This window comes from Oncorhynchus nerka, linkage group LG4 (assembly GCF_034236695.1).
Source record: "Oncorhynchus nerka isolate Pitt River linkage group LG4, Oner_Uvic_2.0, whole genome shotgun sequence".
NCBI classification, from domain to species: Eukaryota; Metazoa; Chordata; class Actinopteri; order Salmoniformes; family Salmonidae; genus Oncorhynchus; species Oncorhynchus nerka.
In genome coordinates, this window is record NC_088399.1 from 56,989,714 (window position 1) to 57,057,619 (window position 67,906).

General features: G+C 42.1%; 2 long non-coding RNA genes across 2 annotated transcripts; one reads left to right on the forward strand and one right to left on the reverse strand.

Moving 5' to 3' along the window:
* The first annotated feature begins 34,806 nt into the window (after nt 1-34,806).
* On the forward strand, nt 34,807-44,735 carry LOC115128980 (uncharacterized). Its single transcript, XR_003863580.2, has 3 exons — nt 34,807-35,221; nt 44,094-44,229; nt 44,323-44,735. It is a non-coding gene; the product is annotated as an uncharacterized LOC115128980 (long non-coding RNA).
* A 1,378-nt stretch (nt 44,736-46,113) lies between these two features.
* On the reverse strand, nt 46,114-60,263 carry LOC135571429 (uncharacterized). Its single transcript, XR_010463802.1, has 2 exons — nt 59,453-60,263; nt 46,114-46,351 (listed from the first exon to the last, which is right to left on the reverse strand). It is a non-coding gene; the product is annotated as an uncharacterized LOC135571429 (long non-coding RNA).
* Between the last annotated feature and the right edge of the window lie 7,643 nt (nt 60,264-67,906).

Sequence of the window (67,906 nt, forward strand, 5' to 3'; positions counted from 1 at the left end):
GTTCAGGTTATCAGTCAACCTTCCAAGGTAGTTACAAACAGCACAGGAATGAAATCATCAACATGTATTGATCACAGCTTTACCAATGCTGCAGAAATGTGCCTTAAAGCAGTATCCAAATCCATTGAATGTAGTGATCACAATACAGTAGCCATAATCTAGGAAAACCCAAGATCCAAAGGCTGGGCGTAATATAGTGTATAAGAGGTCATACAAGTGGTTTTGTAGTGATTTCTATGTTGATGATGTAAAGAATATTTGCTGGTCTGTCTTGTGTAATGAGGAGCAACCAGATGCTGCCCGTGACACATTTATGAAATGTCTTATTCCAGTTACTAATAAGCATACACTCATTATGCAAATGAATGCAAAAACTGTTAAATCCCCTTGGATTGATGAGAAATTCAAAAATTCAGCCAGGTCACCCTTGATACAAGTTAGTATTTGACGTTCATCCATGTCTGAGGACGTCGGGAGATGACGTGGAGACTGGCGACGAGAGGCAACAGTGAGTAAGTATCTGCCTCTGATTCCAAAGGTTGCAAGTTCAAATCCAGCGAAATAAAAACATTTTTATAATGTTTTATTTATGCCTGTCGCAAACCTTACGCTTTTGAACACACCGACTGCGTCATTGCATCACTGCTGCGTAACATTTTGCACAGCTGGGCAGCTATACTGATGCAGGTACCTTTTGCACAGCTGGGCAGCTATACTGATGCAGGTACCTTTTGCACAGCTGGGCAGCTATACTGATGCAGGTACCTTTTGCACTGGTGGCATGCGGTTGGACACATGGAGGAGAGAATAATTTTCACAGTATCCTCAAAACCATGTCTTTTTGACACAACTGCTGACAGCTACAGGGACATAATCACAAAAAATGCTGCTTGGAGACACGTGTCCACGATAGTAGGATTGACAGTTTAGTAGTGAGCTTGTGCTAGATGTGGCTAACCTGGCTTGCTAACCTAGCCAATGAGGTGTGTGTGTGAAGAAATAGTCATATAAATGATGCTAGTTACTATCCCTGATAACTTTCCCAAATAATCATGTTTGAAAGAGTGTGAATGTCAGATAAATAGTAATAGAAATGGTAGATACTACTGTACCCCTGATAATTTGGTCAGATAACCGTGTGTGTGTGTACAGTAGGTGACATGTCCATGATAGCTATCTAATAACTATAGTTATGCTAGGTAATGGTTTGGCTTATCATGTTCATGTCTAGGTGGAGAGGACTCAGGGACAAGTATCAGATAGAGAGAAGGGCAGAGAAAGAGAAGAAGAGGTCTGGGTCAGCAGCTTCAGGCCAGCAGCTTCAGGCCAGCAGCTTCAGGCCAGCAGCCTTGGCACTTCTGCCACAGTCTTTCTTTTCTGGATCCATTTATTGTGCCTAGGGCAACGAGTGGCAATTTTACAGCCAGACCCTCTACTACGTCATCCACAAGTGTTGTCGCCACCAGTGCATCAAGACCCTCAACGTCATCTACAAGTGCGACCATCACCTCCACCGGAGGAGCGAGACCCTCTACAACGTCTACATCATCCACGAGTATGACCACTACCGGTGCAGCCATGGAAGATGATGAAATGGAGGAAGCACCTCTGGATCTATGACCACCTGAGATTATTATGAACCTCACGGAAGGGACCACTTGAGGACCTCGTTGAACAGGATGTGGCCGTGGAGACAAACAAGGAGAGAAACAGAGAGAAACGAAGAGGAACAACATCACACCAGGCGTCATCGGAGGTACTAGCCCCCCAGATCCACTCAACTCATTTCAGCAGAGGCTCCTCCAAGCCGTCGAGAGGGATGCAGCCCAACCTGATGCACACAGGAAGGAGGATGAAGAGACCCTCTTTGCCATGAGCCTGGTGCCAACACTGAAGAGGCTGCCTCAGCAAAGAAAAGGTTCAAATGTATCAGCTGCTTTTCCAAGCAGAGTTCAATGGTAAAGAAATGTTTTCTCTACATCACAGGTTGCGACAGTGAAGTAAAGTAGGCTACTAGCCTACTCATGTAGGCTAATTGGTATTTCAGATCAAAGTATTAATATGAGGCAAATGTATAGCTGTTGTTTCTAGGTTAGAAAATATCCCAAAACAACAGTTTGCTGTCTAAATATTTGCCTGTCATATTCATCTTTTGATCTGAAATACAAATTCCACGAGTAAACTGCGAGTATTACCAACTTTGCCGCACTGTTCCAATATTTATGCCACTAACTACACTATACAAGCAGTATTTAGTTAATATAACACCATAAAAGGTGAGATTTATGTTATGTTAAGCTTGTATGTGTTGTTTTTCTCTTCCCCTCTGGAGATGGAGTGAATTTACCCGACCAGCTCACAGGAAGAGGAGAGGAAGAGGAGAGGAGTTGCCGGGGCCGACCAGCTCACAGGAAGAGGAGAGGAGTTGCCGGGGCCGACCAGCTCACAGGAAGAGGAGAGGAGTTAGTTGTTGTTTTGACCTCTCTCATTGTACCTTTCTTTTCACACACATGCCAGTTCCGTTTAAATTCGGTCAATTCATAAAGTCATTTGTTTTTAAAGTCTTAGGATAGCATTCATTATTAGTGTTACATAGATTTCTGATTTGACAGAATTGAAACTCATACACCGGAGAATTCCCAGATGCTCTTGTTGGTCTCCTACAAGACTAAAGGTGAATATATTTCTTTCATTTAAAACCACTTGAAAACCAGGGTGTTGAAACTGTTTGTGAAGTTAAGTTCTATCGACTGGTCCATGACGTCCAGGGGCCATTTGTTTGTTTAGCTGTGTTATGGCACACACACACACACACACACACACACACACACACACACACACACACACACACACACCTCTTCTCACACACACACACACACACACACACACACACACACACACACACACACACACACACACACACACACAACACACACACACACACACACACACACACACACTCCTCTTCTCCACTCCTCTCTGTCCCTCAGATCTCCAGTTACCTGCCCTCTCGCTCTTTATGGCCATGTCTGAAGTTCCCCTACTACGTCTAGGCTTCATGAGTAGTCCCTGTATCAGTCTGCAGTTGTGCCAAAAATACATGCTCGACATAATCTTACAGATTAAAGGCTACACATTAATTTTAAAAAAAAAATGTTTTGACACGCACACACATCTCTTTCAATAGTTCTATTTTTTAAAACATTTTTACAACACACACCTATCATGTTCTTTCCTATACTTGAATACTAATTAAATGATGTTTTCATAGTCAGGTGTTTCAGTTGTTTATTAATATCTCATTTACACTTCATCTGCTTATTTCTTCCTTACACCTTTGCAGATCTAAGACGAGATGAAAGTAAAAAACACATTCTCTTCCTAATTCGTTTTTTTTCCCACCTGTATTTTGTCAGGCCAGTGAACATGGTGGTAAACTGTACTATTTGTATGGACCCTAAGTTACCTAGGTTACCCTTTCCCTTTGTTATCATACTAACTGTGTGTCGTATAACCTTAATTAGTGCTCCTGCTCACCTGGTGTACCATGCCAAGTGTGTATAATACTGACGTTAATGGGAGAGGGAAGGGTTAAGGTGTGGTCTTTACTCCCAAATGTCACTTAAATATAGCTTCCAAATGAAGAGAGACAATGATACATAAAGTAATCTGGGGGAAAATACAATATTATGGACAATGGTGGATGGTTCTTAAAATAACCTTTGTTATGGGGCTCTTAAAAGACCTGTTTCACTCCACGGCATACTGCCATGGGACTTCACCTGCTGGCGATGAGTAGTAGGTGGTCAGCTTCGCCCTCACCTGCAGTGCCTGTCTGGGGACGTTGTTGGCACCTGCCCTGGTGACATCAGGTTGGTGACCATTTGGCGTGGCCATCTCCACCCGGAGCAGCTCCTGGAATGACCTCTGCATGTAGTTGTGGAGAACTCACCAAGCACGCTCCAATACATTCTCCACCGGGCTGCCAGAATCCCAAAGGCGCATTCAACAACTAACCTTGCACAGGATAGTTGTTTGTTAAAGATCCTTACAGGCTTTGGCAATGGCAGCTGGCGTCCAGCGTAGGGCCTCATGAGGTTGGGTCTTAAAGGGAAGGCCTCGTCGCCGACGAAGACGTGGGGAACAGGACGCAGATCTTCAGCCCCAGGGAGTGATGCAGGTGGTGGAAACTCCAGGGTGCTATCCTGAAGTGCCTGGCCGAAGGCAGTGTCCCGGAGAGTCCCGCCATCACTGCCCTTGCCGTAAGCACCAACATTGACAACACGGAAATAGTAGATGGCATCTACGACAGCTAAGAGTACAACTGAATATGTACCCTTGTAGTTGTAGAATTACGAACCTGAGCACGGTGGAGCCTGGATTACTACATGTTTCCCGTCAATGGAGCCAAGACAGTTGGGGAAATTCCACCTCTCCAGGAACTCGGCAGCGATGGCCCTCCAGTCTTCCTACTTGGGGACAGGCATATATTTACCAACTAGACAGTCCCAAATGGCTTGTGCCACAGAGGGGGCAATGCCTGCCCCCGTGGACCGTCCAACTCGTAATCTGAATCCAAAATAATGATCAATATTGTGTGTAACTTGAATTCTACCCACATATTATATCTACTCACATAGCTACCTCGTTACAGTTTATTATGCTCTACTAATTAAATTGTAATACTCAATACTTAATCAACCATCATTAACAATGCCGTGAAACTGTACAATTCAGTCTATGACTATATCAATAAACTGTAGCCCAGGTCAACTCTACTCTTAGAAAGAATGGTACTATCTACTTAAAAGGGTTCTCCGGCTGTCCCCATAGGAGATCCCTTTTTGGTTCCAGGTAGTACCCCTATTGGGTTCCATGTATAACATTTTCCCCAAAGGGTTATACATGGAACCAAAAATGGTTATCCTATGGGGAAAGCAGAAGGACACTTTTGGAACCTTTTTCTCTAAGAGTGTATGTGAGTACAATAAGAATGTCATGAATGACTAACTGTCTTGAGCAACAATGGGTCCTGGAGAAGACTAGCCTACCTTCATCAGGGCAGAAGGCACCTTTCTTTTCATTTGGTAACATTGCATAATTAAAAAAGGATTATAAACCAACTTTGGGAAAAGTTATAGTCCTAATGAACATTCTGTAAAAATACATCTGATGTCAAGTAGGGACTATTAATAGAGAGCCCTTTAGCTAGCTAGGTTGCACATAAAAACAACGTATCAAATATCAATCAATTATGGTATCAAAGGCTTTCAAAATGTACTAGAATGTATCTTACCGGAGACAAATCGCCAGCAGCCATTTGTCAGACAGCAGCTCTTCCCTGTGCTTCAAGCATTGAGCGGTTTATGACCTCAAGCCTATCAACTCCCGAGATTAGGCTGGTGTAACCGATGTGAAATGGCTAGCTAGTTAGCGGGGTGCGCACTAATAGCGTTTCAAACGTCACTCGCTCTGAGACTTGGAGTAGTTGTTCCTTTGCTCTGCAAGGGCTGAGGCTTTTGTGGAGCGATGGGTAACGATGCTTCAAGGGTGGCTGTTGTTGATGTGTTCCTGGTTCGAGCCCAGGTAGGGGCGAGGAGAGGGACGGAAGCTAAACTGTTACACTGGCAATACTAAAGTACCTATTAGAACATCCAATAGTCAAAGGTATATGAAATACAAATGGTATAGAGAGAAATAGTCCTATAATTCCTATAATAACCTCAACCTAAAACGTTTTATTTGGGAATATTGAAGACTCATGTTAAAAGGAACCACCAGCTTTCATATGTTGTCATGTTCTGAGCAAGGAACTTAAACTTGAGCTTTTTTACATGGCACATATTGCACTTTTACTTTCTTCTCCAACACTTTGTTTTTGCATTATTTAAACCAAATTGAAAATGTTTCATTATTTATTTGAGGCTAAATTGATTTGATTTATGTATTATATTAAGTTAAAATAAAAGTGTTAATTCAGTATTGCTGTAATTGTCATTATTACAAATAAATAAATAAATAAATAATTGTCCAATTAATCGGTATCGTTTTTTTTTTTTGGTCCTGTAACGGTTTTCTTCTGGTGAAGGAGAGGCGGACCAAAATGCAGCGTGGTTATAATTCATGGTTCTTTAATAATGAAACCATACATGAATACACTACAAAAACAAGAACCGTGAAAACCCGAAACAGTCCCATGTGGTACAAACACTGACACAGGAGACAACCACCCACAAAACCCAACACAAACCAGGCTACCTAAATATGGTTCCCAATCAGAGACAATGACTAACACCTGCCTCTGATTGAGAACCATATCAGGCCAAACATAGAAATAGACTAACTAGACATGTAACATAGAATGCCCACTCAGATCACACCCTGACCAAACAAAACATAGAAACATACAAAGCAAACTATGGTCAGGGTGTGACAGGTCCTCCAATAATCAGTATCAGTATCGGCGTTGAAAAATCATAATCGGTCGACCTCTAAACATCACTCAGAGATGCACAAAAACAATATTTTACCTTTATTTAACTAGGCAAGTCAGTTGAGGACAAATTCTTATTTTCAATGACGGCCTAGGAACAGTGGGTTAACTGCCTGTTCAGGGGCAGAACAACAGATTTGTACCTTGTCAGCTCGGGGGTTTAAACTTGCAACCTTCCGGTTACTAGTCCAACGCTCTAACCACTAGGCTACCCTGCCGCCCCCATATAACATTCAAAATGGGTGAACCTGGGCAGGGATTCCTTTAACAACTGACTTTCAGCATGCTTATAGGGAAGGGCATTCAACATCTACAGCACGTACAAAAATGACTGATGATTGGCTGAAATTGATAAGAAGATTGTGCGAGCTGTTTTTTTAGACTTCAGTGCAGATTTGGACATTATTGATTATAATCTACTGCTGGAAAAAATGTATGTGTAATGGCTTTACACCCCCTGCTATATCGTGGATTGAGTTACCTGTCTAAGAACACAGAGGGTGATCTTTAATGGAAGCCTCTCCAACATATTCCAGATAGAGTTGGACATTCCGATGGCTGTTGTCTAGGCCCCTTACTTTAGTTTTAGAATGGGTAACAAGTAGTAAGCTAGTACAACATATTTTTTTAAACTAAAAGCATTGTTTAAGGGACAAAATATTGACTAAACCTAAGCCTCAACTAAATCTTGTAATTGAGCAAGTTGAGGAGACTAAACTGCTTGGAGTAACCCTGGATTGTAAAACTCAATATTGTCAAAACATATTGATGCAACGGTAGCTAAGATGGGGAGAGGTCTGCCAGTAATAAGTAATAAAGAGCTGCTTTCTTGACATTGCTATCAACAAAACAAGTCCTACAGGCCCAAGTTTTTTTGCAACTGGACTACTGCCCAGTCATATGGTCAAGTGCTATAAAGAGGTTGGCAAATTACATTTGGCCCAGAACAGAGCAGCACGGCTGGCCCTTAAATGTACACAGAGGGCTGACATCAGTGACATGCATGTCAGTCTCTCCTGGCTCAAAGAAGAGAGATTGACTGTGTCACTTCTTTGTCTTTTGAAAGGTTTTGACATGTTGAAAGCACCAAGCTGTCTGTTCAAACAACTAGCACACAGCTCAGACAACCATGCATATCCCACAAGACATGTCACCAGGGGTCTCTTCACAGTCCCCAAGTTCAGAGACTTTGGGAAACGCACAGTACTGCACAGAGCCATGACTACATCAAACTTTATTCCACATCAAGTAACTCATGCAAGCAGTAAAATCAGATTTAAAAAACAGATAAAACTATACCTTATGGAACAACGCGGACTGTGAAGAAAAACACACCTGCAAACACGCTAGCACACACACTCTACACACGTACATTGTAATATTGTTGTATGGTGGTATTATACATTTTGTAATGTAGATATGTAGTGGTGTGAAAATGTCATAGGATGTTTTATTTCTGTTTTTGTGTAACTGCCTTAATTGGTTTGGACCCCAGGAAGAGTATCAGCTGCCTTGGCAGCAACTTGTGGAGATCCCTAATAAATACAATACTCTTATCCAAAGCAACTTCCAGGAGCAATAAGGGTTAAGTGAATTGCTCAAGGTCACACAGACAGAATTTTCACTTAGTCGGCTCTGGGATTCGAACCAGCGACCTTTCTGTTAGACTACCTGCCACCCACCGATATAGACGTTTAGGTGCAAAAAAATTGGAAATTGAAAGTGATCTGGTGCAGTGAAAAAGTGACTTGTGAATTTGTTTGTTGTACTCAGTCAATTGAAAATGTACTTAGAGTATTGAAACATGATGCATTTTGATGATCTGTTTAGATTTTTATGCTAAGAGTTGGGAAAATGTACCACGTGAAAATTGCATCAAAGTGAGTGATTTCTTTTAATTACAAAACTGCTGATAATTCAAAACAGCAAAAAATGAAAGATTGCTTTCCATTAGTTTCATTCCATAATACATGCGCCACACATTGTAGTAACTTAAGCTTAATTAGAACGAAGAAAAACACATATGTAAGGTTTAAGAATTCAATGTTACAGCTTCAACAATACACTGATCGACTTCCACAACAATAAGTATCTAATAAGTAACAAAATGAGTGTCTTTAATGCATTCTGAGACATGTGCTTCTCTCAAAATTTGAGGTGATAACTAAAAAGCCCTTGATTATGGATACTCAGTGCATTATTCTGATAGGAGGCAAAGAACTTGAGAGGACGATGTGACAGCATACCATCAAAACATGAGAAAAACAAGTCAAGCTGGTTTAAACATGCAGTGTGAATGAAACACACATTTCGTCAAACCGGTTTACTAAAACAACACTAATTTCATGATGTATAAACATACTAAGATTGGTCTTTATTTCTGGCTGGAGGATGTAAAGTCTTTATTTCGATGTAGGGGCTGTCTTCTGGTTCTTCGGAATCAGAATCAGAATGTGTCTTCTAGTTGTTCTAGTTCTAGTACAGCATGCTGCCCCACACGGAGGCCACCAGGGTGGCACTGAGGGCTGCGGTGACAGAGAGCTTGGCAGAGGTTGCGCCGCTGATTGTGACTGGGTTACACTTGTTGGTGTCGCAGCAGGTCCTGACAGTGGTGTAGGTGGCGCCCATGAGGGTGGCATCGGTGGTGTTGCACATAGCACCTTCCAGACAGCCTTGGGTGTTGAAGCCTAGGAAAGTACTGAGGGAGGGGAAGGCTAGAGAGAGAGAGAAGATATGAGGGTTAGAATGATGAAAATTAGAGGTTATTCCCATTGATGGAAGTTTAAGGAGAGGAAGAGATTCCAATTTGCATAATATGTGCATAAGCTTTCCATTTAAATGATGTCCTTGCCTTACCTTTCGTTGTGGCTGGCAACGTGACATTCTTTCACTGTAGCTCCAAACAGTAAATATCAGTTTACTTGCGTCTGCTAAATGACTTAAATGTAAATGTAAATGTACTTGTAGCCACTATCTAGTTAGCTCTAGTTAAGATCTAGTTAGCTCTAGTTAAGATCTAGTAATGGGATTTTCAGTTATTTTGACTGACTCTTGATCTTTGACTCATTTCGTTAATTTGAGTTAGTAGCACGTAGGAATCATGATTCTACAAGCCTCTCGTTCGCACGTCCATAGCGGGCTTATCGAACCTTTCATTTGTTACTGAGACCTTTGAAAGTGTTTTAATAAATTGAATTTGTTGATTGCTAGGCATACAAATAAGATTATTTTGTGATACATTTGAAACAAGGTCTATTTTTGGCTGCAACCGGACAAGATTGTGAACGACTCTTGGTGGAATGCATTGCTTGACTGCCGTGAGGATGATAAGCACAATATAACTTCAGCCCCCCAAACAACTAAAATGAACGAGTCACTCAGAAAAAGCGAATCATGACTCTCAAGTCAGTAAAAACAGTTGCTCAAAAATAAGGAATCATTCGCAAACTGCGATGTGCCCAGAGAATGTACTGCCACTAAGTTCATACTTTCTTTTGTCTGGGTGCTAAAATGTTTGTTTTTTAAAATAAATAATGTGATGGTGTGATAAATAATGTGATGGGGCAAAAATAATGTGATGGTGCAAAAATAATGTGATGTTGTGATAAATAATGTGATGGGACAAAGAAATAATGTGATGGTGTGATAAATAATGTGATAGTGTGATAAATAATGTGATGGGGTGATAAATAATGTGATAGTTTGATAAATAATGTGATGGTGTGATAATTAATGTGATGGGGCAAAAATAATGTGATGGTGTGATAAATAATGTGATGGTGAAAAAATAATGTGATGGTGTGATAAATAATGTGATGGGGCAAAAATAATGTGATGGTGTGATAAATAATGTGATGGTGCAAACAAATAATGTGATGGTGTGATAAATAATGTGATGGTGTGATAAATAATGTGATGATAAATAATGTGATAGTGTAATAAATAATGTGATGGTGCAAAAATAATGTGATGGTGTGATAAATAATGTGATGGTGCAAAAATAATGTGATGGTGTGATTATTAATGTGATGGTGCAACAATAATGTGATGGTGTGATAAATAATGTGATGGTGTGATAAATAATGTGATGGTGCAAAAATAATGTGACGGTGTGATAAATAATATGATGGTGCAACCAAACCTCCCTTAGTAGCTCTGGCTACTGATGTAATGCATTTAGTTGAGAGAGTTAAATTGTTTAACTGCACAAGTTGACTGCTTGTGTGGGTATGGAGACCTGCGAGCCAATGTGGCCCCTCATTATGAGTTCAGATTTTTTGTGGCCCCCAGTTGCCTATCCCTGGTGTGGGGGATGGGGAGTTTCTACCGAGCATGTTGTTCAGGTGAGCTGAATGAGAGGGGATGGGGTGGGTTGGGATTTGAGGAGGGGTTGAGTACTTACTAGCTTTTCCAGTGAAGCAGCGACTTGTGTTGGTTGTGCAGACCTGATCAGCAGCATTTAGGCAAACGCCCACCAGGCCCACATCGCATTTGTTACATGTCAGAGACTCCACTGAAACACACAGCGTTGGGTGGGGTTAGACAATCAGATCACATTGCTTCACACACAACACACAATGGCTGAGTGAGAGAGGAAACATGACAATGATGAAATGTTAATTGTTTGTTTCTGTTAGACACATTGGAGGTTGTAAATACATCTGCCAGTACAGAATAAACAGGGGGCATCTTTGTGTTCATGACTGAAGACCTCAGATGATTTGATGTGTGGTCATAGACATCTGAGGTCCTTTGGACCACACCCTTGTTTGGTGTGCTATACACTACCACAACAGTACAGGTATGTGGCCTTTATCATACATAATAATTCAGATTCACTGAAATGGCATGTCATTACATCATAGACATTACATGAATCACACAGAATTGTAATTCCCGATCATCACTGCTGTCTACAACATCCTTCTTTGCAGGATTGTGAATGAAGACCCCTGACCAAATGTTAACTCCTACAGAGTAGGTCTCTACAAAGTTTCTGTAGCAATTTCTCTGACCAGTCAATTAACAATGACTTAGAAGTGCATTCAAAAGCATAGGGAAAGTGCTCTCTACCTTCTACACCCACTTCCCTGCTGTTGAAAGCACCGCTAGCTACTGCTTACAGTTTCTACTAGCATTGCTACATGCTTTAAAAAACACTAGCCAGGAGATGCTGGACATTGCTACATAACTGGACTACAAACTCAAAAACTTTACAAATGAAACGACAACCCGAAGCCGAAAATAAACACAAAAAAGAGCCTCTAATAAAGTAGACAATCCTTTAGACTGAATAGAACGGACACGTATCATAAAACCTATGGATGAGAATTGTTGCAGGAACAAACCTGTAGCTTAAATTTACCCTGTCATGATAACAACTGAAATGCAACATTGTCCAAGCAAATTGCATCCTCAGTTTTGTTTGTGAGCGAGTGGCAATGATGATTAATTAGACTCACCTAGCATAAAAGATGCAACAACTGCAAGGATTCCAAAAGCGATTTTGTTCATCTCGACAGAAGTGATGAGTTGAGATTTGATCGCAAAAAAAAAATCCCTTTCAAAGGTCTTATTTAGCAAAACCAACTGGTAAAGCCTGGGTCCTAGACATTGGATTTTATACTGTCAGAATTGGGTTGGGGCGAAAGGAGGAGGGGGAAAATGGAGTTCAACCAGTTTTCGGTCATCCTCTGAAAGATGTAAATGTTTGGAATGAGAGGTATACTAATCTAAGTGGTTGAGGAGGGAGACGGTGGTGGAATGGGCGGAAAGGAGGGAAAAGAGGGAGGTTTATGATTTACAGTATCTAGGTGTCACTGAATTCCTCTGTTATTCAAATATTCAAACAAAGCCCAGGTATGTCATCGCACAGCAACTGGTGCCAGGTTACCCTTATACAAGTCAACTGACTGAATATCACCGTAGAATTTCCTTTCATATCAGCTGATAGTCACACTCAAGTGATGATGAGGTGAAAGTATACCATAGAATATACACTGTGCAACTCAGCAGGAAGAGTGGTTCACAAGAGAGCTAAGGATCCACTCAGGATTGTTGATCAAAAACATGAAACGTATAGGCCTAACTGATAACATTCAATCATTGTGCATTTCAAACTGGTCACAGAAGTATATTTTAAGATGCAGCTAAAACAAATAGGATGCTCTACTACTATACAACAGGGAAACAGGGAAGGTTTGTTTGACACCGGATATTACACTAAAGAATGTCAAACTTCGAAAAACACAGCTCGTGAATACTTCAAATTTCTTAGCTATACAGTGCCTTAAGAAAGTATTCATACCCCTTGACTTTTGCCACATTTTGTTTTGTTACAGCCTGAATTCAAAATGGATTAAATAAATGTTTGTTCTCACAAATACAGAAATATCTAATTTACATAATATTCACATGCCTTGAGTCAATACATCTTAGAATCATCTTTGGCAGTCTTTCTGTGTAAGTTTCTAAGAGCTTTGCACACTTGGATTGTTCAATATTTGCACATTATTCTTTGAAAAAATTCTTAAAGCGGACTGTAAAATCTTGACCTCCATATTGGCTAAACGGCTGGAGGCAGTGTGTAAAGCGTCTGTGTGTAGCTGGTGAGATGAGTCAGGCGCAGGACAGCAGATATGAGTAATGAAAGCAATTTTACTCAAAAATATCACAATACACGTCGTATAAATACAAGGACACAAATTCGGACCGCAATACAATAACCAATCACAAACAAACATGGGGAAACAGAGGGTTAAATAATGAACAAGTAATTGGGGGATTGAAACCAGGTGTGTAAGACAAAGACAAAGCAAATGGAAAATGAAAAGTGGATCGGCGATGACTACAAGGCCGGTGAGGTCGACCGCTGAACGCCGCCCGAACAAGGAGAGGGACCGACTTTGACGGAAGTCGTGACACAGTGATTGCAACAATAATACATCCAGATCAAACAGGTTTCACTGCTGGTCGTCACCTACCTGACAACATATGTAGATGCCATTCCCCAACCAATGTCATGCATGCCATTGGCATTGGATGCTAAAAAAGACATGCCTGTCCCCAAGGAGGAAGACTGGAGGGCCATCGCTGCCAAGTTCCCGGAGAGGTGGAATTTCCCCAACTGTTTTGGCTCCATTGACGGGAAACATGTAGTAATCCAGAAAAACGGGGCGCCACATACCTGTACTGCTGTGGTAGTGTATAGCACACCAAACAAGGGTGTGGTCCAAAGGGCTCAGATGTCTATGACCACACATCAAATCATCTGAGGTCTTCAGTCATGAAACACAACCTTACACAAAGATGCCCCCTGTTTATTCTGTACTGGCAGATGTATTTACAACCTCCAATGTATCTAACAGAAACAAACCATTAACATTTTATCAGTGTCATGCCCCCCCCCCCCCCCAAAAAAAAATGTTGCTGATCAGGTCTGCACAACCAGTACAAGTAGCTACTTCACTGGAAGAGCTAGTAAGTACTCAACTCCTCCTCAAACACCAACCCACCCCATCCCCTCCTCTCATTCAGCTCACCTGGACGACATGCTTGGTAGAAACTCCCCATCCCCCACACAAGCAGTCAAATGATTTGTGCAATCACTCCATTTGTGCTGTTAAACAACTTAACTCTCTTAACCAATATGCATTATATCAATAGCCAGAGCTACAAAGGGAGATTTGGTTGCACCCCCCATCACCTATCTGATTCTGATTATTTTGAGCGACTATTGTTACTGACCTGAGAGTCATGATTTGTTTTTCTTAGTGACTCGTTCATTTACAACTGTACATTTACAACTGTAAAAACTCGTTCATGAACATTTACAACTTATTTACAACTATGACCTGGCCAAGATAAAGCAAAGCAGTATGACAAATCAACAACACAGAGTTACACAAACAAACGTACAGTCAATAACACAAAAGAAAAGAGGAGAAGAGAAGAGTAGGGAGTTAGGCAATAAATAGGCCATAGAGGTGAAAATAATTACAATTTAGCATTAATACTGGAGTGATAGACGTTCAGAAGATGATGTGCAAGTAGAGATACTGGGGTGCAAAAGAGCAAGAGGGTAAGTAATAATATGGGGATGAGGTAGTTGGGTGTGCTACTTACAGATTGGCTGTGTACAGGTACAGTGATCGATCGGTAAGCTGCTCTGACAGCTGATGCTTAAAGTTAGAGAGGGAGATAAGTCTCCAACTTCAGTGATTTTTTCAATTCGTTCCAGTCATTGGCAGCAGAGAACTGGAAGGAAAGGTAGTCAAAGGAAGTTTGGTTTTTGGGGATGACTAGTGCAATATACCTGCTGGAGCGCGTGCTACGGGTGGGTGTTGCTATGGTGACCAGTGAGCTGAGATAAGGCAGGGCTTTACCTAGCAAAGACTTATAGATGACCTAGAGCCAGTGGGTTTGGCGACGGATATGTAGTGAGGGCCAGCCAACGAGAGCATACAGGTCGCAGTGGTGGGTGGTATATGGGGCTTTGGTGATAAAACGGATGGCACTGTGATAGACTGCATCCAGTTTGCTGAGTAAAGTGTTGGGGGCTTTTTTTGGAAATTACATTGCCAATGTCAAGGAACGGTAGGATAGTCAGTTTACAAGGGTATGTTTGGCGGCATGAATGAAGGAGGCTTTGTTGCGAAATAGGAAGCAGATTCTAGATTTAATTTTGGATTGGAGATGCTTAATGTGAGTCTGGAAGGAGAGTTCACAGTCTAACCAGACACCTAGGTATTTGTAGTTGTCCACATATTTTAAGTCAGACATGGCCAGAGTAGTGATGCTAGTCGGGCGGGAGGTTGAGGCGCAGCAATCGGTTGAAGAGCATGCACTTAGTTTTACTAGCATTTAAAAGCAGTTGGAAAGCCACAGAAGGAGTGTTGTATGGCGTTGAAGCTCGTTTGGAGGTTTATTAGTACTGTGTCCAAAGAAGGGCCAGATGTGCAGTTGAAGTCGGAAGTTTACATACACTTAGGTTGGAATCATTAAAACTTGTTTTTCAACGACTCCACACATTTCTTGTTATTAACAAACTATAGTTTTGGCAAGTCGGTTAGGACATCTACTTTGTGCATGACACAAGTAATTGTTCTAACAATTGTTTACAGAAATATTATTTCACTTATAATTCACTGTATCACAATTCCAGTGGGTCAGAAGTTTTGTCGTGGAAGATTCAGAATTTGTTGGTAACATTTGTAAGATGTTTAATATTCATCAAATGTGTGTAAGTTACTTCTCATCAGAATGGTATATTTGTATAATATAGTGGTGGCCATTGGCAGTTATCTGTTCTATGTCAGGACTAAGTTGCATGGGCCGCTGAGAGGGGAGAGGTCAAAGTGTCATCATGTGTAAACATATCTTTTCGGTGTGGCAGTGACTCCCTACTTTTCTCATGGGGGGGAAAGGAGTGTGGAATCATTCTATGCTCCCTCTTTGTTGACCTGTAGGGTCACTCCCCTCTCCGTGAGTTTGTCCAGGAGTTTGTATTTAGAGTGGGTTGTATATAAATGACAATTTGATATATGCCTGTTGATATGGAGGATTTGATTGATGGTTCTGGGGTTTGGGAAAGGAGACAAAGCTGAACGATGAATTATGTCTATGCTGTCTGACTATGTGTGTTCTTTGCTATTAAAGGAACTCAGTTGCATTGTAAGGGGACTCTCAGAGAATCCACTGGGAGACACTGGATTTATCTGAGAGTCACAGGATTGTGATAAGAGCTCATATAAGATGGACTTTTATAACTAACTCTGACGTGTGTGTGTGGTTTGCTCCCATGATTTGGTAAATAGAGGAAATTTCCACGACAGTTTACATACACTAAGTTGACTGTGCCTTTAAACAGCTTGGAAAATTCCAGAAAATAATGTAATGGCTTTAGAAGCTTCTGATTGACTCAAATGATGTCAATTAGCCTATGGGAGGTGTACCGTGGGTGTATTTCAAGGCCTACCTTCAAACTCAGTGCCTCTTTGCTTAACACCATGGGAAAATCAAAAGAAATCAGCCAAGACCTCAGAATGTTTTTTGTAGACCTCCACAAGTCTGGTTCATCCTTGGGAGCAATTTCCAAATGCCTGAAGGTTCATCTGTACAAACAATAGTACGCAAGTATAAACACTATGGGACCACACATCAGTCATACTGCTCAGGAAGGAGATGCGTTCTGTCTCCTAGAGATTAACATACTTTGGTGCAAAAAGTGCAAATCAATCCCAGAACAACATCAAAGGGCCTTGTGAAGATGCTGGAGGAAACAGGTACATAAGTATCTATATCCAGAGTAAAATGAGAACAATATTGACATAACCTGAAAGGCCGCTCAACAAGGAAGAAGCCACTGCTCCAAAACCGCAATAAAAAATACAGATTATGGTTTGCAACTGCACATGGGGACAAAGATCGTACTTTTTGGAGAAATGTCCTCTGGTCTGATGAAACAAAAATAGAACTGTTTGGCCATAATGACCATCATTACGTTTGGAGGAAAAAGGGGGAGGCTTGCAAGCCGAAAATCACCATCCCAACCACGAAGCACAGGGGGTTTCAGCATGGGGGTGCTTTGCTGCAGGAGGGACTGGTGGACTTCACAAAATAGATGTCATCATGAGGCAGGAAAATGATGTGGATATATTGAAGCAGCATCTCAAGACATCAGTCAGGAAGTCAAAGCTTGGTCGCAAATGGGTCTTCCAAATGGACAATGACTCCAAGCATACTTCCAAAGTTGTGGCAAAATGGCTTATGGACAACACGGTCAAGGTATTGGAGTGGCCATCACAAAGCCCTGACCGCTACCCAACACGTTTGACCCAAGTTAACCAATTTAAAGGCAATGCTACCAAATACTAATTGAGTGTATGTAAACTTTTGACCCAACGGGAATGTGATAGAAGTAGAATGTGATAGAATGTGAAAGAAATAGAAGCTGAATTAAATCATTCACTCTACTATTATTCTGAAATTTAACATTCGTAAAATAAAGTGGTGATCCTAACTGAGAAATTTTTACTAGGATTAAATGTCAGGAATTGTGAAAAACTGAGTTTAAATGTATTTGGCTAAGATGTATGTAAACTTCCGACTTCAACTGTATACAGAGTGGTGTTGTCTGCGTAGAGGTGGATCACAGAACCACCAGCTGCAAGAGTGACATCATTAATGTATACAGAGAAAAGAGTCGGCCCGAGAATTGAACCCTGTGGCACCCCCATAAAGACTGCCAGAGGTCCGGACAACAGGGCCTCCAATTTAACACATTTAATTCTATCTGAGAAGTAGTTGGTGAACCAGGCAAGGCAGTCATTTAAGAAGCCAAGGCTATTGAGTCTGCCGATAAGAATACAGTGATTGACAGAGTCGAAAGCCTTGGCCAGGTCGATGAAGACGGCTGCACAGTACTGTCTTTAATCGTTGGTGGTTATGATATCGTTTAGGACCTTGAACATGGCTGAGGTGCACCCATGACCAGCTCGGAAACCAGATTGCATAGTGGAGAAGGTACGGTGGGTTTCGAAATGGTCGGTGATCTGTTTATTAACTTGGCTTTCGAAGATTTTAGAAAGGCAGGGCAGGATGGATATAGGTCTATAACAGTTTGGGTCTTGAGTGTCTCCCCCTTTAAAGAGGGGGATGACCACGGCAGCTTTCCAATCTTTGGGGATCTCAGATGATATGAAAAAAGAGGTTGAATAGGCTAGTAATAGGGGGGGCAAGTTGCTGCAGGGGTTGCTGAGATGGAAAGCATGGCCATCCGTGGAAAAATGCTTGTTGAAAGTCTCGATTTTCGTAGATTTATCGGTGGTGTCAGTGTTTCCTATCCCCAGTGCAGTGGGCAGCCGGGAGGAGGTGCTCTTGTTCTCCATGGACTTTACAGTGTCCCAAAACTTTTGGGAATTAATGCTACAGGAAGCAAATTTCTGATTGAAAAAGATAGCCTTAGCTTTCTTAACTGACTGAGTGGATTGGTTCCTGACTTCCCTGAAAAGTTGCATATCGCGGGGGCTATTCGATGCTAATGCAGAATGCCACAGGATGTTTTTGTGCTGGTCAAGGGCAGTCAAGTCTGGGGTGAACCAAGGGCTATATCTGTTCTTAATTGTAATTTTTTTTGAATGGGGCATGCTTATTTAAGATGGAGAGGAATGCACTTTTGAAGAGCAACCAGGCATCCTGTATATTGTGCTTATCATCCTCACGGCAGTCAAGCAATGCATCCCGCCAAAAGTCGCTCACAATCTAGTCCGGTTGCAGCCACAACTAAACCTTGTTTCAAATGCATCAAGATATAATCTTATTTGTATGCCTAGCAATCATCACACATGCGGTGACCTCACCTAGCATAACTAGTGCCTCCAGAGATGCAGCCTCTCTTATCGTCAATCAATGCCTAGGTTTACCCAGCACCCTACCATACCTGTCTGTACATTACGCCCTGAATATATCCTACCACGCCCAGAAATCTGCTCCTTTCATTCTCTGTCCTCAACGCAATAGATGATCAGTTTTGATAGCCTTTAGCCGTACCCTCATCCTTCTCCTCCTCTGTTCCTCGGGTGATGTACAGTGGTGGCCAAAAGTTTTGAGAATGACACAAATATTAATTTTCAAAGTCTGCTGCCTCAGTTTGTATGATGGCAATTTGCATTTAATCCAGAATGTTATGAAGAGTGATCAGATGAATTGCAATTAATTGCAAAGTCCCTCTTTGCCATGCAAATGAACTGAATCCCCCCAAAACATTTCCACCGCATTTCGGCCCTGCCACAAAAGAACCAGCTGACATCATGTCAGTGATTCTCTCGTTAACACAGGTGTGAGTGTTGACGAGGACAAGGCTGGAGATCACTCTGTCATGCTGATTGAGTTCGAATAACAGACTGGAAGATTCAAAAGGAGGGTGGTGCTTAGAATCATTGTTCTTCTTCTGTCAACCGTGGTTACCTGCAAGGAAACACATACCGTAATTTCTTTGCACAAAAATGGCTTCACAGGCAAGGATATTGCTGCCAGTAAGATTGCACCTAAATCAACCATTTATCGGAACATCAAGAACTTCAAGGAGAGCGGTTCAATTGTTGTGAAGAAGACTTCAGGGTGCCCAAGAAAGTCCAGCAAGCGCCAGGACTGTCTCCTAAAGTTGATTCAACTGCGGGATCGGGGCACCACCAGTACAGAGCTTGCTCAGGAATGGCAGTAGGCAGGTGTGAGTGCATCTGCACGCTCAGTGAGGCGAAGACATTTGGAGGATGGCCTGGTGTCAAGAAGGGCAGCAAAGAAGCCACTTCTCTCCAGGAAAAACATCAGGGACAGACTGATATTCTGCAAAGGTACAGGGATTGGACTGCTGAGGACTGCGGTAAAGTCATTTTCTCTGATGAATCCCCTTTCCGATTGTTTGGGGCATCCGGGAAAAAAGCTTGTCCGGAGAAGACAAGGTGAGTGCTACCATCAGTCCTGTGTCATGCCAACAGTAAAGCATCCTGAGACTATTCGTGTGTGGGGTTGCTTCTCAGCCAAGGGAGTGGGCTCACTCACAATTTTGCCTAAGAACACAGCCATAAATAAAGAATGGTACCAACACATCCTCCGAGAGTAAATTCTCCCAACCATCCAGGAACAGTTTGGTGATGAACAATGCCTTTTCCAGCATGATGGAGGACCTTGCCATAAGGCAAAAGTGATAACTAAGTGGTTTGAACAAAACATCGATATTTTGGGTCCATGGCCAGGAAACTCCCCAGACCTTAATTCCATTGAGAACTTGTGGTCAATCCTCAAGAGACAGGTGGACAAACAAAAACCCACAAATTCTGACAAACTCCAAGCATTGATTATGCAAGATTGGGCTGCCATCAGTCAGGAAGTGGCCCAGAAGTTAATTGACAGCATGCCAGTGAGGATTGCAGAGGTCTTGAAAAAGAAGAATCAACTTCATGTGATTGTAATTGATTGTAATTATACTTCAGTATTCCATAGTAACATCTGACAAAAATATCTAAAAGTCACTGAAACAGCAAATCTTGTGGAAATTAATATTTGTGTCATTCTCAAAACTCTCTCATTCGTTGACTTCTGTGACCGTAAAAGCCTTGGTTTCATGCATATTAACATCAGAAGCCTCCTCACTAAGTTTGTTTTACTCACTGCTTTAGCACACTCCGCCAACCCTGATGTCCTTGCCGTGCCTGAATCCTGGCTGAGGAAGGCCACCCAAAATTCTAAGTTTTCTATCCCCAACTACAACATTTTCTGACAAGATAGAACTGCCAAAGGGGGAGGAGTTGCAATCTACTACAGAGATAGCCTGCAGTTCTGTCATACTTTCCAGGTCTATGCCCAAACAGTTCGAGCTTCTAATTTTAAAAAATTAATCTCTCCAGAAATAAGTCTCTCACTGTTGCCACCTGTTATAGACTCCCCTCAGCTCCCAACTTTGTCCTGGACACCATACGTTTATTGATTGCCCCCATCTATCTTCAGAGTTTGTTCTGTTAGGTGACCTAAACTGGGATATGCTTAACAACCCGGCCGTCCTACAATCTAAACTAGATGCCCTCAATCTCTCACAAATGATCAGGGAACCCACCAGGTACAACCGTAAATCCGTAAACATGGGCACCTATATAGATATTATCCTGACCAACTTGCCCTCCAAATACACCTCTGCTGTTTTCAATCAGGATCTCAGCGATCACTGCCTCATTGCCTGCATCCGTTATGGGTCCGTAGTCAAACGCTCCCTAAAACACTTCTGCGATCAGGCCTTTCTAATCGACCTGGCCCGGGTATCCTGGAAGGATATTGACCTCATCCCGTCAGTAGGGGATGCCTGGTTGTTCTTTAAAAGTAATTTCCTTAAATAAGCATGCCTCGTTCAAAAAATGTAGAACTAATGAGTTATAAACCACACACAAGTCAGAGTTATATTTAAACTTCATCTTTAATTATATGAGCTTCACCATAGCCATTTGACTCTCAGATCAATTCAGTGTCTATAAATGAATTCTGAGAGTGCTTACAAAATAATACTTAGTATCTTTTATAGCCAAGATACACCCCTCTCAACTCACATGACGAACCACAGATCTTAGGAACTTCACAAAGGGCCTTTTATTTAAAAAAGGAGTATCCCATAGCCAGATCGCATTAGCAATACATTATTATTCAGTTTGCTCTCTAAAACGAGGTTCTAATCTCGTTCTTTGTACTTCATAGTACCAAAACATTACTCACTATCTGGAATGCTCTGTAGGCTTTATTGGCCAAAGACATCGTAAATCTCCTCTGTCAGTGCTATCTCATAGAGGCCCATCCTAATATTCTAATGCAATACAAAGATTATAAAATAATCTTACAAGCATTATAACATAATCTTGCAATTTTCCACAACATCTCTCCATCACATGATTTAACAGAGACATTCTCATTGGAAGACACTGTTCAATTCTGACTTCTCCCTTTCTGATATTCTGAATATTACCAGACATGTAAAAGACAAGCCTGACCTCTCCCCTCTCTGGGCCCAAAGTGACTTTTCCCTAGAGAAGAAAGGAAAATGCAACTGCTGACAGTATAGTTAAAAAAAAACACATCCTAATGACAAGTATCTCACATATTATGAAAGTAAATAAAACATCTTATTTATCAATGTTACCTAACTAATTCTGATTCAGCTACGACACTCAGAACAGATATAGCCAGCCCTTGGTTCACTCCAGACCTGACTGCCCTCGACCAGTACAAAAACATCCGGCGGGGTACTGCACTAGCATAACCCAGCCACAATCAGCTTGGCAATGTCTGCCAAGCTCTATGTCACCGCAGCCCTCGGCGCCGCCCTGGTGGCCTCCGTGTGGGGCAGCATGCTGTACTAGAACTAGAACAACTAGAAGACACATTCTGATTCTGATTCCTAAGAACCAGAAGACCGCCCCTACATCGAAATATAGACCAATCCTAGTCTGTTTATACATCATGAAATGTTTTCTTAATAGGGCTGCAATCACGTTAACGGAATCGATATGACAACAGCTAGTGAAAGTGCAGGGCGCCAAATTCAAAACAACAGAAATGTCATAATTAAAATTCCTCAAACATACAGTGGGGCAAAAAAGTATTTAGTCAGCCACCAATTGTGCAAGTTCTCCCACTTAAAAAGATGAGAGAGGCCTGTAATTGTCATCATAGGTACACTTCAACTATGACAGACAAAATGAGAAAACAATTCTGGAAAATCACATTGTAGGATTTTTAATGAATTTATTTGCAAATTATGGTGGAAAATAAGTATTTGGTCACCTACAAACAAGCAAGATTTCTGGCTCTCATAGACCTGTAAATTCTTCTTTAAGAGGCTCCTCTGTCCTCCACTCGTTACCTGTATTAATGGCACCTGTTTGAACTTGTTATTAGTATAAAAGACACCTGTCCACAACCTCAAACAGTCACACTCCACTATGGCCAAGACCAAAGAGCTGTCAAAGGACACCAGAAACAAAATTGTAGACCTGCACCAGGCTGGGAAGACTGAATCTGCAATAGGTAAGCAGCTTGGTTTGAAGAAATCAACTGTGGGAGCAATTATTAGGAAATGGAAGACATACAAGACCACTGATAATCTCCCTCGATCTGGGGCTCCACGCAAGATCTCACCCCGTGGGGTCAAAATGATCACAAGTACGGTGAGCAAAAATCCCAGAACCACACGGGGGGACCTAGTGAATGACCTGCAGAGAGCTGGGACCAAAGTAACAAAGCCTACCATCAGTAACACACTATGCCGCCAGGGACTCAAATCCTGCAGTGCTAGACGTGTCCCCCTGCTTAAAGCCAGTACATGTCCAGGCCCGTCTGAAGTTTGCTAGAGAGCATTTGGATGATCCAGAAGAAGATTGGGAGAATGTCATATGGTCAGATGAAACCAAAATAGAACTTTTTGGTAAAAACTCAACTCGTCGTGTTTGGAGGACAAATAATGCTGAGTTGCATCCAAAGAACACCATACCTACTGTGAATCATGGGGGTGGAAACATCATGCTTGGGGCTGTTTTTCTGCAAAGGGACCAGGACGACTGATCCGTGTAAAGGAAAGAATGAATGGGGCCATGTATCATGAGATTTTGAGTGAAAACCTCCTTCCATCAGGAAGGGCATTGAAGATGAAACGTGGCTGGGTCTTTCAGCATGACAAGATCCCAAACACACCGCCCGGGCAACGAAGGAGTGGCTTCGTAAGAAGCATTTCAAGGTCCTGGAGTGGCCTAGCCAGTCTCCAGATCTCAACCCCATAGAAAATTTTTGGAGGGAGTTGAAAGTTCGTGTTGCCCAGCAACAGCCCCAAAACATCACTGCTCTAGAGGATATCTGCATAGAGGAATGGTCCAAAATACCAGCAACAGTGTGTGAAAACCTTGTGAAGACTAACAGAAAATGTTTGACCTCTGTCATTGCCAACAAAGGGTATATAACAAAGTATTGAGATAAACTTTTGTTATTGACCAAATACTTATTTTCCACCATAATTTGCAAATAAATTCATTAAAAATCCTACAATGTGATTTTCTGGATTTTTTTTCTCATTTTGTCTGTCATAGTTGAAGTGTACCTATCACGAAAATTACAGGACTCTCTCATCTTTTTAAGTGGGAGAACTGGCACATTTGGTGGTTGACTAAATACTTTTTTGCCCCACTGTACATGTATCTTATACCGTTTTAAAGGTAATCTTGTTGTTAATCCCACCACAGTTTCCGATTTCAAATAGGCTTTACAGCGAAAGTACCACAGACGGTTATGTTAGGTGACCACCAACTCACAGACAAACTCAGCCATTTTTCCAGCCAGAGAGAGGAGTCACAAAAGCACAAATAGAGATAAAATGAATCACTAACCTTTGATAGTCTTCATCAGATGACACTCATTGGACTTCATGTTATGTTTTGTTTGATAAAGTGCATATTTATATAAAAAAAATCTAGCAATGAGACAAGATAGTAATTACTAACAATTGGATACCACGAAATTGGGGAGAAAAGGGGGTAAAAAAAATATTTAAAAAAAAAGAAACTCAGTATACATTGGCGCGTTACGTTCACTAGTTTCAAAAACATCCGGTGATATTGCAGAGAGCCACATCATTTTACAGAAATACTCATTATAAATGTCGATGAAAATACAATTCTTAGACATGGAAATATAGATAGACCTTTCCTTAACCTCTTACCTCTACCTGGGAAGCTTGCGTCCCAACTAGAGCTCTGGAAATGCAAATGCGCTACGCTAAATGCTAATAGTATTAGTTAAAACTCAAAAGTTCATTAAAATACACATGCAGGGTATCAAATTAAAGCTACACTCGTTGTGAATCCAGGCAACAAGTCAGATTTTTAAAATGCTTTTCGGCGACAGCATGAGAAGCTATTATCTGATAGCATGCACCAATACACTACAACAGAAAAGCACAGCAGGGGACGTAAACAAAATAATTAGCATTTCGGCGTTACACAAACCGCACAATAAAATAGAAAACAGTCATTACCTTTCACCATCTTCTTTGTTGGCACTCCTAGATGTCCCATAAACACTATTGGGTCTTTATTTCGATTAAATCGGGCCATATAAAGCCAAGATATCGTTATATGTAGACTGTGTGATAAACGAAAAACAGCGATTTCACAACGTAACGTCATTTTTTAAAATTCAAAAAGTAGACGATAAACTTTCACAAAACACTTCGAAATACGTTTGTAATGCTACTTTAGGTATTAGTAAACGTTAATAAGCGATAAAAATCAAACGTAGGCGATGTACATATCATTAGCTGTCGTCTTGGAAAAAATTTCAGGAGAGAGCTCTTCCGGAATGATCTGGGCGGAGACCGGAGGTACGTCGTGCCCCTCTTTCGGTTCAACCAAGAATCAAAGAGAATTAAATTCACAAGATACTCGACTGCATGGGGATGCTGTGGGAGTTGAATGCTCGGTCTTATCTAATTCGGCTCACTGTTAACAATTGCTGGAAGTGGCGCAAGGATATTTATTTCCATTTTCTGTGATCAGGTTTTCCTGCGCTTTCCGATGTAACGCACGTTATGTAATAGCCACAGTCGTGATTTAACCAGTTTTAAAAACGTCCGAGGGTTTCCTATACACACATTCTAACCATATGAACGTACTATATTCCTGGCATGAGTAGCAGGGCGCTGAAATGTTGCGCGATTTTTAACAAAATGTTCAAAAAAGTAGAGGGTAGGAGCAACTAGTTAATGCAACCGCTGTGTCAGATAATTTTTTTAAATAACGGAAAAAGCAAACCATGCAATAATCTGAGATGGCGCTCAGAATTTTAAAAATGTATCCGCCATGTTGGAGTCAACAGAAATCAGAAATCACATTACAAATATTCCCTTACCTTTGATGATCTTCATCAGAATGCACTCCCAGTGATTGCAGTTCCACAATAAATGCTTGATTTGTTCGATAATGTCCATTATTTATGTCCAAGTAGCTACTTTTGTTAGCGCGTTTAGTACACAAATCCAAACGCTCGTGCAGGTCCAGCCGAACGTCGGACGAAAACTTCAAAAAGTTATATTACAGGTCGAAGAAACTTGTCAAACTAAGTATAGAATCAATCTTTAGGATGTTGTTATCATACATCTTCAATAATTCTCCAACCGAAGAATTCCTATGTCTGTAGAGAAGCAATGGAACGCAGGTCGCCAATCCTGTGAAATGTGCGTGACCAGGACCTGGCTTTCTGCCAGCCCACTGACTAAAGAGCTCCCATCCGGCTCCACAACATAGTAGAAGCCTCATTCAAGTTTCTAAAGACGGTTGATATCTAGTGGAAGCCCTAGGAAGTGCAACTTTATCCATATCCCACTGTGTATTCAATAGGGGCTGGGTTGAAAATCGACCAACCTCAGATTTCCCACTTCCTGTTTGGATTTCTTCTCAGGTTTTTGCCTGCCATATGAGTTCTGTTATACTCACAGACATCATTCAAACAGTTTTAGAAACTTCAGAGTGTTTTTATATCCAATACTAATAATATGCATATATTAGCAACTGGGACTGAGGAGCAGGCCGTTTACTCTGGGCACCTTTCATCCAAGCTACTCAATACTGCCCCTGCAGCCATAAGAAGTTAAACCGGTTTGACAACAGTTTGTTTCATTCACAGTGCATGTTTAAACCAGCTTGACTTGTTTTTCTCATGTTTTGATGCTATGCTGTCACATCGTCCTCTCAAGATCTTTGCCTCCTATCAGAGTCATGCACTGAGTATCCATAATCAAGGGCTTTTTAGTTTTCTCCTCAAATTTTGCAGAGAAAGAAACATGTCTCAGAATGCATTAAAGACACTCCCTTTTTTTCACACAGTTTCTGTTCCTGAATGTTAAGATACTTATTGTTGTGGAAGTCAATCAGTGTATTGTTGAAGCTGTAACATTCAATTCTTAAACCTTACATAGGCATTTATTTATTTATCCTTAAGTTATCCTTAAGTTACCACAATCATGTGTGTTGCATGTATTATGGAATTAAAATAAGAAAATCCTATAAAGGAATCTTTCGTTTTTTGCTGTTTTTGAATTATCAAAAGTTTTGTAATATATATATTTTTAAATCACTCACTTTGGTGCAATTTTCACATGAACATTTTCCCAACTCTTAACATAAAAATCTAAACAGATCATCAAAATGAATCATGTTTCAAAACTCTAAGTACATTTACAATTGACTGAGTGCAACAAACAAATTCACAAAGTCACCTGTTCACTCCACCAGATCACTTTCAATTTGCAAGTGGGTCTAAAAGGGCGGCAGGTAGCCTAACGGAAAGGTTGCTGGTTTGAATCCCAGAGCCGACTAGGTGTAAAATCCATCGATGTGCCCTTGAGCAATTCCCTTAAACCTTATTCCTTCTGGAAGTGGCTCTGGATAAGAGTTTTGTATTTATTAGGGATCTCCACTAGTTGCTGCCAAGGCAGAAGCTACTCTTCTTAGGGTCAAAAAGAATTAAGGCAATTACATTACACAAAAACAAAACAGTACATCATATAACATTATTACACCACCATATATCTACATTACAAAATGTATAGCACAACAATATATTCGTGTAGAGTGTGTGTGCTAGTGGGGGTCTACTAAACTAGATGGAATTGTTTTAAGGTCATACCAATTATCATTAATTGATTTTGAAGACATCTTGAATTATTAAAAATGCTATTAGCCCAGTAGTTCCCAAACATTTTGGGGTACTATACCCCTAAAACACCTGCTTATAGTTCAACCTCATGCGCATGCGATTCCTAAATTAGGTGTAAATTTGACAAAAATGTGGTTTACGCACCCAGTCAAGTTTTGCAGACTTGTTTTCAATGTCAGGGAAGTAGGAGTTGAACTTGCTGTTGGATTTGAATAAATGTGAACTTGCTATCTGCACCATAGGAGCTCTGTCAACATCACCTGTACAAAAAGGTACTGTAGGTCTCAAGCAACTTATATCCCCATTTTCACATTTCCTCTCCCAGAGTTTGATCTTCTTCATGAATCCACACACTGTGTCATACATGTTAAGAACGTGTGTCTCTTTACCTTGCAGAGTTAGATACATTCACCTTCTGCTACCATTTCTATCAAGCCGTCTACGCATACAGTTTGATGCATGCGTTTGATAAATCCAATGTATACACCACACAGAAAGCACTGCAACCAATGTTCCCTCTACACTGGGTGTGCGCATTAGCCTTGAGACTTCCTTGCAGAAATATCAGCCCACAGAAAGAAACAAGAGATTGAACTTCACTCAACTATCTAGCACTGTGGTCACCAACCTGTCAAATGGCGATGGACTGGTCAATCTCCAAGGCATTCCTAGACGATTGCCAAACAGTAAAAGAAAACGCTAAAGCATCACGCCGGGTAGGCAAACTTGACATTTTGAACCATTTCATGTGTCTGGAGGTACAAACTCTGCATTCCCGGCAGGCCCAGAGAGCAAATCAAGTGCACTATAGGCCTCCCGCTGGCCAATCAGATGGCTCAGATGACCATGTCTGCAATAAAGTATAAGGCAGTCTCGAGGCTAAAGCTACAGCAAAGTTAAGAGAAACTGTCAACAAATACAGCGAAGAGATGCTGTTTTTATGACTGAGTTCATGGTTAAGTTCTTACTCACCACTGTCAAAACTTTGTATTCAACACTTTTATTAAGCCATAAATTCCTATTTCCACTCAGCGCTACAACAAGCACTGCAGCAGTAATGAATGAGTAGGAAAGTGTATCTATAGGCTTGCGTTGTTGTTGTTGTTAGCAGCTTGGGTCTTTTTTAAATAGAGGAATATTTAACATTCTCTGATTATAGGAGTAACAACATGAATTTGTGCACGAGGCAGGAGTAATGCATTGCGACTCGAGTTTTGCCATCAGCTGGAGGGAGGGGGTCCCTTTTTGGTCAGTGGAGGAACGGGAGAGCAGAGCGATGTTGACAGACGGACCCTCAGTCTGTTGCTCTCTCCCCCCGCTGAGACTGTCCATCAGATACAGTCATCATCAACCCTGTAAAATAAAGATACAAAGCCAATTTAAATGTATGCTCACTCAGCTGTGCCTCACAAGTAATACAACAGATCTATTACTGGTGTGATAACATATTTCTAAATTTGAGATAGGCTCTTTTTTTTTAAATGGCCCCAACAACAAAGCATTAGCAGGGCAATTCAAGCAAAGTCAATATAAGGTGATAATGTATTGCGCCTATAGCTTACTGCACAAACCTCATTGCTACAGTACTGTTTTTAATTGGTTAACGTTGCATAGTTGTACGTTTTTTTTGTCATGTTAAAAAATCGGAGTGGTAGATCTCGGCTTGTATTTTTCCTCAGTGATCTTGGCGCCAGAGGGGATGGCTGCCGTTTTATGGGCTCTTAACCAACCGTGCTATTTTGTTTGTTTTTTCGTATTGTTTGTAACTTATTTTGTACATAATGTTGTTGCTACCGTCTCTTATGACAGGAAAGAGGTTCTGGACCTTGAACTGGACGAATAATGTTTCTTTAATGAGTCGGACGAGAGGGATTTACTCCAGACACCCGAACAGGCCCTCATCCCTGTCATTTGCAGGAGAAAAAGACATACAGTGGGGCAAAAAAATATTTAGTCAGCCACCAATTGTGAAAGTTCTCCCACTTAAAAAGATGAGAGAGGCCTGTAATTTTCATCATAGGTACACTTCAACTATGACAGACAAAATGAGAAAAATAAATCCAGAAAATCACATTGTAGGATTTTTAATGAATTTATTTGCAAATTATGTATAAGTATTTAAGTTTTGTGATCTTGTAGGAAAACAAACACGGAAAACAAACATCCACAACTCAAAAGTGAAACCCAGGCTATCTAAATATGATTCTTAATCAGAGACAACTAACGACACCTGCCTCTGATTGAGAACCATACTAGGCTGAACTCAAAACATAGAAAAACACACATAGACTGCCCACCCCAACTCACGCCCTGACCATACTAAATAAAGACAAAACAAAGGAAATAAAGGTCAGAACGTGACAGCTTCGAAGCAAGTAACACTGAAACATGTATGAAAGCATCAGCTGTTCTGGACAACTGTGTGATCACGCTCTCCACAGCCGATGTGAATAAGATCTTTAAACAGGTCAACATTCACAAGGCCGCAGGGCTAGACGGATTACCAGAACATGTACTCTGAGCATGCACTGACCAACTGGCAAGTATCTTCACTGACATTTTCAACCTCTCACTGTCAGAGTCTGTAATACCAGCATGTTTCAAGCAGACCACCATAGTCCCTGTGCCCAAGAACACTAAGGTAACTTGTCAAGATGACTACTGACCCATAGCACTCACTTCTGTAGCCATGAAGTGCTTTGAAAGGCTGGTCATGGCTCACACCAACACCATTATCCCAGAAACCCTTGACTCACTCCAATTTGCATACCGCCCCAACAGATCCACAGATGATGCAATCTCTATTGCACTCCATACTACCCTTTCACACCTGGACAAAAGGAACACCCATGTGAGAATTGATTACATCTCAGCGTTCAACACCATAGTGCCCTCAAAGCTCATCACTAAACTGAAGACCCTGGGACGAAACACTGAGTATGCCCCCATTCTCATCGACGGGGCTGTATTGGAGCAGGTTGAGAGCTTCAAGTTCCTTGGTGTCCACATCACCAACAAACTAACATGGCCCAAGCTCACCAAGACAGTTGTGAGGAGGGCACGACAAAACCTATTCCCCCTCAGGAGACTGAAAATATTTGGCATGGGTCCTCAGATCCTCAAAAGGTTCTACAGCTGCACCATCGAGAGCATCCTGACGAGTTGCATCACTGCCCGGTATGGAAACTACTTGGCCTCCGACCGCAAGACACTGCAGAGGGTAGTGCGTACGGCCCAGTACATCACTGGTGTCAAGCTTCCTGCCATCCAGGACATCTATACCAGGTAGTGTCAGAAGAAGGCCCTAAAAATTTCCAAAGACTCCAGGCACCCTAGTCAGACTGTTCTCTCTGCTACCGCACGGCAAGTGGTACCGGAGATCCAAGAGGCTTCTAAATAGCTTATACCCCAAGCCTCCACTGATGTACATGTAGGTAGAGTTATGTGACTATGCATAGATAATAACAGAGGTAATATGTACAGTGGGGCAAAAAAAGTATTTAGTCAGCCACCAATTGTGCAAGTTCTTCCACTTAAAAAGATGAGAGAGACCTGTCATTTTCATCATAGGTACACTTCAACTATGGCAGACAAAATTAGAAAAAACAATCCAGAAAATCACATTGTAGGATTTGTAATGAATTTATTTGCAAATTATGGTGGAAAATAAGTATGGGGCGGAAAGTGTTCGGAAAGTGTTCAGATCCCTTGACTTTTTCCACATTTTGTTACATTACAGCCTTATTCTAAAATTGGTTAAGTAAAAAAAATCCTCAGCAATCTACACACAATACCCCATAATGACAAAGCAAAAACAGTTTGACATTTTTGCAAATGTATTACATTTTTTAAAATACTTTACTTACATAAGTATTCAGACCCTTTGCAACGAGACTCGAAATTGAGCTCAGGTGCTTCCTTTTCCTATTGAGCGACCTTGAGATGTTTCTACAACTTGATTGGTGTCCACCAGTGGTAAATTCAATTGATTGGACATGATTTGGAAAGGCACACACCTGTCTATATAAGCTCCCACAGTTGACAGTGCACATCAGAACAAAAACCAACCATGAGGTTGAAGGAATTGTCCATAGAGCTCCGAGACAGGATTGTGTCAAGGCACAGATCTGGGGAAGGGTACAAAAAATGTCTGCAGCATTGAAGGTCCAAGAACACAGTGGCCTCCATCATTCTTAAATGGAAGATGTTTGGAACCATCAAGACTCGTCCTAGACCTGGCCGCCTGGCCAAACTGAGCAATTGGGGGAGAAAGGCCTTGGTCAGGGAGGTGACCAAGAACCTGATGGTCACTCTGACAGAGCTCTAGAGTTCCTCTGTGGAGTTGGGAGAACCTTCCAGAAGGACAACCATCTCTGTAGCACTCCACCAATCAGGCCTTTATGGTAGAGTGGCCAGACGGAAGCCACTCTTCAGTAAAAAGCCCATTTCAGCCTGATTAAAGTTAGCCAAAAGGCACCTAAAGACTCTCAGACCATGAGAAACAAGATTCTCTGGTCTGATGAAACCATGTCTTAAAATTATTGGGCCTGAATGCCAAGCGTCACATCTGGAGGAAACCTGGCATCATCCCCCCGGTGAAGCATGGTGGTGGCAGCATCATGCTGTGGGGAGGTTTTTCAGTGGCAGGGACTGGGAGACTAGTCAGGATCGAGGCAAATATGAACGGAGCAAAGTACAGAGGTCCTTGATGGAAACCTGCTCCAGAGTGCTCAGGACCATAGACTGGGTGAAAGATGGTTCACCTTTCAATAGGACAACGACCCGAAGCACACAGCCAAGACGACGCAGGAGTGGCTTTGAGACAAGTCTCTGAATGTCCTTGAGTGGCCCAGCCAGAGCCCAGACTTGAACCTGATCGAAATTCTCCGGAGAGACCTGAAAATAGCTGTGCAGCAACGCTCTCCGTCCAACCTGGCAGAGCTGGAGAGGATCTGCAGAGAATGGGAAACTCATGCCCAAGAAGACTTGATGCCGTAATCGCTACCCAAAGGTGCTTCAACAAAGTACTGAGTAAAGGGTATGAATACTTATGTAAATGGAATATTTCTAAAAACATTTTTAGAAGCTTTGCTTTGTCATTATGGTGTTTAGATTGATGAGGGGGGAAAGGACATGTAATTAATTTTAGAATACGGCTGTAACGTAACGAAATGTGGAAAGTCAAGGGGTCTGAATACTTTCCGAAGGCACTGTAAATATAAAATAACTAGAGATGTCACACCAGTGGCCTCAGTAAATGTTTTTCTTCCTATTAAGATATATATTATATATATATATATAAAATGTATAATCTCCCAGGTACCCCCTGGAGACTGCCCACGTACCCCGAGGGGAAGCTACAGACGATTTTGTGAGAAGACCGATTTTCAGGACGTCTCATGGTCTGACGAAACCGCTCTAGCTTTGTCACCTTTCACCACAGATGCAGAAGTGCGACATGGGCAGATGTGGTGGATTGAGATACAATGCAACAATAAAAATATATATTTTAAAACCCTTTAGAACACATATACAGTCTTTCTCTAATTTACTATAGCGGCCGGGAACTGCCTTGTTTTTCTAACAATGTGTCAATATCGCAAAATGAACTTCCTAACAACCTGTTGTCGTATTCGCGTGGCTATTGTCGTCAACCAGAAACAGGTGTTGAGAACTCGATCTGGCGGAATAGGACAATTACTACAAGCGTTTATTTCAGAGAGCTCTCGGTAATCCACGCCCCCAGTGGACAGAGCTAGGCATGTTGAACACGTTTTAATATGATATAAAGCCTCTTATTTTAAAAGTCCGCTATGGTTCTGTTTAGCCTAGTTAGGCTAATATATTTGCAATTAATAAGTTAAATATATTTGAGTAGAAAACATGAAAACAACGAGTCCCAGGCAGTTCACAATAGAACATAAATGATTTATTAGGCTACCTAAATCATTGGGATAATCGGGTTACCACAAGGTTTTGGAATACATTGGGCTCGTTGACAAAACAGACCATGGAACGCCTTTTCCCATGAAGGTCTGTGTAAATCATGTGTTTATATTTGACACGTTGATAGCAGTGAATGACAGCTATTCATTTACTCTGATAATATTTGTAGGTAGAAGCCATATCATCCAGGGAAAGTAATTGTTCTCACTTTCATAGAATATTCAGATTTGTTTGCCTGACTGTGGGGCTCTTTACCTGAATTAATAGGATTTTCTTGTGATCACAACATAACTACTTATTTTGCTCAAATAAAGATATCATTAAATTGTTTTCTTTTAAAAGATGGGCCTGGCTGAGAATAGAACATTCAGTTTTCTACCTGAGTGTGGGGCTGTTTACTGCAATTTTCTGGATTCTCTTGCGACCAGAACAAAACTACTTTTACTCAACTAGAGTGAAATAAAAAGTAGTAATCGACACTGGTATGTTTCCATGTTTTCTACTCAAAGATATTTTGCTTAAGTAAAAGACTAAATTAACTGCAATACACTGGTCTCAAATAAAAGCATACCACTGCTGGCTTGCTTCTGAAGCTAAGCAGGGTTGGTCCTGATCAGTTCCTGGATGGGAGACCAGATGCTGCTGGAAGTGGTGTTGGAGGGCCAGTAGGAGGCACTCTTTCCTCTGGTCTAAAAAAATATATCCCAATGCCCTGTGTAGGGTGCCGTCTTTCGGATGGGATGTTAAACGGGTGTCCTGACTCTCAGAGGTCATTAAAGATCCCATGGCACTTATCATAAGAGTAGGGGTGTTAACCCCGGGTGTCCTGGCTAAATTCCCAATCTGGCCCTCAAACCATCACGGTCACCTAATAATCCCCAGTTTAGAATTGGCTCATTAATCCCCCTCCTCTCCCCTGTAACTATTCCCCAGGTCGTTGCTGCAAATGAGAACGTGTTCTCAGTCAATTTACCTGGTAAAATAACGGATAAAAAAAGCCTAACTAGGCTACACAGAACAATGGCGGAGCCACTAAAAGAGGTTTGAATGTATTAAAATGTGTCGCAGTCCAACACGCCTAGCTCTGCCCACTGGGGCGTGGCTCATAGCGCTCTCTGAAATAAGCGCTTGTTTCAAATATGTTTAAATTAACCTCATTATTCTTTGCTCGTATCGTCGTATTCCACCCGATCGAGTTCTCATCCCATCACACCAGAAACAGGGTACGCTGTCATTTGACTTTACAGCGTTTATTTTCAATTCATTACAGGGCTCCGGAGTGGCGCCTCCGTGCAAAAAGCGTCCCTACAGTCCCTGGTTCGAATACAGGTTGTATGACATCCGGCCGTGATTGGGAGTCCCATAGGGCGGCACACAATTGGCCCAGCGTCGTCCGGGGTTTTGCGGTCATTGTAAATAAGAATTTGGTTAAATACAATTACTCAAAATGACGGCGCCGAAGCAGACACGACTTTTCACAGTGAAAGAGGCTAATGTTGGTTGATTATTCGGACACGCACTTTGAAAAGCCATGATGTCGAGGTGAGTGAAAAGTAAACAGCAGATATGTGTGATGCTGTGGAATTTGGGGAATAGCTCACAAATGAGCAAATCATGTCATGAATGATTGCTCTCTGTCTCATGGAAATAGTTTCAGTGTTTAGCTGTATCTAGTTGGTTGTCTTGTTTCTACCGGTGTAATTCATATGGAAACGACCCAAGCTGCTTGCTATAGCTAGCTAGTTAGTCAGGTAATAAAAGTGGGCTGCGCTCACGAAGCGTCAACCTCAGCTGGCACTTCCTCCAGCTAGCCATACAGACATCCAGTTAACTGGCCACCGAAATGAAGCCAAGGCTAGAGTAATTCGTTTTTATCGGTTGGGTTTGGTGTGCTAGGTGCAGATATTCATAGCCTATACATACATTACCTCGCAGAGGAGGAAGAGTGTACTCTCCGCACACCCGAGAAGGGGAGCCTACATTTCCATGGAAGGTGTCTGCCCCAAGTCCCACCTTTCACCCTTGGACCACACATCCTTGGCCTAAAGTGAGTGTCTGCCCCAAGTCCCACCTTTCACCCTTGTACCACACATCCTTGGCCTAAAGTGAAAGTGGCTGGGGTTTTGGATATGTTTAAAGTTGTAGAAATGTATATCTTTTGCAGAGCTTGTAATGGATTACAACAAGAAAATAGGTGGGGTTGACCATCTTGACCAATTTAGGCGCTATTACAATGTTGAACGTTCAGGCAGAAAATAGTGGAAGTATGTGTTTCGGGGGATGCTCAACATTGCCATCGTAAATGCATATATTGTGTGGGGGACCCTGCAAAGGCCCCTTCCCAGAAACCGCAGGCACTGGTCTCTGAAGGCATTCAAAATGCAGTTTGTCCATTCACTTTGTGATATGGCTACAGTGGCAGGAAGAGGGGAGCCAAGACTGTGGCACCAGGGCGTGTGGACTGAGTTGTAACTCATTTGAAAGCAGGTGAAGTTTGAAGGGTGCATGAGGGTGTGTGTGCATCCGGAGTGGACGCAGGGCAAAGAGTGGCAGATGTGTCGAAACCTCCTTTGGGTGCACTGTGTTCTGTGCCAATTTGCAGGATTGGGCAGTGCTTCCAGAAGTTCCATGACCTTTAGGCAAACGCAAAGACTAAAGTGAGTGTGAAATATGAATTTGTCCTACACATTGTCTCTGAACAGTTGTTTTTGTATCTAATACTTCTTGTGTTCACTGAATTGTTGTCAAAGTAGGCTACTATTTCTACATTGTCAGGCCTGGTCTGTACTACATCTTATTGAGGTTACCTACATTTTGACATGGTCTCTCGTTTATTTTTACATCATTACAGAATAAAGAATCGTTCTCAATCAAATAGCATTGAGTTTTGAAATACTTTATGAATATTGTCCTCTGGTTACGTTTTTGATATTCTTATATATAAAGTATATTGTTACATTTTGAGTGAGTAATTTACTAGAATTTAAATACTCTATGGTTTTTGTTCTTTTGAGTGTTAACTGTTGTTTGATAGTTTATTTACACATTGGAAAGCAATGAATGTTATTCCTTGACACAAATGTGGTGTCATATAGAGGATGTGCTCTTTAACTTGTAATTGTCATTTGTTCTTTATTTTTGAGCTCTGTCTGTTTGAAATGTGTGAGAAAATGAGCTTTACTTCAATTCTCAGTAATCTACAGCAGCATTGTAGAATTCTATTGGGGTTTAAAGGGTTAAACTAACATCCAACAGAGGAACGGATGTAAATTATAAGAACATGCTATAATCTTAATTAAAGGTTTCTATTATGCTAGATCAATTTGTGGACAGATGGTCATTACTAACTGAACAACATGGGAGATTCATTGGGACTAGGGATGGATTCTGATCAATGACCCCTTCCTTTTTATGGACTGTAGCCTACATGTGTATGTATTAACTGATTCCTTCAAAGTATGTACAGTACGCATCCCAACCCACTCGGGTGTGTGTTAAATCTTGCTAGTGTCACTGCTTTTGTTAAGGTTTGTTTGTTATAGTTATCTTGCTTTAGGTTAGGTCTCTTATTTTTCAATAACAATCAGTGCAGTACCTGTATGTTGGAATTGAATAATACAAAATAAGTTGAAAAAGAAATGACATCTTCAAGCTCTGTCAAGTTGGTTGTTGATCATTGCTAGACAGTCATTTAAGTCTTGCAATTAGTTTAAGCCCATTTAATTAAACTGTAACAAGGCCACTTAGGAATATTCAATATCGTCTTGGTAAGCTACTCAAGTGCATATTTGGCCTTGTCTTTTAGGTCATTGTCCTGCTGAAAGGTGAATTTGTCTCCCAGTGTCTGCTGGAAAGCAGACTCAAATCAAATCAAATTTGATTTGTCACATACACATGGTTAGCAGATGTTAATGCGAGTGTAGCGAAATGCTTGTGCTTCTAGTTCCGACAATGCAGTGATAACCAACAAGTAATCTAACTAACAATTCTAAAACTACTGTCTTATACACAGTGTAAGGGGATAAAGAATATGTACATAAGGATATATGAATGAGTGATGGTACAGAGCAGCATACAGTAGATGGTATCGAGTACAGTATATACATATGAGATGAGTATGTAGACAAAGTAAACAAAGTGGCATAGTTAAAGTGGCTAGTGATACATGTATTACATAAGGATGATGTAGAGTACAGTATATACGTATGCATATGAGATGAATAATGTAGGGTAAGTAACATTATATAAGGTAGCATTGTTTAAAGTGGCTAGTGATATATTTACATAATTTCCCATCAATTCCCATTACTAAAGTGGCTGGAGTTGGGTCAGTGTCAATGACAGTGTGTTGGCAGCAGCCACTCAATGTTAGTGGAGGCTGTTTAGCAGTCTGATGGCCTTGAGATAGAAGCTGTTTTTCAGTCTCTCGGTCCCAGCTTTGATGCACCTGTACTGACCTCGCCTTCTGGATGATAGCGGGGTGGTTGATGTCCTTGATGATCTTTATGGCCTTCCTGTAACATCGGGTGGTGTAGGTGTCCTGGAGGGCAGGTAGTTTGCCCCCGGTGATGCGTTGTGCAGACCTCACTACCCTCTGGAGAGCCTTACGGTTGAGGGCGGAGCAGTTGCCGTACCAGGCGGTGATACAGCCCGCCAGGATGCTCTCGATTGTGCATCTGTAGAAGTTTGTGAGTGCTTTTGGTGACAAGCCAAATTTCTTCAGCCTCCTGAGGTTGAAGAGGCGCTGCTGCGCCTTCTTCACGACGCTGTCAGTGTGAGTGGACCAATTCAGTTTGTCTGTGATGTGTATGCCGAGGAACTTAAAACTTGCTACCCTCTCCACTATTGTTCCATCGATGTGGATAGGGGGGTGTTCCCTCTGCTGTTTCCTGAAGTCCACAATCATCTCCTTAATTTTGTTGACGTTGAGTGTGAGGTTATTTTCCTGACACCACACTCCGAGGGCCCTCACCTCCTCCCTGTAGGCCGTCTCGTCGTTGTTGGTAATCAAGCCTACCACTGTTGTGTCGTCCGCAAACTTGATGATTGAGTTGGAGGCGTGCGTGGCCACGCAGTCGTGGGTGAACAGGGAGTACAGGAGAGGGCTCAGAACGCACCCTTGTGGGGCCCCCGTGTTGAGGATCAGCGGGGAGGAGATGTTGTTGCCTACCCTCACCACCTGGGGGCGGCCCGTCAGGAAGTCCAGTACCCAGTTGCACAGGGCGGGGTCGAGACCCAGGGTCTCGAGCTTGATGACGAGCTATGCTAAGCTCTATTCTGCTTCTTTTTATGTGAAAAACTCCCCAGACCTTGATGACAAGCATACCCATAACATGATGCAACCACCCCATGCTTGAAAATATGAAGAGTAGTACTCAGTGATGTGTTGTTGGATTTGCCCCAAATATGCTGCTTTGTATTTAGGACAAAGTTAATTTCTTTGCCACAATTCTTTGCAGTTCTACTTTAGTGCTTTACTGCAAACAGGATACATATTTTTTTATTCTGTACAGGTGAACTTGTGGATACGCTTTGTCTGTGACCATTATGAAGGAAGTTAGTGCAATGACGAAGTCTATGGGTATCTGCCGCTAGATGTCCAGTCATTGCGCTAACGCTAGTTAGCCCTGGCTCGCAAAACTACTTCCTACATACTGGACACAGGGACATAAAAAGTTGAATCCACAAGTTAATCTGACTCTGGGGAAGTAGAGAAAGGGCCTCATTGCCAAAATACTGAAATATCTCGTTGAACTTTTAACTGTTTAAGTCACCATTCGCCTCATGGTGAAATCCCAGAGCGGTTTACTTCCTCTCCGGCAACTGACTTAGGAAGGCAGCCTGTATCTTTGTAGTGATGTATTGATACACCATCAAAAGTGTAATAACTACACCATGCTCAAAGGGATATTCAATAGCAGGCATTTTTTTATCCATCTGCCAATAGGCACCCTTCTTTGCAAGGTATTGGAAAACCTCCCAGGCCTTTGTGTTTGAAATTCACTGCTAGACTGAGGGACCTGAAAATGATGTGTGTGTGGTGTACAGAGATGAGGTAGTCATTCAGATATCATGTTAAACACTTACTTCATACAGAGTCCATGCAACTTGTGACTTAAGCACATTTCTACTCTTAAAGTATATACGCTTGCCTTAACAAAAGGGTTGAATACTTAGTTACTCAGGACATTTCTGTTTTAGCATTTTTTTTGTGGAAAAATAAACAACTCCACTGACATTCTTTAAAATATATATTTCACCTTTATTTAACCAGGTAGGACAGTTGAACACGTTCTCGTTTATAACTGCACCCTGGCCAAGATAAGGCAAAGCAGTGCGACAGAGTTACACATGGGATAAACAAAACGTCAATAACACAATATAAAAATCTATATACAGTGTGTGCAAATGTAAGATTAGGGATGTAAGGGAATAAATAGGCCATAGTGGCAAAATAATTACAATTTAGCATTAACACTGGAGTGATAGATGTGCAAGTAGAGATACTGGGGTGCAAAGGAGCAAAAAATAAATAATACAAGGATGAGGTAGCTGGGTGGGCTATTTACAGATGGGCTGTGTACAGGTGCAATGATCTGTAAGCTGCTCTGACAGCTGATGCTTAAAGTGAGGGAGGTGTGAGACTCCAGCTTCAGTGATTTTTGCAATTCAATCCAGTCATTGGCAGCAGCGAACTGGAAGGAAAGGCGGCCAAAGGAAGTGTTGGCTTTGGGGATGACCAGTGAAATGTACCTTCTGGAGCGCGTGCTACGGGTGGGTGTTGCTATGGTGACCAGTGAGCTGAGATAAGGCGGGGCTTTACCTAGCAAAGACTTAGATGACCTGGAGCCAGTGGGTTTGGCGACGAATATGAAGCGAGGGCCAGCCAACGAGAGCATACAGGTCGCAGTGGTGGGTAGTATATGGGGCTTTGGTGACAAAATGGGTGGCACTGTGATGGACTACATCCAGTTTGCTGAGAAGAGTGTTGGAGGCTATTTTGTAAATTACATCACCGAAGTCTAGGATCGGTAGGATAGTCAGTTTTACAAGGGTATGTTTGGCAGCATAAGTTAAGGATTTGTTGCGAAATAGGAGGCCGACTCGAGATTTAATTTTGGATTGGAGATGCTTGATGTGAGTCTACAGTCTAACCAGACACCTAGGTGTTTGTAGTTGTCCACATATTCTAAGTCAGAACCATCCAGAGTAGTGATGTTAGTTGTGCGGGCAGCGATCGGTTGAAGAGCATGCATTTAGTTTCTTGCATTTAAGAGGCGTTGGAGGCCACGGAAGGAGTGTTGTATGGCATTGACGCTCATCTGGAGGTTTGTTAACACAGTGTCCAATAAAGAGCCAGAAATATGCAGAATGGTGTCATCTGCGTAGAGGTGGGTCAGAGAATCACCAGCAGCAAGAGCAACATCATTGATATATACAGAGAAAAGAGTCGGCCTGAGAATTGAACCCAGTGGCACCCCCATAGAGACTGCCAGAGGTCCGGACAACAGGCCCTCCGATTTGACACACTGGACTCTATCAGAGAAGTAGTTGGTGAACCGGGCGAGGCAGTCATTTGAGAAGCCAAGGTTATTGAGTCTGCTGATAAGAATGCGGTGATTGACAGAGTCGAAAGCCTTGGACAGGTTGACGAAGACTGCTGCACAGTAATGTATTTTATCGATGGCGGTTAGGACATCGTTTAGGACCTTGGGTCTGGTTGAAGAAGGGGTGTGCGGGTGGGGGGGGGGGGCAAGTTGCTGCAGGGGGTGCTGAGATGTTGGCCAGGGTAGGTGTAGCCAGGTAGAAAGCATTGCCAGCCGTAGAAAAATGCTTATTGAAATTCTCGATTATCGTAGATTTATTGGTGGTGACAGTGTTTCCTATCCTCAGTGCAGTGGGCAGCTGGGAGGAGGTGCTCTTATTCTCCATGGACTTTACAGTGTCCCAAAACTTTTTGGAATTAGTGCTACAGGAGACAATTGTCTGTTAGGAAAGCTAAGGCTAGCTTTTCAAACTGACTGAGTATATTGGTTCCTGACTTCCCTGAATTATGGGGTATTGTGAGTAGATTGAGGATTATTTTTGAAACATTCCATTTTAGAATAATGCTGTAAAGTTACATTTTCCGAAGGCACTGTATATGGGTGATTTATCTATTTAAAGTCAGGCTATTGATTATAGACCTAATTAAGTTGGTTTCCTCTCAATTTTCTTAGACAATTAGGCTAAGGCTGTTACCTCGTCTCTGCTGCTGCTGCCGGCGCTGCATTGTTCTCAATCCCAATAGGCTAGTTAATTTAGCTATTATGCACATAGCAACATAGGGAAAGGCACCAATTCTACGGCCCACTGACGATTATGTTTCAGAACCGCGGACCGTACCCAACGTGAGAGAAGGCGCATTTGTTATAAAATAGTATTTTATTTATTATTGCTGCACTTATTTTTATATAATATAAGCATATACTATTTCAGTATCACATTTCTTAGATTGATGGACTGCGCCATCCCCGTGGCCTACGCAATGGATTAGACCACTGAGACATGCACGAATGTGACCAGTGTCTTGTCCACCATGAAGAAAAATAAATAACTAGCCGACTGCTCGACTAAAGAATTCTCGGTAGACCAACAGCCTATCAACCAAATAGTCGACCAGTCGACTAAATGGGGTTGGCCTTAATTATCTTACAAAAACAAATTTGTTGCAGAAAACATCTCGCAGGTTTATGGCAAATTTGATGCAAACTAACATATTGTGCCACAAAATGTTGCTAGAAGTTTGAAAACGTTTAACACTAAATCAAATCAAATGTTATTTGTCACATACACATGTTTAGCAGATGTTATTGCGAGTGTAGCAAAATGCTTGCGTTTCTAGCTCCAACAGTGCAGTAATATCTACAGTAAATCATTGTCATGTCATAGTCAACATAGCTACTAGAACAAACCCGCTACAATCATGCAGTACAGTATAGTCAGCAGCAACCCGTTTGGCAGTTACACCGGGGGGCTCAATTGGCAAAGAGTTCCAGTGTTGGATAGCCATAGCCAGCTAGCTAACATAGCATCCCTCTCTGTTTGAGCCAGTTATTTGAGTAGGCTAAACTAGCTAGCTGCATTTGACACTAGCTAAGTAATGCTTTCAGTACTAGATTCATTCATTCTCTGATCCTTTGATTGGGTGGACAAGATGTCAGTTCATGCTACACAAGCTCTGATAGTTTGGAGGACTTCCACCGGGAAGTTGTCATAATTACTGTGTAAGTCTATGGAAGGGAGTGAACCACGAGCCGCCTAGTTTGGGTACATTGACTTTAATACAAAGAGGAGGACATAAGCTAGCTGACCTCCGGCTACACCATGGTGCTACCCTACAGAGTGCTGCTGAGGCTACTGTAGACCTTCATTGCAAAACAGTGTATTTTAATAAATTATTTGGTGCCGTGAATATATTTAGTATAGTTTTATCTGAAAAGGATCACTTTTTTTTAATGTGTCACTTTATTTTTCTGAAATTTCTGAGGAGGATGATCCTCCTCTGAGGAGCCTTCACTGCTAGCTAGCATTGTTTCTAACATCTCTTTATTCTGTACTTAAATGCAGAGGTCAAGGCCAATGGACAGCTTTGTAAAGGATATGCTGACTGAGTGTAACCTGGCCTTTTTGATTCCGAAGTTTGAGGGTTAGTAAAATGGATAAATTCTCTTTTGAGAGTGAGGGGACAGAGCTCTGGGGGGGGACACACAGATGTATTGATCCTGTGTAAAACAGCATCTACATCTTCCACATTATCATTGATAACCAATCTCTTGAATAGTTCATTTTGGATACTAAATCGTGCATAATTCATTTTGTTTCGGTATGTTGCATTGAAAGTGGATAATATTGTGTTAATTCGATCACAATTCCAACAGTAAAGGGAAACATTGATAGTGTTAACTAACGAGAACTCACGCTTCTCTGCGTGGGCTGATCTTTTTTCTGCATGACAGTCCCGGGGAGCTGCACGCCTGCGTGCAGTTTAGAGGGAATATTGGATAGGACCACACTGGTCTGGAAAGGAGGCTGTTTGTTAATGCAATGTTCACTCATAAATTGTGCGACAGGGTTCTCTCAATGTTTTTTTTCCCCCCCTCGGGTTGAGACTTCTCATTGTTAAGATTTGAAAATCCAACCATTGTAATAAAAGGGGGCGGTGTTAGGGGGCTGAGGTGTGGCTGTGGGTGTTTGAGCCCCGTTTGAGTGAGACACAGAGGTGCGCAAACCAGTAAAAGCACAGCCCCCTTCATTATCGACGCATTGTGCCGACAACATCAAAGAGCCATTCCAGACTGAGGTGTTGAGAGTTAGGTGTTAGACTAATGATGAACTGCATTGGAAAAGTAATTGTTTGTCTGCTTTACTACAGATTGTTCAGGACTTCTCTATTTGAAACCCGGACTGCTCGGTGAACCTCACTGAACTGGATTGGGGTCTTCAAGGACCAAAAACTTTGCTTTGCCAGCTGAGACGAGCAGGCCCAAGATCTTCTCTTCAAAGTGCAGGTATAGTTTGAAAGAACCATGCTGGTGGTGCCAGATGCTCATTCATTTTTTTGCCTGAAACGATCAGGTTAATCACTAAACATTTCTCTCCAGATGCACAAGGTGACATCGTTTTAAGACTTCTGCCAGTGGTCCTCCCACACCAGTCTACAAGATTGGCAGGAAGACATTCCGACCCAGCTTCTAAGAGACCAGAAAGACATTGACTTGCAGCCTGTAAATTTAAATAGTCGATAGGGAGATGGATGGGGAAATTAGATGATAGCGTTTGTAAGCCTTGAATGAACAGAACACCATTCCAATATCTGTTATGCAGAATGGCACACTCCAAGACATTGTTGTGTAACTTAACCTATAGATGCTGTAGGCAGGCCCCTGAGTATGGTACAGCCCATTACTCATATGTTAAATTGCCTACTTATAACATGACAACGGCTGTATTCATTTTTTTTATTTTATCATTCTATAAACATTTTGGATGTCCTTGGTTGGTCACTTTTAACACACTTCCATGGTGTCTTAATTAAATACATGTTCATCTAAATGTAAAATTTTAGCGTGAACAGATAGACTGTCGCATGGAAGGTACGTCATGATTATCAGCCGAAAAGACGATTCCAACACTTTCTTAAAATAGCTCTGCTTTTAAGATGCTGATAAGCTGTTGCGTAGCATTTTGTTTGAACAATAGTAGGAGAAAAAGACAACCAAATGAAGTTTCATCAACTGCACATGAACCAGGTTAGAAGAACCTCCTGGTTTCTGGCAATTACGCTGCGATGATTATGATGGAAAGCTGTGAGCTCCTGTTACTCAATACATGTATGTGTGTTCAAAGCACTTCATCACCGGTAAGTCGGTAACACTTGTTTGTATCTCACTAGCTATGTGTATTGCACAAAGCTTGCTAGTTAGCTTGTAGTAAGGACTAGTGAGCTGTATCCAAATAACAGCTATAATATTCTTCTGCATTTGGATATTTATGTAAACCTGTAGATTCCACCAAGTAGGTGTAGATAATGCCATAAGCCAATTTGGTAGGGTTGTCTCCAGGAAGTTGAAAGGACATTAAAACACCATTTCAAATTTTGCTACATAAGACCGAATTAAGCCGGTCGGTCACATATAGGCAAAAATCCTCTTTTCTAATTACCTAGACGTTCAAAGGCAGGCAAAGACAAAGTATTTACGCGACGTATCTAAGACTAGCGAATTAGATTGAGATGAACTTCTCTTACTAGAGTTGGCAGGTCGGGTAACACATTAGCGTGGCAGAATAAGTATAATGTAAATCATTTGTTGTTGTGACAGCCAAGTATGTACCTCTTATGGCTGCATCCCTTGTTCTCAATTTCCACCTGAAGACATACCCTAATTTAACTGCCTGTAGCTCAGCCCCAGATTCTTGGTATCATTTGAATGGAAACATTCTGAAGTTTGAGGAAATGTTATTTGAATGTAGGAGAATATAACACAGTAGATCTGGTGGAAGGAAAGAGAAAGAAAGAGCATACGTTATCTGTTTTTTATTGTTGTAGCATCATCTTTCACATGTACTAGAATAGCCACACAGTCAGATAGGATGCTGGAGATAATTTGTAGGTGTGCAAAGTTTCAGACTGATAACTTCAGGAATGGGTGAGCTACATGACATTTAGCATGAAGTCACCCAGGTGTCCCACACAAGTTGCCCAAATGTACCCAAGTGGCCGAATTGGTGAAATTACCTATAACTATATACAACAGTGCAAATAACTATATACAACATATCAAAAAGCAATTCTAACACACACAAAAAAAAAATCAAATTTTTTTTGAAAATAAATATTTTTAAAAAACAGTACACCCTTTGGAAGTCCTCTACACAATATTTTGCTGCCTGTGCCATGTCCCATAGCAGTCTCTTTCTGATGTAAAGCAGAGGCAAACTGAACAAGTGGTGCAGGTCATGCGACACAGACACAACGACGCCTCCATCATGCTGTGCCCTTTTGGCCCTGAGGCACAGTTATGCCTGCAGTAATGAACTGTGGCATATGAACACCACTGGAGGCAGGAGTAGAGGGGGCAGAGGTAGAGCGGGCAGCTTGGCACCGGGGGCTCCCAGTCGGAGTCGCTATCACTGTGAAAGAAAACATTAGAAAATATTTGTATTGTATGAGCCTTTTATCATCACTTAAAATAAACAGATATGTATTGTATAGAGCAGAGGGAACAGTCACTAAGGTGAAGTTCTGTTCCATTCAACTCCGGCCATTGTTGTGGGTCTGCCCTCCCCCGAAAAGCACCCAATGGCTATTTCATATGTGTTTGCTGTTCTACTCCATTCCATTTTAATTAAAAAATATATATATCTGACATGGAATATACACTGCTAAAAAAATAAAGGGAACACTTAAACAACACAATGTAACTCCAAGTCAATCACACTTCTGTGAAATCAAACTGTCCACTTAGGAAGCAATACCGATTGACAATAAATTTCACATGCTGTTGTGCAAATGGAATAGACAACAGGTGGAAATTATAGGCAATTAGCAAGACACCCACAATAAAGGAGTGGTTCTGCAGGTGATAACCACAGACCACTTCTCAGTTCCTGTGCTTCCTGGCTGATGTTTTGGTCACTTTTGAATGCTGGCGGTGCTTTCACTCTAGTGGTAGCATGAGACGGAGTCTACAACCCACACAAGTGGCTCAGGTAGTGCAGCTCATCCAGGATGGCACATCAATGCGAGCTGTGGCAAGAAGGTTTGCTGTGTCTGTCAGCGTAGTGTCCAGAGCATGGAGGCGCTACCAGGAGACAGGCCAGTACATCAGGAGACGTGGAGGAGGCCGTAGGAGGGCAACAACCCAGCAGCAGGACCGCTACCTCCGCATTTGTGCAAGTAGGAGCAGGAGGAGCACTGCCAGAGCCCTGCAAAATGACCTCCAGCAGGCCACAAATGTGCATGTGTCTGCTCAAACGGTCAGAAACAGACTCCATGGGGGTGGTATGAGGGCCCAACGTCCACAGGTGGGGTTGTGCATACAGCCCAACACCGTGCAGGATGTTTGGCATTTGCCAGAGAACACCAAGATTGGCAAATTCGCCACTAGCGCCCTGTGCTCTTCACAGATGAAAGCAGGTTCACACTGAGCACATGTGACAGACGTGACAGTCTGGAGACGCCGTGGAGAACGTTCTGCTGCCTTCAACATCCTCCAGCATGACCGGTTTGGCGGTGGGTCAGTCATGGTGTGGGGTGGCATTTCTTTGGGGGGCCTCACAGCCCTCCATCTACTCGCCAGAGGTAGCCTGACTGCCATTTAGGTACCGAGATGAGATCCTCAGACCCCTTGTGAGACCATATGCTTGTGCGGTTGGCCCTGGGTTCCTCCTAATTTACATTTACATTTAAGTCATTTAGCAGACGCTCTTATCCAGAGCGACTTACAAATTGGTGCATTCACCTTATGACATCCAGTGGAACAGCCACTTTACAATAGTGCATCTAAATCTTTTAAAGGGGGGGGGGGGGGGGGGTGAGAAGGATTACTTTATCCTTTATCCTATTCCTTAAAGAGGTGGGGTTTCAGGTGTCTCCGGAAGGTGGTGATTGACTCCGCTGTCCTGGCGTCGTGAGGGAGTTTGTTCCACCATTGGGGGGCCAGAGCAGCGAACAGTTTTGACTGGGCTGAGCGGGAACTGTACTTCCTCAGTGGTAGGGAGGCGAGCAGGCCAGAGGTGGATGAACGCAGTGCCCTTGTTTGGGTGTAGGGCCTGATCAGAGCCTGGAGGTACTGAGGTGCCGTTCCCCTCACAGCTCCGTAGGCAAGCACCATGGTCTTGTAGCGGATGCGAGCTTCAACTGGAAGCCAGTGGAGAGAGCGGAGGAGCGGGGTGACGTGAGAGAACTTGGGAAGGTTGAACACCAGACGGGCTGCGGCGTTCTGGATGAGTTGTAGGGGTTTAATGGCACAGGCAGGAGCCCAGCCAACAGCGAGTTGCAGTAATCCAGACGGGAGATGACAAGTGCCTGGATTAGGACCTGCGCCGCTTCCTGTGTGAGGCAGGGTCGTACTCTGCGGATGTTGTAGAGCATGAACCTACAGGAACGGGCCACCGCCTTGATGTTATTTGAGAACGACAGGGTGTTGTCCAGGATCACGCCAAGGTTCTTAGCGCTCTGGGAGGAGGACACAATGGAGTTGTCAACCGTGATGGCGAGATCATGGAACGGGCAGTCCTTCCCCGGGAGGAAGAGCAGCTCCGTCTTGCCGAGGTTCAGCTTGAGGTGGTGATCCGTCATCCACACTGATATGTCTGCCAGACATGCAGAGATGCGATTCGCCACCTGGTCATCAGAAGGGGGAAAGGAGAAGATTAATTGTGTGTTGTCTGCATAGCAATGATAGGAGAGACCATGTGAGGTTATGACAGAGCCAAGTGACTTGGTGTATAGCGAGAATAGGAGAGGGCCTAGAACAGAGCCCTGGGGGACACCAGTGGTGAGAGCACGTGGTGAGGAGACAGATTCTCGCCACGCCACCTGGTAGGAGCGACCTGTGTGGGCCGCGCCGGAGATGCCCAACTCGGAGAGGGTGGAGAGGAGGATCTGATGGTTCACAGTATCGAAGGCAGCCGATAGGTCTAGAAGGATGAGAGCAGAGGAGAGAGAGTTAGCTTTAGCAGTGCGGAGCGCCTCCGTGATACAGAGAAGAGCAGTCTCAGTTGAATGACTAGTCTTGAAACCTGACTGATTTGGATCAAGAAGGTCATTCTGAGAGAGATAGCGGGAGAGCTGGCCAAGGACGGCACGTTCAAGAGTTTTGGAGAGAAAAGAAAGAAGGGATACTGGTCTGTAGTTGTTGACATCGGAGGGATCGAGTGTAGGTTTTTTCAGAAGGGTGCAACTCTCGCTCTCTTGAAGACGGAAGGGACGTAGCCAGCGGTCAGGGATGAGTTGATGAGCGAGGTGAGGTAAGGGAGAAGGTCTCCGGAAATGGTCTGGAGAAGAGAGGAGGGGATAGGGTCAAGCGGGCAGGTTGTTGGGCGGCCGGCCGTCACAAGACGCGAGATTTCATCTGGAGAGAGAGGGGAGAAAGAGGTCAGAGCACAGGGTAGGGCAGTGTGAGCAGAACCAGCGGTGTCGTTTGACTTAGCAAACGAGGATCGGATGTCGTCGACCTTCTTTTCAAAATGGTTGACGAAGTCATCTGCAGAGAGGGAGGAGGGGGGAGGGGGAGGAGGATTCAGGAGGGAGGAGAAGGTGGCAAAGAGCTTCCTAGGGTTAGAGGCAGATGCTTGGAATTTAGAGTGGTAGAAAGTGGCTTTAGCAGCAGAGACAGAAGAGGAAAATGTAGAGAGGAGGGAGTGAAAGGATGCCAGGTCCGCAGGGGAGGCGAGTTTTCCTCCATTTCCGCTCGGCTGCCCGGAGCCCTGTTCTGTGAGCTCGCAATGAGTCGTCGAGCCACGGAGCGGGAGGGGAGGACCGAGCCGGCCTGGAGGATAGGGGACATAGAGAGTCAAAGGATGCAGAAAGGGAGGAGAGGAGGGTTGAGGAGGCAGAATCAGGAGATAGGTTGGAGAAGGTTTGAGCAGAGGGAAGAGATGATAGGATGGAAGAGGAGAGAGTAGCGGGGGAGAGAGAGCGAAGGTTGGGACGGCGCGATACCATCCGAGTAGGGGCAGTGTGGGAAGTGTTGGATGAGAGCGAGAGGGAAAAGGATACAAGGTAGTGGTCGGAGACATGGAGGGGAGTTGCAATGAGGTTAGTGGAAGAACAGCATCTAGTAAAGATGAGGTCGAGCGTATTGCCTGCCTTGTGAGTAGGGGGGAAGGTGAGAGGGTGAGGTCAAAAGAGGAGAGGAGTGGAAAGAAGGAGGCAGAGAGGAATGAGTCAAAGGTAGACGTGGGGAGGTTAAAGTCGCCCAGAACTGTGAGAGGTGAGCCGTCCTCAGGAAAGGAGCTTATCAAGGCATCAAGCTCATTGATGAACTCTCCGAGGAACCTGGAGGGCGATAAATGATAAGGATGTTAAGCTTGAAAGGGCTGGTAACTGTGACAGCATGGAATTCAAAGGAGGCGATAGACAGATGGGTAAGGGGAGAAAGAGAGAATGACCACTTGGGAGAGATGAGGATCCTGGTGCCACCACCCCGCTGACCAGAAGCTCTCGGGTGTGCGAGAACACGTGGGCGGACGAAGAGAGAGCAGTAGGAGTAGCAGTGTTATCTGTGGTGATCCATGTTTCCGTCAGTGCCAAGAAGTCGAGGGACTGGAGGGAGGCATAGGCTGAGATGAACTCTGCCTTGTTGGCCGCAGATCGACAGTTCCAGAGGCTTCCGGAGACCTGGAACTCCACGTGGGTCGTGCGCGCTGGGACCACCAGATTAGGTGGACGCGCCACGCGGTGTGGAGCGTTTGTATGGTCTGTGCAGAGAGGAGAGAACAGGGATAGACAGACACATAGTTGACAGGCTACAGAAGAGGCTACGCTAATGCAAAGGAGATTGAATGACAAGTGGACTACACGTCTCGAATGTTCAGAAAGTTAAGCTTACGTAGCAAGAATCTTATTGACTAAAATGATTAAAATGATACAGTACTGCTGAAGTAGGCTAGCTGGCAGTGGCTGCGTTGTTGACTTTGTAGGCTAGCTGGCAGTGGCTGCGTTGTTGACACTACACTAATCAAGTCGTTCCGTTGAGTGGAATAGTTTCTACAGTGCTGCTATTCGGGGGCTAGCTGGCTAGCTAGCAGTGTTGATTACGTTACGTTGCGTTAAAAGAACGACAATAGCTGGCTAGCTAACCTAGAAAATCGCTCTAGACTACACAATTATCTTTGATACAAAGACGGCTATGTAGCTAGCTATGTAGCTAGCTACGATCAAACAAATCAAACCGTTGTACTTGTAATGAAATGAAATGAAAATGTGATACTACCTGTGGAGCGAAGCGGAATGCGACCGGGTTGTTGAGTGCGGAAGTTCTATTCGGTAGACGTTGGCTAGCTGTTGGCTAGCTAGCAGTGTCTCCTACGTTAAGGACGACCAAATAGCTGGCTAGCTAACCTCGGTAAATTAATGCAAGACAATGCTAGACTTCATGTGGCAGGAGTGTGTCAGCAGTTCCTGCAAGAGGAAGGCATTGCTGCTATGGACTGGCCCGCCTGTTCCCCAGACCTGTTTCCAATTGAGCACATCTGGGACATTATGTCTCGCTCCATCCACCACGTTGCACCACAGACTGTCCAGGAGTTGGCGGATGATTTATTCCAGGTCTGGGCGGAGATCCCTCAGGAGACCATCCGCTACCTCATCAGGAGCATGCCCAGGCATTGTAGGGAGGTCATACAGGCACGTGGAAGCCACACACACTACTGAGCCTCATTTTGACTTGTTTTAAGGGCATTACATCAAAGTTGGGTCAGCCTGTAGTGTGGTTTTCTACTTTAATTTTGAGTGTGACTCCAAATCCAGACCTCCATGGGTTGATAAATTTGATTTCCATTGATAATTTTTGTGTGATTTTGTTGTCAGCACATTCAACTATGTAAAGAAAAAAGTATTTAATAAGAATATTTCATTCATTCAGATCTAGGATGTGTTATTTTAGTGTTCCCTTAATTTTTTTGAGCAATATATATATATATATATATATATATATATATATACACAAACACACACACACAAACCACACATTTCATTGCAAATTGCAAAATATATATATTTTTTCTTTTTGCATATATATATATAATCTGGTGCAAATCTGTATACTTAGACTTTGCTTTTCCTGATTTATTCGCCATGATGTCTTCAATGAAATCGTTGAAAATACAACTTTCCAAAATACTGCTGTGCGTAACAAGCCTCACAGCAACTCCTCTGATAGTCAAGGCGAGAATGGAGTTCCTTATGCGTGCCTTTTCAAACAAGGAATGGTGGTCCAACCCAAAACCATTACATACTGGCGTTTACCTCAGCTCATTGGCTATCTACCCAGCTAGATTTCAAGAAGATCCATGGTCATTGGGCATAAATACAGTCAATCAACGAAGCTTCGCTAAAATGATTGGTGCGCAAGGTAGTCATTGCTCGTTGTCTTCAAATCAGTTCACTTCGGTCAATACTCCCTGCAAAAAAAACTATTGACTGTGTTGCAAACATCCAGAGGAATGCACTGAAACCAACCATGACTAGATAAACGATTGTTTACCGTGTGTAATTACGTTGAATACTCTGTAAAAAAATGATAGAGATGGAATTCACGGCACAAACAGGTTACAAAATGTTTCGATTTAGGCTATAAAAATTTATTTTATCAAAGAAAACGGCACTTCATTTGATCACTGGAACCCTCAGGAAGAGAAATAAGAGCAAGATATCAGAATGTAAGTCATAATTTTACCTTCAGATGTGAATGTGTAAAAACTGTCATGGCGGAAAATGTTTTTGTTGTTGAATGCTCTTCTCAAACAAAATTATGGTATTTGTTCTCTGTAATAGCTATTTTAAATTGGAAAACGTAGTTTGATTACCAAGATCCTAATCTTTTGAAGGATGTAAGACACGTGCATTTCCAAGAATGTTTAATGTTACGACGTTGTACTTTTAGTTGTCACTGAAATTTCCCCTGATGTTGATCCCTGTACGGGGATCACATTCTCCATTTATAGACAATTTGTCTTACCGTGGACTGATGAACATTAAGGTTTTTAAAGATACTTTTGTAACCCTTTCCAGCTTTATGCAAGTCAACCATTCTTAATCTTAGGTCTTCTGAGATCTCTTTTTGTTTGAGGCATGGTTCACATCAGGCGATGCTTCTTGTGAATAGCAAACTTACATTTAGTGAGGTTTTTTTTAATAGGGCAAAGCAGCTCTAACCAACATCTCTAATCTCGTCTCATTGATTGGACTTCAGGTTAGCTGACTCCTGACTCCAATTCATTTTTGGAGAAGTCATTAGCCTAGGTGTTCAAATACATACTTTTCCCAATCTAGATTGTGAATGTTTTTAAATGTATTCAATATAGACGAGAAATAAACTAATATGACACACAAATTATTGTAAGCACACCGTTTGTCTATTGCTGTGACTTAGATGAAGATCGGATCAAATTTGATGACCAATTTATACAGAAATCCAGGTAATTCCAAAGGGTTCACATACTTTTTCTTGCCACTGTACATACTAATTTGACATTTAAAAAAATCCTGATAATATCCAGTCATTGCTCTTTTCTTCATTACCATGCTGAGGATTTCATTTATTTTCTGTTAAGAAATTGAATAAAAATTATTTGGTATATTTACTACATTTAGTATGTTTCGTTTTTTCTCTGAGAAGTTCATTTAAAGTTTTATATATGATTTGGTGTATGTAGATACATTTCCATGTTAACACACAGTAACTAAAAACCTGATCTAATTGGAATATTCATACTGAGTTTGCAACCAATTTGCAGCAAACAGTAGAATATTTGCCACACGTTTCCGACTTGTTTGCAAGAAGTTAACAAGTTGCTGCAAATTTACCGAAACTGTTTGCCAAAAGCAAATTTACATGTGAAAATATGAGCTTGCTGCAAATTGGTCAAAGGTTTGCCACAGCTGTTTGCCAGAAGCCTATTATTTAGTAAGGGTATAATTTATCTTTATTGTAGTATTTGTTCAATCATTTCACACACATAATAGTAGATATTTTTGAGTACATATGATTATTTATTGTACATACAATAAATACAAGGTTATCTTTATGAGTACAGAGTGCAACATGCCTAATAGGGAAAATGATAACTTACTAGATATGATAATTAATAGTGACATGGTTGAGAAGATGGTATGCCATTGAAAAATGCTTGTCACTGTGATGTGTTCCCAGTATAAATAGTGACATAGATTTGAACTGTTCATAACGATGCTATAGTAGGATGTTGTTTAGCCTAGAGGTAAAACCAGTTTGAGTTGTTACTTTAAGCTATTTTTATTTTATTTCACCTTTATTTAACCATGTAAGCTAGTTGAGAACAAGTTCTCATTTACAACTGCGACCTGGCCAAGATAAAGCAAAGCAATGCGACACAAACACAGAGTTACACATGGAATAAACAAGCGTACAGTCAATAACACAATAGAAAAAAAGAAAGTCTATATACAGTGTGTGCAAATGGAGTGAGGAGGTAAGGCAATAAATAGGCCATAGTAACGAAGTAATTACAATTTAGCAAATTAACACTGGAGTGATAGATGAGCAGATGATGATGTGCAAGTAGAAATACTGGTGTGCAAAATAGCAGAAAAGTAAATAAAAACCATATGGGAATGAGGTAGTTAGGCTATGTACAGCTGCAGCGATCGGTTAGCTGATGTTTAAAGTTAGTGAGGGTAATATGTCTCTTTTTTAAATATTTTTTTTAATAGTCATTTTTATATATTTAAAAAATATATATATATTTTATTTATTATTTAAAGAAAAAATATATCTTTTTTTGCAATTCGTTCCAGTCATTGGCATCAGAGAACTGGAAGGAAAGGTGGCCAAAGGAGGTGTTGGCTTTGGGGATGACCAGTGAGATATACCTGCTGTCGTCTGCGTAGAGGTGGATCAGGGAATCACCCGCAGCAAGAGCGACATCGTTGATATATACACAGAAAAGAGTCGGCCCGAGAATTGAACCCTGTGGTACCCCCATAGAGACTGCCAGAGGTCCGGACAACAGGCCCTCCGATTTGACACACAGAACTCTGTCTGAGAAGTAGTTGGCAGTCATTTGAGAAACCAAGGCTGTTGAGTCTGCCGATACGAATGCGGTGATTGACAAGAGTCGAAAGCCTTGGCCAGGTCGATGAAGACATAGTACTGTCTTTTATCGATGACGGTTATATCGTTTAGTACCTTGAGCGTGGCTGAGGTGCACCCGTAACCAGCTTGGAAACCCGGAATACACAGAACTAAAGCTTAGTGAAACTAGCCTGCATAAACCTGGTTGTCTTTTTCAGAATATTACTTGTTTTAGTATATTTTATGTATTTAAGAACTATAACAACACATGGAAATCTATGGAGGAGGTATCCTTATTGTGAATGGTTTGTCTAGGCTAAGGTGCTCCAGATGGCCACCAGGGCTGCACCAAGGGCCACTGTGAGAGGTAGTTGTACGGAGCCAACCCCGTTGCAGATTGGTGCTGCAGCAGGTCTGTGAGACAATGTAGCCGACTCCCAGGATGCTAGAAGTGGATGTGGTGTTGCAGAAATTTGTGGCCAGGCAGCCCTTGTGCTTGATGCTACTGATGTTGAACACTGGAAGATGGAATAGAGGAGGAGCAATTGTAAGTCCAGGTAGTTGTTGTTTGGGTAGTCAGCACTATATTTTACCGCTACAGAAAAGACTAGGTATTAGCAGAGAAACTATTTGATGAAATGGTAATTACACAGTAAAAACCTAGGAATGACCTATTTTTATTGTAGCTTTCTACTTGGATGAAACCACAGGGTCAGTACCTGCTTGTCCGCTCTAGCAGTTGGGCTCTGAGGTGCTACATGTTGTATTTGTACCAAACAGACAAAGACTGGTGATCCCCATAGGACATGTGTTATATGATGCAGAGACTCTGCTGTGAGATGGGATGGAGAGACAGAGCAGAAAGAGAAGACGGTGACTGACCTTGTTGACGGTGACAATAAAAATGGTAATGCTTGCATCGACCTGGGATTTTAAACTGTCAAGGGTTGGGTTTGACTACTCTCCTGAGATTTGGAGTGTGAGTTAATATAGGTGTGAATGTTTTGAAGAGAGGAGGGAGCAGGTTTCAGTTTAAAGTTTTACTAGTCATATGTATGGGATACACATGGTATACACCATCCAAAGAAATACTTACTTGCGTGTTCCTTCTCGACAATGCAACAACAATTAGAAATAAAAACGATAAGAATACGAACATACGGTAAGTGGCTCAGTAGAATAGATAATACAGGAAGGCACAATTTATAGTGTTTCGGGAAAGGGGTGATTGGGGGGCAAATGTTGTGCAGTGAGTTTCTGTTAGCGGTAAGCAAATCCAGTGTACCTGGCATGCTGGCCTTGATGTGGGCCATGACCAGCCTCTTTCGACACTTCATGATGACTGGGGTGAGTACGACGGGGCGATAGCCATTTGGACACATCATCTTGTTTTTCTTGGACACTGGGACGATGGTGGTCTCCTTGAAGCAGGTGGGGACTATGGCCTGGGACAGTGACATGTCAGCCTCGGAGAACGAAAGCACCTGGTCGTCTGTAGCAGCAAGAGTCTTAACTGGATGGTTCGATATTGTCTGCTTCGAAGCAAGCATAGAATATGTTAAGATCATCTGGGAGGGACACTTTGGTGGGCCACACAGCTGGATTTGCCTTTGTAGTCCGTGAATAGTCTGTAGTCCTTGCCACATGCATCGCAAGTCTTGAGTTGTCGACTGTCAATTCAAGTTTGTGTCTGTATTGTCTTTTTCCGTCCCTAATGGATTTGCGGAGTTTGTACCTGCTTGCCTTGTACCTGTCACGCATCACCGAGTCAGAGTTTGTTCTGCTGACATTGAATGCTGCAGTACGGGCTCTCAGCATGGTACAAATATCTCTGTTCATCCAGGGTTTTTGGTTGGGGTATGGCCAGATTGTGAGTACAACATCAACACATTTCCCAGTGAAGCCTATGACTGACAATGTATACTGAACAAAAATATGAACGCAACATGTAATGTGTTGGTCCCATGTTTCATGAGCTGAAATAAAAGTTCACATATACATTTTCCATATGCCAAAAACCTTATTTCTCTCAAATTTTGTTCACATCCCTATTAGTGAGCATTTCTCCTTTGCCAAGATAATCCATCCACCTGACAGATGTGGCATATCAAGAAGCTGATTAAACAGCATGATCATTACACAGGTGCACCTTGTGCTGGGACAATAAAAAGCCACTCTAAAATGTGCAGTTTTGTCACAACACAATGCGACAGATGTCTCAAATTTTGAGGGAGCATGCAATTGACACTGACTGCAGTAATGTCCACCAGAGTTGTTGCCAAATAATTTTATGTTAATGTCTCTACCATAAGATGCCTCCAACATTGTTTTAGAGAATTGGGCAGTACGCCCAACTGGCCTCACCAACGCAGACCACAAATAGACCATCGCTAACCCAGGACCTCCACATCTGGCTTCTTCACCTGCGGGTTTGTCTGAGACCAGCCACCTGGACAGATGATGAAACTGAGGAGTATCTCTGTCTTTAATAAAGCTCTTTTGTGGGAAAAACTCATTCTGAGTGGCTGGGCCTATGCCCTCCCAGGCAATGTGTGCACATTTGTCATTTTGTTCATATCCTTTGCTAGTTAGGGAGTTATTAGCCCAGTGTTAGATCATCTGTAGTCAGAAATGGGGAGTGATTGCTTCATACAAGAGCACAAAACGTGCATTTCTAGTCATCTTTGAAAATATATTTATTTTTGTCTTAAAGGGGCAGTGTTGTATTTTGAGACAGGCTTGAATAAGCTAAGTAGCCAATAGGCAGAGGGTAGCATAATTTTGTCTTCTCAGTAATAACGGTATGGGAATAATGATGAATTTTATTTTGTAAAGTGTTTTCTTGCATCAAACACATTTTCAGCCACCTCCTTGTTTGAATGACAAGTGGAGAAACGGGTTAACGTCAAGCCCTGTAAGTCTCATGGAATGTAGGCCTACATTGAACACCACTCACTCATTGGCTGCTATTGTAGGCTGAATGATAAAACAGCTATTTCCATGCTAAGTTATGTTGCATTTTCTCATTTTTTTTAATGGTATGTCACTGATAGCCTTACATGATAATCACATTCCCAGTGGGTCAGAAGTTTACATACACTCAATTAGTATTTGGTAGCATTGCCTTTAAATTGGTTAACTTGGTTAACTTAGCCTTCCACAAGCTTCCCACATTAAGTTGGGTGAATTTTGGTCCTTTCCTCCTGACAGAGCTGGTGTAACTGAGTCAGGTTTGTAGGCCTCCTTGCTCACACACTCATTTTCAGCTCTGCCCACAGATTTTCTATGGGATTGAGGTCATTGGCTTTGTGATGGTCAATCCAATACCATGACTTTGTTGTCCTTAAGCCATTTTGCCACAACTTTGGAAGTATGCTTGAGGTCATTGTCCATTTGGAAGACCCATTTGTGACCAAGCTTTAACTTCCTGACTGATGTCTTGAGATGTTGCTTCAATATATCCACATCATTTTCTATCCTCATGTTGCCATCTATTTTGTGAAGTGCACCAGTCCCTCCTGCAGCAATGCACCCCCACAACATGATGCTGCCACGGCCGTGCTTCACGGTTGGGATGGTGTTCTTCAGCTTGCAAGCATCCCCCTTTTTCCTCCAAACATAACGATGGTCATTATAGCCAAACAGTTCTATTTTTGTTTCATCAGACCAGAGGACATTTCTCCAAAAGTATGATCTTTGTCCCCATGTGCAGTTTGCAAACCGTAGACTGGCTTTTTTATGGCTGTTTTGGAGCAGTGGCTTCTTCCTTGTTGAGCAGCCTTTTCAGGTTATGTCGATATAGGATTAATTTTACTGTGGATATACAGTTAGTCTGAAGTTTACATACACCTTAGCTAAATACATTTAAACTCTGTTTTTCACAATTCCTGACATTTAAACCTAGTAAAAATTCCCTGTTTTAGGTCAGTTAGGATGATGTCATGTCTATGCTAATATGGCAAAAAAAATACCCTAGCTAGCTGACCAACAACCATAACAGTGTACTTGAGAGAAAACAAGAGCTCATTGAGAGAAAACATAGGAGACGAAATATAGTTTACATGTTGTCAACAATCTAAGCCAACCCCGTCTGTTTTGCAACCCCATAGTTGCGAAGGCATCGATTTGTTGCTAAACAGCCAACCCCTCTACTCAAACACTGGGGCATCAAATATGGCACGTCAAACGAGGGAACTGTAGCCTACTGTTCAGATGGGTTAAATGGAATAGTAGCCTCACTGAAATTACTGTAGGTCTACAACCTCCTACATAGTCTAATATGAATTAAGCATTTCTTACAGTAAAATAATACACCATGTAAATGTGTACTCCGGAACAGGAGTGGAGAAATGTAATGTATTTATTTCAGCAACTTCAGAGAATTAATGCACGGATAGGTGGTATCATTATCAACGTCATAAAAGCTGATTGTATTTTAACTAGAGGTACTTACGGTTCCAAAAAGTTGGACCTGTTCCGACATGTACCTGGGGATTTCCACCCGGACCCGATGCGCATAAATTATTATTATTTTAAATATAGAGACCAGTTCCAAATGGAATTGAGGACAACTAGACCCATTTCGTAGAGACTTGGTCGGATCCAGATCCGATCCAAGTGTAGAAAGCAGCAGAAAAGTTTATTTTTATTTTTTAAAGCTACTTTATTAACCGGAGCTGATAAATCACGAGGGAGAGGCGGCGCTCTAAGCAGGCGGGGAGGGTCTGTACTCTGAGCAAGTGACATGGAGAGGAGGAGGGAGGGAGAGACAGCAACCAACCAAGCCGATTCGCGCTATAGTAGACTAATAGCTGTCATATGTTATTTATCAGCAAATATGATTACGAAGAACCTGTCTTGACTGCATCAAACCGGGAGAAGCTAGTTAAGCTAGCTAACGTTAGCTAGCTAGGCTAATTGAGGCTGCAGTGCATGCACTTTCTCATCCAACAGTTACAAAAAACAACTCAATTCAAATATTAAGTAGCAGCGTACCTGGCAAAGGCAGATATTGATTTCTTTATGGTCACTTTCATCCATCGTACAGGACGCGAACAGGTGACTAACGTTTCGACGTCAAACTGAGGTCTTCCTCAGTGACCTGACCATTGCGCTTAACTCTTATTTATAGCCCATTGAGACACAACAATGTAAAATATAAAGTATAATGATAGTGTTTCAAAGTAAATGGCAAATTATGGTAAAACAATAAGCTGCATCTCGTTAATCAATAAAACATGTCAAAATATACTGTAGCGACCCGCTGTTATGTGCTAGGCTAGGAGGTGGTTGTGTTGTACTGACCAGTACCCGGTGTTCAAGGGTCCGACATGTCAATTCGAAAACTCAAGCCTCTGTCTGGACAATTGTTCATTTATGATCTAGTCAGGTCATTACAATACATAGATTATATTTGCCAGTGAATCCGGAGATACAGACCCTAAAAATCAACGTAACATTATAGAAACGAGGACAGTGAAAATAATTGTTTAGCCCCTTTTGAATCCAGTGTCTAAGCAGTACTGCCAGAATGTCTCTGTTTTAGTTAACGTACCATGTCACCACCTCTTGGTGTAATTTGGCTGTGTTCTATGGCTACAAAGCGAAGGAGGGGAGGAAGGTGAGCCATGGTTGGCTTCAATGCAGTGGCACGCAATAGCATCTCTGTTTTTATTTCGAATAGCAGGCTCATCAATCCACCTCCAGGCCACCTGAGGAAGTTCAGTCAGAACCGCAACAATAATATTCAGTGATCAACATATCACCAGGGTCTCTCACTGATGCCCAAATGTTAGTCCTGAGTAAAGGACTCTATCCTTTACTCGTGGGCGGACGAAGAGAGAGCAGTAGGAGTAGCAGTGTTATCTGTGGTGATCCATGTTTCCGTCAGTGCCAAGAAGTCGAGGGACTGGAGGGAGGCATAGGCTGAGATGAACTCTGCCTTGTTGGCCGCAGATCGACAGTTCCAGAGGCTTCCGGAGACCTGGAACTCCACGTGGGTCGTGCGCGCTGGGACCACCAGATTAGGGTGGCCGCGGCCACGCGGTGTGGAGCGTTTGTATGGTCTGTGCAGAGAGGAGAGAACAGGGATAGACAGACACATAGTTGACAGGCTACAGAAGAGGCTACGCTAATGCAAAGGAGATTGGAATGACAAGTGGACTACACGTCTCGAATGTTCAGAAAGTTAAGCTTACGTAGCAAGAATCTTATTGACTAAAATGATTAAAATGATACAGTACTGCTGAAGTAGGCTAGCTGGCAGTGGCTGCGTTGTTGACTTTGTAGGCTAGCTGGCAGTGGCTGCGTTGTTGACACTACACTAATCAAGTCGTTCCGTTGAGTGGAATAGTTTCTACAGTGCTGCTATTCGGGGGCTAGCTGGCTAGCTAGCAGTGTTGATTACGTTACGTTGCGTTAAAAGAACGACAATAGCTGGCTAGCTAACCTAGAAAATCGCTCTAGACTACACAATTATCTTTGATACAAAGACGGCTATGTAGCTAGCTATGTAGCTAGCTACGATCAAACAAATCAAACCGTTGTACTTGTAATGAAATGAAATGAAAATGTGATACTACCTGTGGAGCGAAGCGGAATGCGACCGGTTGTTGAGTGCGGAAGTTCTATTCGGTAGACGTTGGCTAGCTGTTGGCTAGCTAGCAGTGTCTCCTACGTTAAGGACGACCAAATAGCTGGCTAGCTAACCTCGGTAAATTAATGCAAGACAATGCTAGACTTCATGTGGCAGGAGTGTGTCAGCAGTTCCTGCAAGAGGAAGGCATTGCTGCTATGGACTGGCCCGCCTGTTCCCCAGACCTGTTTCCAATTGAGCACATCTGGGACATTATGTCTCGCTCCATCCACCACGTTGCACCACAGACTGTCCAGGAGTTGGCGGATGATTTATTCCAGGTCTGGGCGGAGATCCCTCAGGAGACCATCCGCTACCTCATCAGGAGCATGCCCAGGCATTGTAGGGAGGTCATACAGGCACGTGGAAGCCACACACTACTGAGCCTCATTTTGACTTGTTTTAAGGGCATTACATCAAAGTTGGGTCAGCCTGTAGTGTGGTTTTCTACTTTAATTTTGAGTGTGACTCCAAATCCAGACCTCCATGGGTTGATAAATTTGATTTCCATTGATAATTTTTGTGTGATTTTGTTGTCAGCACATTCAACTATGTAAAGAAAAAAGTATTTAATAAGAATATTTCATTCATTCAGATCTAGGATGTGTTATTTTAGTGTTCCCTTAATTTTTTTGAGCAATATATATATATATATATATATATATATATATATATACACAAACACACACACACAAACCACACATTTCATTGCAAATTGCAAAATATATATATTTTTTCTTTTTGCATATATATATATAATCTGGTGCAAATCTGTATACTTAGACTTTGCTTTTCCTGATTTATTCGCCATGATGTCTTCAATGAAATCGTTGAAAATACAACTTTCCAAAATACTGCTGTGCGTAACAAGCCTCACAGCAACTCCTCTGATAGTCAAGGCGAGAATGGAGTTCCTTATGCGTGCCTTTTCAAACAAGGAATGGTGGTCCAACCCAAAACCATTACATACTGGCGTTTACCTCAGCTCATTGGCTATCTACCCAGCTAGATTTCAAGAAGATCCATGGTCATTGGGCATAAATACAGTCAATCAACGAAGCTTCGCTAAAATGATTGGTGCGCAAGGTAGTCATTGCTCGTTGTCTTCAAATCAGTTCACTTCGGTCAATACTCCCTGCAAAAAAAACTATTGACTGTGTTGCAAACATCCAGAGGAATGCACTGAAACCAACCATGACTAGATAAACGATTGTTTACCGTGTGTAATTACGTTGAATACTCTGTAAAAAAAAAAATGATAGAGATGGAATTCACGGCACAAACAGGTTACAAAATGTTTCGATTTAGGCTATAAAAATTTATTTTATCAAAGAAAACGGCACTTCATTTGATCACTGGAACCCTCAGGAAGAGAAATAAGAGCAAGATATCAGAATGTAAGTCATAATTTTACCTTCAGATGTGAATGTGTAAAAACTGTCATGGCGGAAAATGTTTTTGTTGTTGAATGCTCTTCTCAAACAAAATTATGGTATTTGTTCTCTGTAATAGCTATTTTAAATTGGAAAACGTAGTTTGATTACCAAGATCCTAATCTTTTGAAGGATGTAAGACACGTGCATTTCCAAGAATGTTTAATGTTACGACGTTGTACTTTTAGTTGTCACTGAAATTTCCCTGATGTTGATCCCTGTACGGGATCACATTCTCCATTTATAGACAATTTGTCTTACCGTGGACTGATGAACATTAAGGTTTTTAAAGATACTTTTGTAACCCTTTCCAGCTTTATGCAAGTCAACCATTCTTAATCTTAGGTCTTCTGAGATCTCTTTTGTTTGAGGCATGGTTCACATCAGGCGATGCTTCTTGTGAATAGCAAACTTACATTTAGTGAGGTTTTTTTAATAGGGCAAAGCAGCTCTAACCAACATCTCTAATCTCGTCTCATTGATTGACTTCAGGTTAGCTGACTCCTGACTCCAATTCATTTTTGGAGAAGTCATTAGCCTAGGTGTTCAAATACATACTTTTCCCAATCTAGATTGTGAATGTTTTTAAATGTATTCAATATAGACGAGAAATAAACTAATATGACACACAAATTATTGTAAGCACACCGTTTGTCTATTGCTGTGACTTAGATGAAGATCGGATCAAATTTGATGACCAATTTATACAGAAATCCAGGTAATTCCAAAGGGTTCACATACTTTTTCTTGCCACTGTACATACTAATTTGACATTTAAAAAATCCTGATAATATCCAGTCATTGCTCTTTTCTTCATTACCATGCTGAGGATTTCATTTATTTTCTGTTAAGAAATTGAATAAAAATTATTTGGTATATTTACTACATTTAGTATGTTTCGTTTTTTCTCTGAGAAGTTCATTTAAAGTTTTATATATGATTTGGTGTATGTAGATACATTTCCATGTTAACACACAGTAACTAAAAACCTGATCTAATTGGAATATTCATACTGAGTTTGCAACCAATTTGCAGCAAACAGTAGAATATTTGCCACACGTTTCCGACTTGTTTGCAAGAAGTTAACAAGTTGCTGCAAATTTACAAACTGTTTGCCAAAAGCAAATTTACATGTGAAAATATGAGCTTGCTGCAAATTGGTCAAAGGTTTGCCACAGCTGTTTGCCAGAAGCCTATTATTTAGTAAGGGTATAATTTATCTTTATTGTAGTATTTGTTCAATCATTTCACACACATAATAGTAGATATTTTTGAGTACATATGATTATTTATTGTACATACAATAAATACAAGGTTATCTTTATGAGTACAGAGTGCAACATGCCTAATAGGAAAATGATAACTTACTAGATATGATAATTAATAGTGACATGGTTGAGAAGATGGTATGCCATTGAAAATGCTTGTCACTGTGATGTGTTCCCAGTATAAATAGTGACATAGATTTGAACTGTTCATAACGATGCTATAGTAGGATGTTGTTTAGCCTAGAGGTAAAACCAGTTTGAGTTGTTACTTTAAGCTATTTTTATTTTATTTCACCTTTATTTAACCATGTAAGCTAGTTGAGAACAAGTTCTCATTTACAACTGCGACCTGGCCAAGATAAAGCAAAGCAATGCGACACAAACACAGAGTTACACATGGAATAAACAAGCGTACAGTCAATAACACAATAGAAAAAAGAAAGTCTATATACAGTGTGTGCAAATGGAGTGAGGAGGTAAGGCAATAAATAGGCCATAGTAACGAAGTAATTACAATTTAGCAAATTAACACTGGAGTGATAGATGAGCAGATGATGATGTGCAAGTAGAAATACTGGTGTGCAAAATAGCAGAAAAGTAAATAAAAACCATATGGGAATGAGGTAGTTAGGCTATGTACAGCTGCAGCGATCGGTTAGCTGATGTTTAAAGTTAGTGAGGGTAATATGTCTCTTTTTTAAATATTTTTTTTAATAGTCATTTTTATATATTTAAAAAATATATATATATTTTATTTATTATTTAAAGAAAAAATATATCTTTTTTTGCAATTGCTCCAGTCATTGGCATCAGAGAACTGGAAGGAAAGGTGGCCAAAGGAGGTGTTGGCTTTGGGGATGACCAGTGAGATATACCTGCTGTCGTCTGCGTAGAGGTGGATCAGGGAATCACCCGCAGCAAGAGCGACATCGTTGATATATACACAGAAAAGAGTCGGCCCGAGAATTGAACCCTGTGGTACCCCCATAGAGACTGCCAGAGGTCCGGACAACAGGCCCTCCGATTTGACACACAGAACTCTGTCTGAGAAGTAGTTGGCAGTCATTTGAGAAACCAAGGCTGTTGAGTCTGCCGATACGAATGCGGTGATTGACAAGAGTCGAAAGCCTTGGCCAGGTCGATGAAGACATAGTACTGTCTTTTATCGATGACGGTTATATCGTTTAGTACCTTGAGCGTGGCTGAGGTGCACCCGTAACCAGCTTGGAAACCCGGAATACACAGAACTAAAGCTTAGTGAAACTAGCCTGCATAAACCTGGTTGTCTTTTTCAGAATATTACTTGTTTTAGTATATTTTATGTATTTAAGAACTATAACAACACATGGAAATCTATGGAGGAGGTATCCTTATTGTGAATGGTTTGTCTAGGCTAAGGTGCTCCAGATGGCCACCAGGGCTGCACCAAGGGCCACTGTGAGAGGTAGTTGTACGGAGCCAACCCCGTTGCAGATTGGTGCTGCAGCAGGTCTGTGAGACAATGTAGCCGACTCCCAGGATGCTAGAAGTGGATGTGGTGTTGCAGAAATTTGTGGCCAGGCAGCCCTTGTGCTTGATGCTACTGATGTTGAACACTGGAAGATGGAATAGAGGAGGAGCAATTGTAAGTCCAGGTAGTTGTTGTTTGGGTAGTCAGCACTATATTTTACCGCTACAGAAAAGACTAGGTATTAGCAGAGAAACTATTTGATGAAATGGTAATTACACAGTAAAAACCTAGGAATGACCTATTTTTATTGTAGCTTTACTTGGATGAAACCACAGGGTCAGTACCTGCTTGTCCGCTCTAGCAGTTGGGCTCTGAGGTGCTACATGTTGTATTTGTACCAAACAGACAAAGACTGGTGATCCCCATAGGACATGTGTTATATGATGCAGAGACTCTGCTGTGAGATGGGATGGAGAGACAGAGCAGAAAGAGAAGACGGTGACTGACCTTGTTGACGGTGACAATAAAAATGGTAATGCTTGCATCGACCTGGGATTTTAAACTGTCAAGGGTTGGGTTTGACTACTCTCCTGAGATTTGGAGTGTGAGTTAATATAGGTGTGAATGTTTTGAAGAGAGGAGGGAGCAGGTTTCAGTTTAAAGTTTTACTAGTCATATGTATGGGATACACATGGTATACACCATCCAAAGAAATACTTACTTGCGTGTTCCTTCTCGACAATGCAACAACAATTAGAAATAAAAACGATAAGAATACGAACATACGGTAAGTGGCTCAGTAGAATAGATAATACAGGAAGGCACAATTTATAGTGTTTCGGGAAAGGGGTGATTGGGGGGCAAATGTTGTGCAGTGAGTTTCTGTTAGCGGTAAGCAAATCCAGTGTACCTGGCATGCTGGCCTTGATGTGGGCCATGACCAGCCTCTTTCGACACTTCATGATGACTGGGGTGAGTACGACGGGGCGATAGCCATTTGGACACATCATCTTGTTTTTCTTGGACACTGGGACGATGGTGGTCTCCTTGAAGCAGGTGGGGACTATGGCCTGGGACAGTGACATGTCAGCCTCGGAGAACGAAAGCACCTGGTCGTCTGTAGCAGCAAGAGTCTTAACTGGATGGTTCGATATTGTCTGCTTCGAAGCAAGCATAGAATATGTTAAGATCATCTGGGAGGGACACTTTGGTGGGCCACACAGCTGGATTTGCCTTTGTAGTCCGTGAATAGTCTGTAGTCCTTGCCACATGCATCGCAAGTCTTGAGTTGTCGACTGTCAATTCAAGTTTGTGTCTGTATTGTCTTTTTCCGTCCCTAATGGATTTGCGGAGTTTGTACCTGCTTGCCTTGTACCTGTCACGCATCACCGAGTCAGAGTTTGTTCTGCTGACATTGAATGCTGCAGTACGGGCTCTCAGCATGGTACAAATATCTCTGTTCATCCAGGGTTTTTGGTTGGGGTATGGCCAGATTGTGAGTACAACATCAACACATTTCCCAGTGAAGCCTATGACTGACAATGTATACTGAACAAAAATATGAACGCAACATGTAATGTGTTGGTCCCATGTTTCATGAGCTGAAATAAAAGTTCACATATACATTTTCCATATGCCAAAAACCTTATTTCTCTCAAATTTTGTTCACATCCCTATTAGTGAGCATTTCTCCTTTGCCAAGATAATCCATCCACCTGACAGATGTGGCATATCAAGAAGCTGATTAAACAGCATGATCATTACACAGGTGCACCTTGTGCTGGGACAATAAAAAGCCACTCTAAAATGTGCAGTTTTGTCACAACACAATGCGACAGATGTCTCAAATTTTGAGGGAGCATGCAATTGACACTGACTGCAGTAATGTCCACCAGAGTTGTTGCCAAATAATTTTATGTTAATGTCTCTACCATAAGATGCCTCCAACATTGTTTTAGAGAATTGGGCAGTACGCCCAACTGGCCTCACCAACGCAGACCACAAATAGACCATCGCTAACCCAGGACCTCCACATCTGGCTTCTTCACCTGCGGGTTTGTCTGAGACCAGCCACCTGGACAGATGATGAAACTGAGGAGTATCTCTGTCTTTAATAAAGCTC